The 72,089-nt window shown below is 37.1% G+C and overlaps 1 protein-coding gene, 1 long non-coding RNA gene and 1 pseudogene across 2 annotated transcripts; 1 reads left to right on the top strand and 2 right to left on the bottom strand.

Annotated features, from left to right (window-relative positions):
- Positions 1–25,995: 25,995 nt before the first annotated feature.
- LOC123831232 lies at positions 25,996–63,009 on the top strand. The gene is made up of 3 exons (XR_006787878.1): positions 25,996–26,112; positions 46,928–46,976; positions 62,798–63,009. It is a non-coding gene; the product is annotated as an uncharacterized LOC123831232 (long non-coding RNA).
- On the bottom strand, positions 29,965–30,696 carry LOC123831230 (annotated as a pseudogene).
- Positions 63,010–63,185: 176 nt separating the features above from the next.
- On the bottom strand, positions 63,186–66,395 carry CXCL8 (C-X-C motif chemokine ligand 8). Its single transcript, XM_045858037.1, has 4 exons — positions 66,247–66,395; positions 65,170–65,305; positions 64,715–64,798; positions 63,186–64,281 (listed from the first exon to the last, which is right to left on the bottom strand). Exons 1-4 carry the CDS (start codon positions 66,308–66,310, stop codon positions 64,260–64,262), a joined length of 306 nt encoding a protein of 101 aa, XP_045713993.1. The 5' UTR covers positions 66,311–66,395; the 3' UTR covers positions 63,186–64,259.
- Positions 66,396–72,089: the final 5,694 nt, after the last annotated feature.

Here is a 72,089-nt window from a genome sequence, read left to right as displayed (position 1 = left end):
AAAACTTAGAAGCACCCAAGATGTTTTTCAACAGGTAAGTGAATAAATAACCTGTGATACATTCAGACAATAGAATATTTTTGAGGAAATTCCATACTTTTTTCCTTTATGGCTATATCAATTTCCCACCAACAGTGCACAACTGTTCTCATATATACACATTGTTGCCAACACTTGTTAACTCTTGTATTTTTAAAACATATCTTATTTATTTTTAGAGAGAAGGGAAGTAGAGAGACAGAGGAGAGAAAAACATCAATGTGAGAGAGACACATCAATAGATTGTCTTGCCTCTTGCACATTCCCAACCAGGGACCTGGCCCATAACCCAGGCATGTGCTTGGACTGGGAACTGAACCCACAACCTTTTGGTTCATAGGCCAGCGTTCAATCCACTGAGCCACTCCATGTAACTCTTGTCCTTTTATGAATCATTCTAACAGGTAAACAGCATGGTTTAACCTAGCCTACCTCAAAAGTGCTCAGAGCACTTACTTTAGATGTCAATTGGACAATTATCTGGAGTTCCACAAGAATAATTCATTTTCTTTTCTTCTAACCAGAAGCAGGAGACACAGGTGAGCATTTCTTAGACATGATGGGATGCAGAAACACAAAATACAATATACAAAAAATCCAGCAACACAGGACATTGTAGAGAATCTGTTGTTTACCCTTGTGATAGGGTGCTGGTCCGGGAGCTGCCACTCGCTGCTGCCTCCCAGTATCACAAGAGAGTGTTGTATTATCACTAGTTTGTAAAGTGATCAACTTCAAAATGTGAAGTACAGTTTCTACTGAATGCATATTGTTTTTTCACCAATGTAAACTGGAAAAATCATAAGTTGAACCATTGTAAGTAGGGGATGGTCTGTAGTTAGAAAGGGGGAGTGGTATGAGTGAAGGTGAATAAATAAATAAGAGCCAACTCATACAGACATTTCTAAGCCAAGGTAGAGTTTATATTTTATTTGCAATGAAAAGCCTTTCAAGGATTTTATGTTGCAAGAAGATATGATCTGCTTTATGTTTTAAAAAAATCTCTGACTTCATCTCTGGCTGGTGTAGCTCAGTGGATTGAGCACAGGCTTGCGAACCAAAGGATTGCCAGTTCAGTTCCCAGTCAGGGCATGTGCCTGGGTTGTAGGCCAGGTCCCCATTGGGGGTGCACGAGAGACAACTACTCATTGACGTTTCTCTCCCTCTCTTTCTCCTTCCCTTCCCCTGTCTCTAAAAATAAATAAATAAAATCTTAAAAAAAAAACATGACTTCTGCATGGAATTACAATAGTGTACAATTTGGAAACAGTAACACAAGTTAGAAGGCAACTGTAATAGTTTAGGTGATGGATAGGCAAAATATCATCTATGGGCTTACTGCTTGTTTTTATAAATAAAGTTTTATTGAAACAGAGATCATGAAGGCTATGTATGGTTGCTGTCATAACACAACGGCAGTATTAAATAATTGTGATAGTGACTATATAACCTGCAAAGCAAAAATATTAATTTTTATAGAACAGTTTATCAAGCCCTGGTATAGATGAGACATATGATGGGTAGACCAGGATGATATCTAAAGGAGATGTAGACAAGGCTGTTCTCTCATAGCATTAAGCAATAGGAGGTGCAGATAATAATCAGAAAAATTCTTTAAAATCATTTTTCCTTCTATTCTCAGTTTATCCTGTAACTGATAGAAGACTTATTCCCTGATAGAAGTTTATCAGTTAGAGAATTGACTTCAGTGCTTCCAAATCTAGTTTATCTTATTAAGAAATGAAAGCTTTGTACCATATCTATCCCTGTGGTCTTTCTCTGACTAGTTCTGAGATGTCATTCTTTTTTTTTAGTTCCGAAGAGTGGTTCTTCCTGGTGGGTAACGAAGTGGCCTCATGGTGGTAGCAGAGACACAAGTAGGCCAGCAGGATTTTTGTCATCAGGGACTGGGATTTGTTGGGAAGAAATCTGGTTAGCCACAACCCCCAAAGCTTTTAATGTGAAGGGTGTAACTTCAGCATGCTGTCATGACATCAGCGCTTACAACCGAGGTATGTGCTGAGGTCCCCAAAATGACTCTGTGTCCTTCTCCTTTTGTCTCTATTTTAAGCTTCTGATACCACTTACCTCACTTGCATCTTCCAAATTCTAATCTCTACCACTGAATGTTAGGGGGATGGCGAGATCACTAAGCATTCTCAGTTCACCTAGGCCTCAGCAGAAACATTTGGTTACCACTAGCATCTGCTCTCATGTTTTCTAAGTGAACTTAACCTGCCAGAATCCACTCTGCTTTTCCTCTCTCAATTCTCCTAGAAATGACGTTTTCAGCATCAGCACATAAGTTTTTATTTTTCCCTACATTTTGGTGGATATTAAAAGACTTAACATACACATCACTTCTTTTCCACTCATTTGCTCTTCCTTCCCTTTCCTTTCCTCTCTTCTCTATATTCCACACACCCATTCAATAGTCTTGCATAGTAAGACCACCATCTTAGAGGTCCTGATAATCTTTGGTCATCGGACAACCTCTAGAGGAGGACTTTGTCAATCGATTTTTATCCGTCTCCTCTTTTAACTGATTATTTCTGCTAGATTTCTCTAGGAATGACTTAACCTCCTGCCAGAAACGTGTAGTCCTGTAACTACAACCACCATTTTTGATATGTCAGAGATTCTGTCATAAACATAAAAGCCTATCCAACCACTAGTACTGAATTATAGAGCTCAATATTAAAAGAGGCCTGTCTGGAAAACTAAGAAAAACCTGGAACTTCTAGCTATAGAAAAAAAAATGACTTCTTTTTCATTTGTTTTTAAAGTTTGGTGACTTAAATACTAACTTATTTATTAATTCCTAGGGATCCTTCTCCCTTACCACTTTGGACAATTCCCACAAAGCCTAGGCCTCCTTCTCTTTCACACAGTACATACCGTAGTTTTTGGACTAGAAGACACACTCCCCACAAATTTGGGAGAAATGGGGGGTGCATCTTATAGTCCGAATGTAGCTTACCTGGTTCACTGTGGGGGAGGGCAGTGGCCTATGTTATTTATGTTATTAAATATTTTACATTTTTTGCTTCAAAATTTTTTTCCTATTTTCCTCCTCTAAAATCAAGGTGTGTCTTATGGTCCAAAAAATCAGTATTCACTTAAGGGCTCTGATGCAGGGAAAGGTAGCTTACCAGCTGCCACATCAGGTAGTATTGTCAAAACCAGCAGATATAGGAGGGGTTAATATGAACCCATGAATTATCTTAATTCATAGAACCCCTTAGTTTACAGCTTGGCAGCCATGGGCAGGATGTCTTCATCAATACTGTCTGTCGTAGGGATAGTGATATCTGTGATGGAAAAATGGTGGTTTCTCTCTCTTCCTCTGTACTTAAGACATCCTCTGAGGCTGAAATATGCAATGTTTGAAACCCTAAACATAAGCGTCAGACTATAAGTTAAGTGAACATTTGAGACATTGTTAAGTCACAGTCTATTATTCCCCAGAAATGACTCTCATCCCTAAACTATTTCCAGGTGTGTTAGTTTACAGTAGGTAGAGAAGTTGCCCCAGTTATCTTTGATCTCTCAGGATGCAAAATGTCATTGTCTAGGAGTTAATCTACTGGGGCAGCATTTCATGCTTGCCTGTTGTCTTGCCTTGCAATCACCTTCCCATGCCTCAGTGACTAGGCCAACTCTCTGCCTTGTATGAGGAGTTAAAGAGCACCAGGGACTTTTTCTCCTTATTTATCATCAGGGTAGCCTCATTTACTTCTTTCTTTGTTCTCTCCTTATCACAGACAAACCTGCCAGGGGAATCAATTCAGCTGTAAGCCAGGGCCAGACCTCATCCTCCACTCCTATTTGGTTGGCTGGTAGTTCTTTTGTTTAATCCAGAGTTGCCCACACAACAGGGAGCTGTGTTGGCCTTCTTTCCGTACAGATGGTCATGTGGTCATGCTTAGGGGCAGTCTTTTCCAGACCTTCCTTCCACTCATCTCCAATGCAAATACCTTTCCCTAGAGTCCCACAGTAGATATGATTTAAACCTTGAATTTTACTTTGAAACATTTATTTCATGCTCAAAATGAGACTTTGCTGCTTCAATGTCTAACTTAAAGATTCATTTGTTATAGGTCTACTCATCAGTATCAGGGCTTATGGAAAACCCCTGCTACTTAGTGGCAGGTGAGAATGAGTCGTGTGTTGATTTAGCATTATGAGGTATTGGAGTGCCAAAGCAGATATCCCCAATAAAAACAGTCAATGCCCAATTTCACATTTCCATTTCTGAGATCAGTCATTTCTGAGAGAGATTTTGCCAGCCTGGTTCCTTAATCATGTTGATACCTGTGATTAGTATTCAACATTTTGGTAAATACTGAAATTGTGAATTAACTCTAAATCTATTCAAGCAAGCTTATGAATATAAAAATCTTAAATGTTATGATTGGATATAAGCTATAATTGAGAATATTTACCAACTTATTAAAGCAGTGATTTTCAACCTTTTTTATCTCCTGGCACACATAAACTAATTACTAAAATTCTGTAGCACGCCAAAAAATATTTTTTGCCAATGTAACAAAAACTAGGTATAAATTTGATTCATTCACACTGTATGACTATTGTTATGGTGGCTGTTGTCATTTTTCAATTTGACAGTCTAAGGGGAAAGGTCAGTGTCCCTGACTGAATAGTCAGGTATTGCATGTTCTAAAAATTCTTGCAGCTAACCAGTTGAAAATCACTTTATTAAAGGTATGTGTTTTCAGGAAATGGGGAGAAAATAGAAATAACAGAGGAAAATATTAAATGTTCTTAAGAGGTTTTAATCTATTATTGTGCTTGAATATGAAAACATAATTCTATATCTACATAGTGCTATATCTATCAATTCTCCAAGTGCCTGGATTACACCTTTTCACATCCCTTGATGGCTATGCTGAATAAAGCAGGAATTAGCTCCTTCTGGCAATGATTGCTGATACTGAGTAAAGTTAGTCTTAACTACCCCTTTGTTGCTAGAACACGTCAAGATGTGGGTCAGTGGCCTACAAAAATAACAGGATGTGGTGCATGTAACATGACACACTAAATCTTCTGCTGAATCAGATTTCTTATTTTTCTTAGCTGCCTTCTTCTATTCAACTGGAATTTAATAAGATTATGCTTTACCTTTATGAAATCTGAAGGTCTAATTAGGTCAACCCTAGAAAGATTGTGACTGCTTGCATTCTATTTACCTCTTACTCTAAACAAGCGTTTTAACAGGTAAGAAAGATGTTACTTATCTAAATATATGCTGCAGAGTAAACCCAATATTTTGTTTCTTCTAATCCTCTTCTCTCTTTTCATCTTTCTACTACTAGCCAATCACACCTACTGTATAACAATAAACAACAGCTAATGTTTGGTGACAACTATTTTGTGCCAAATATATTTTAGAAATTGTCTTCACTTAATTATCCTTCAAAAAACCCCTCTTTTTAGCCCATTTTTGGGGTAAATGTGTACAGGGTTAGAGAGGTCAGGTGGCTTGACTAATGTCACACAGGAACATGGTAGAACTAGAGTTTAAAACCAGCCTGCTTGACAGCAGAGTCCATACAAGTAACCACTGCTGGCTAGTCTTCCTGGATTCTCCCAAGGTCTGCTTTGCGTATGCACAACTTTGCCTGCCAAGAAGGATGAGATCTGACTTTTTCCAACGACGAGTCAGGTGTGTGAGAGATGCTATAGTGCACTCTCCATGCTCTTGCTGCCCGTCCCCATTCATTTTTCCATACCTGTTTCTTTCTCCATGCCATTCATTCATTCATCAAACTATTTACTGAGCTTCTATTGTACTAAGCACTGAACAATGCCCCAGCACTGAAAATAGAGCCATAAACCAAACAAAGTTTCTCTTTCAAGAAACAATTATTCTATAGGGGGTTACAACTGACAAACACACAAAAAAGATGTATGTGTGTGTGTGTGTGTGTATGGTGTGCCTATATATATTATATAGAGTGATTTAATAAGGACTCTAACATGATGATATCTGAGCAAAAATTTAAAAGAAGTAAAGATCAAGCTTTACAGGCTCTGGGGGAAAAATAAGTCGTCTGGACAGAGACAACAGCAGATACAAAGATCCTAAGGTAGGAATGTGCTTGGTATGTTTAAAAACCAGTGGGACAGAGAATAATTAGTAAGAAGTAATCAGAGGTGGTAAGCTTGGAACTTTTATTTCTTGCAGGGTCTAATAACAGGTTTTGATTTCCTCCAAAGTGAATTATAAAGCCATTTGTTGAAATGATCTCTCTTTTGAAAAGTTTACTGTGCTTTATGTAAAAAATAGATCATTGGGAGGGAAAGAAAGATGCAAAAAGATCAGGGTGAAGGCTTTTAAAACAGTTCCAGTGTGAGATGATAATGCCTTCATTTGTAGTGGGAGCCTTGGAGCTGGTAAGATGTTTTGGAGTTGGGGTGTTTTTGAAAGGAAGAAATGACAGAACTTCCTGGAGGATTCAATGTGAGGCATGGCGTACATGAGGTGTTAAGGGTGGCCCTGAGATAGGTCTGAGCAAGTGGAAGCATGAAGTTGCCATCACTGAGATAGGGAAACTCAGGAAGATTAGATATGGAATGGGAAAGGATTTAAAGTTTTACTTTGGTCATGTTAATGTTAGAAATTCCTATTAGATAATCCAAGTAAAGACATAAAGTGTTAAACAGTTAGATACAGGAATGTGTAGTTTAGCAGAGAGGCTTGAGCTTGAATTATATAAATTTGAGAGCCATTATCATATTAGTGATATTTACAAAGAATTGGATTAGATCACTCCTAGAAGCAAGTATAAAATAAATTGAAGCATCCTCTTACTAGTTCTCTATCCTAGTTGCACACCAGGATTTCCATGGGACCTCAAAATATATACGCATATCAGAGGTAAACTACAGACTCATCAAGTCAAACCCCTCCCTAGGTAATTCATTATGTGGAAACTGACATGTGTTTGGGAATCAGTATTATAAGCCATTCCACTTGTGTTACAATAAGTAATTAATTTTTAATGCTGAGAAGACACTTCTCCCCATATCCACTGCCATCTACTTAAATTCAAGCTTTGGTTTTCCTTTACTGTAAGTGCTCTACCCACATCCATGCTTACCTCTATTTTTGCACAGTTAGCTCATATAATCTTTTCAAAGTTTAAATATTTGATGTCCTCTCATTGTTCTTAAAGGCAACAATCCTTGGCCTGTAACATTCTGCCTGGTGTTGGCCAGCTGTCCTTCTATCTCATCAAGCACCAGACACCTGCCTTCCTCTCTCCACTGCAGTCAAACTCTAGCCATCCTTCAGTTCCTGATATGCATCTACTTCCTCTTTTCCCCAGGTTTTGTACTTGCTATATCCTCTGATGACTTTTTCTTCCCTTGTTTCACCTAATTAACTCTTACTCATGTTTTGACTCAGCTCAATAATCATTTTTTAAGGTAGGCCCTCTGACTTTTCTGACTAAGCTAAATACTCCCATGGTAGGAGGTGATGAAATAAATTTAGGAAATTATGATAAACATTTTTAAAAATATTTTATTGATTATGCTATTACAGTTGTTCCATTTCCCCCCTTAACTCCCCTCCACCCTAAACATCCCCTCCCACCCACATTCCCCCCTTTAGTTCATGTCCATGGTCATAAGTTCTTTAGCTTCTACATTTCCCATACTATTTTACCCTGTCTATTTCCTACCTACCTTCTATGCTACTTATTCTCTGTACCTTTTCCCCCTCTGTCCTGCTCTCACTCTCCTGTTGATAACCCTCCACGTGATCTCCATTTCTGTGGTTCTGTTCCTGTTCTAGTTGTTTGCCTAGTTTGTTTTTGCATTAGGTATGGTTGTTAATTATTGTGAGTTTGCTGTCATTTTACTGTACATGTTTTTATCTTCTTTTTCCTAGGTAAGTCCCTTTAACATTTCATAAAATAAGGGTTTGGTTATGATGAACTCCTTTAACTTGACCTTATCTGAGAAGCACTTTATCTCTCCTTCCATTCTAAATGATAGCTTTGCTGGATAGAGCAATCTTGGATGTAGGTCCTTGCTTTTCGTGACTTGGAATACTTTGTTCCAGCCCCTTCTTGCCTATAAGGTCTCTTCTGAGAAATTAGCTGACAGTCTGATGGGAACTTCTTTGTATGTAACTGTCCCCTTATCTCACCCTGCTTCTAAGATTCTCTCCTTCATTTTAATGTTGGGTAATGTAATTCTGATGTGCCTTGGTGTGTTCCTCCTTGGGTCCAACTTCTTTGGGACTCTCTGAGCTTCCTAGACTTCCTGGAAGTCTATTTCTTTTGACAGAATGGGGAAGTTCTCCTTTATTATTTTTTCAAATAACTTTTCCACTTGTTGCTCTTCCTCTTCTCATTCTGGTACCCCTATAATTCAGATGTTGGAATGTTTAGAAATGTCCTGGAGGTTTCTAAGCCTCTCCTCATTTCTTTGAATTCTTGTTTCTTCATTCTTTTCTGATTGGTTGTTTTTTTTCTTCCTTCTGGTCCACTCCATTGATATGAGTCCCAGTTTCCTTCCTATCATTATTGGTTCCCTATACATTTTCCTTCATTTCACTTAGTGTAGCCTTCATTTTTTCATCTAACTTGTGACCAAATTCAACCAATTCTGTAGCATCCTGATTACCAGTGTTTTGAACTGTGCATCTGATAGGTTGGCTATGTCTTCATCACTTGGTTGCATTTTTTCTGGAGCTTTGATCTGTTCTTTTGTTTGGGCCATTTTTTTTTGTCTTGACACTCCTGTTATGTATGAGGGGCAGAGCCTTGGGTGTTCACCAGGGCAGGTCAACCACGTCACGGGGTTGTGAGGCTGTATGTGGGGGAGTGGTCGGAGAGGGAACAATGGCACTTACTCAACTCTCTACCAGATTTAAGTTACTTCCCCCTCTTCCCACAAGCAAACTGGGCCCTTCTGGTGCTGATTCCCAGGTGGGTGGGCTTGTGTACATTCTAGGACCTCGTGGGTCTCTCCAACAAACTCTCCTGTGACACTGGGAGTTTCTTCCACTGCCTCACCCCCCACACATGTCTCTTCAACAAACTCTCCTGTGACACTGGGAGTTTCTTCCACTGCCTTACCCCCCACAGGTGTTTCTAATTGGTGTTTTGAGGCTTTATTTTCTTGTACTGGGGCCTTGGGTTGCTCAGTCTGTCTCGCTTCCCAGCTTTGCCAGGCGTGCGAATGTGGGCCGCCTGGTCCACCAGCTGCCTTGTGCACCACAAACATTTTTTTTTAAAAAGGAAATAGAATAGAATGGAATGGAAAAATGTCAGAGTGGGTTGTGAATAATAACGATAAATATTATAAACTATTGTTTTTGTGTTCACTAATATGATGATATACTCCATTTTGTGTGTGTGTGTGATACTAGCTTATTGTCTGACTGTAAGCCCCTTGGGAGCAAAGGATTATATCCTCTAGCTTTCCATTGGATGCGTAGGCCTTGATCAAATGACTAGCCCTTACCTAACTAAGCACTCAAAGCGTATTAATAGGAAGAAGGAAGGGAAAAAACAGACGTGAGATTTATATTTAGGTCAAGGTAAGCCTGTAACATTATACTTTTAGTGGGGCCAGACTAGCTTTGCCAATGCACATTCTGTGGGCTTATTGACTTAGTATTTAAAAATAATAAGGCTTCCTGGAATGTTTATTTATTTTAATAATGTTTAAATAAGCAATGAAATGTCTTCATTTACATGTGTCAAGTAAAATCGTTAGCTCAGGAAATCTGATATTACTGTAGGTTGCATTATTTCTTGAGGAGACCTTTAGAAATTCAAGCCTTCATGAGAACTATGGTAGAGCAATCTGGCTTTTTTTCCTTCTGGAGATTTACTAAGAGTTTAGAGATGATATCAGAACTAATGAGTTGGTGGCTCATCTGAGCTTGGGAATTCTTTTTTCTTTCCCTGGGTAGCTCTTTTACTCACCCTTGTAATCACTGTTTCCATTCTTTCCTACTTTGCCAGTTTAAGTTTTCTGTCTCCAATGTCTGAAAACTTAACCTAAGAAAAAGAAATTATTTGGATATTTAACTGGATATTGCTGTTTACAATTATCTTCAAGTCTGGTTGAATCCAGGACCCTACTGTTGTCACCAAGCCCTGGTTTCTTGTCCACCCCTCCCTGGTGCTGGCCTCACTGTCAGGTTCCACGTAGTGGTAGGGTATTTGCTGGTGATCTCAGTCCCTCCGTGCTCTTAAATTCATCTAGTGAATTTCCTAGGAAAATTACTGTTTTTTTCCATTAAAGTTCAAATTTGTCCCTGAGTCAGTCATTTTATGGAGGGAGATGTGATATTTTTGCTGACTAGACCTGAGTCACTAAAGCAGATTCAACTTTTGGGAAAAATATGTGGATGAGAATGGAGGCTGAGGTGGTTCTTCTGAGGATTTAACTGCCAGGAGGAAAGAGCACCATTGGGAATGGCATCTGGGAAGCACCTCACCTACTGTGACCCCTTCTTCTCATTTCAGAAAATGATCTTCCTTTCTGCCTCAAGAGAACATAAAGGTTTCTTTCTTCATATCTATATCTGTCAACACCAGCCCCTACTCTTACTTTATTTCTTCTCAGAGGAGGGTTTTAGCATCAGAGGTACCATCCATGCTGGTGATTATTAACTTCTCTGGGACTTTCATTTATCAATTATCTTATTTCTCCTATTGATTTACTCTTTCTGTTTTCTACCACAAACTTGTTCAAAGTTTCCCATCTTTACAGAAATGTATTTTGATCCTATCACTCCTTTGGGCCATAAGCCAATCTGCTTCCTTTCCTCAAAATCACATTTCTCAACATTTTTTTTTCTGTATTGATTTCTCTTACTTTACTCATAATTTTGACAATATGTTTTTCTGCCTTATTAAAATTTGTATGGTAACAATCTAATTAAAAATGGGCAGAAGATTTAAAGAAGAGATACACATGGCGAACAGGTACCTGAAAAGATGCTTGACATCACTAATTATTGGGAACAGACTGGTGCTTCTCTGGGGTGTGGGGATGCAAAATGTGAGAAGGGGTCCAAATATAAAATCCCAGCACCACCAAACACACTGCCTGATAGATAACACGTTTCAATGTATTTATGAAGTGAATTCATTTTGAGGCTATACTGATGAATTCCACATTTATGAAGGATAAAAGAGAAAACTGACAAAAGGGTCTTGGCTCTGATTTTTTATCATTTAATGACATTCTTTGAAAATAATATTCTTAAAACCGGCTCCCTTTCAAAGTTATTTATTACTTGGTTATCATATACATTTTTTAAATTTTTTTCAGTTATACTTCATTTTCAATATTATTTTATGTTGGTTTAAGGTGTATACTATAGTGGTTAGACAGTCATTATATGAGATCTGTCCAGAAAAAAACCCAGCCATTGTTAATCTAAAGAGAATGGCTTGTACAACATCAGTGTAACCTGGAAGCTGAGAAGAGTAGACTGGAATATGCATATGTGAACAATAATGACTTCACTTTATTAATCAGTGGTGTCAGTAGATGCCATTGGGTCAGCATGTGTACTGTGTGGCCAACAAATTTAAAATCACTGAGCAAGTAGAACAATGAATCTGCATCGAATTTTGTGTTAAGCTTGAACACTACTCTGCAGAAATTATTCAGACAATTCAAAAGGCCACAGCTATGGGCAACTGGTGATTGACAGTTTCATCACAGCAAAACACCTACTCATGTCTCCTACAGAGTTTTTTGGTGAAACATCAAATCACCCAGGTGATTCAACCTCCCAATAGCCCAGTACTGGTGCCCTGAGATTTCTGGTTTTTCCCAAAACTAAAATTACCTTTGAAAAGGAAGAGATTTTGGACTGTTGATGAGATTCAGGAAAATATACCACACAGTTGATGGCAATTGTGTGAGGTCCCAAGGTGCCTACTTTGAAGGGGACTGAGACATCATTGTCTGTGTACAATGTTTCTTGTATCTTGTATCTTCTTCAATAATTGTCTATATTTTTCATATTACATGACTGGATATCTTCTGGATGGAACTTGTACTATAGAAAGTGGTCCCCTGCTATGTCCAGTATTGTTTATTTTTGTGTCTGGGCAACATACCTTTTCAGTAAGGCTTTCTCACTGTATATTTCCTTCTTGAAGTTTGAAACCTATATATTTCTAGTTGAAAAAAAATGAGTTATGACCTCACTCTATTTGTGGCAGTACCTATATACTTCCTTGGTAATTTCTGCCCTTTAATTCCTACTCAAGCCTTGCCTAACTTTCTTGTGAGGTTGGGAGTTTCCTCAGGGACTTTTAGGAGATCAACAGCAGAGATGTGATCCCATGAGTTATTATTGGCAGTGATGGTAAACCTCACTATATTTCAGTTGCCAAAACCACCTCCACAGCCCTCATTCTAACAATCCATTCTCAAAAACACAAAAGGTATATTTAGGCCTAGTGTTAGACTAAATGTATTAGAAGGTGGGAATTCAAATAAAGATTTTTACTGCCTCTCTGAGGGTATGGTAAATGCAGAGCTTACTCTTATATGCATCAAATCAATGATAGTCCCCCTAGAAGAAATGGCTATGAAATTATGAAAAATGTATTTTTGTTATCTTTGTTTTAAAAAGCAATCTTGTAATTTTTAAATTTTTAATTTATCAATTTAGAAAAAGGGAGAAAAGAGAGAGAAAAGAAAGAGAGAGAGAAAGAAAGAAAGAAAGAAAGAAAGAAAGAAAGAAAGAGAGAAAGAAAGAAAAGAGAGAAAGAAAACAAAGAGACATTGATTTGTTGTTCCATTTATTTGTGCATTCATTGGTTGATTCTTGTATGTGCCCTGACTTGGGGTCAAACCTACAGCTTTGGCATATAGGAATGATGCTCTAAGCAACTGAGCTATCTGGCCAGGGCAATCTTGTGACTTTTTTAAACAACAAAAAACTATAAAGTGGAAAATAAATAAACATACCAAATGGTGGTTTCTGTAGTAAGATTGGTATCCTGTTGCCCAAAGTTCTTTTCCTACTGTCTGGCCCACTCCTCATGGTTTTCTTCAGTTTCTCATAGTTATTTTGCCATCTTAATTATGCAACAAAACTGTCTTACTCTAAAAAAATGTATATTATTTGGTGTTCTCTTTAAAAACATAGCTGAAAAAACCATATGCAAAAATTTCAAGGTTGTTCACAGAAGATCTCTTCTTCCTTCTATGTCCCTATGAAAATGAAATTCTTTACCTTAATGGCAATAGAACATATGAAACAGATGAGATAGTCAAAAGTAACACAAATGAACTTTGAGGAATATCATTTGCCATTATAGAGTAATCATAGAGAGAAAATGAAATGGCGTCTTCCAAGAATAATAATTTCCAGAACTCTCTTTTGGGAGTTATATAGGAAAGCATCATTACTTAAAGAACCTATTCATTGTGAGTCAGATAAAATATAATGCAAAACCACACCTGTGTTTATTTTATCTGCTTAACATCTTGTTCCACCCAGAGCAATGAATGGATGAAGTATGTTTGCCTTTTGAAATGCTGATGGTTTTCCTTCTGACACCAGATAGGTCAGGAAATACTGGCCATGTTTTTAGAGTGAACCCCTAGGGCACTCGTGTGAAACCTAGAGCAATGGCCACAGAGGTTGTAGGCCAGGCTGGTCCATGATCAAGATGTGAGGGAGGGCACTTTGTCTTCCTCTTCACCTAACTACCTTCCCCAGATATCTCCATTTTTTCTAGAATTTCCCCATAATCAAAATATTTTTCTTCAGATAAAAAATCTGACCTGAGCCATGCACATCTCAGTGTAAAATTATATGTCAGGCTGTGTAACAGGGACATTGTGTTTGACATTGTAATCAAAGCTCCTAATGAAAACTGAAGGGCAGTTATTCCCGCAAAAAATTTCCAGCATAAGAGGTAGTTTATTTTTTCTTCTTAATTGAATTTATTGGGGTGACATCGGTTAATAAAATCATGTAGGTTTTAGGTATACAATTCTACAATACATCATCTGTATATTGTAGTGCATGTTCACCACCCCCAGTCAAGTCTCCTTCCATCATCATTTATCCTCTCTTTACTCTCCTCTACCTCCCACCCCTTTCCTCCTGATAATCACCATGCTGTTGTCTATGAGGCTTTTTCTTTTTCGCTTAATCCATTCACCTTTTTCACTCAGCCACCAAACCCCTCCTCTCTAATAGCCATCAGTCTGCTCTCTGTATGAGTCTGTTTCCATTTTGTCTGTTAGTTTACTTTGTTCATTAGATTCCACATAGTAACATACAAGTTAAATATGATACTTGTCTTTTTCTGACTGGTTTATTTCACTTAGCGTAATACTCTCCTGGTCCATCCATGCTGTCACAAAAGGTAAGATTTTCTTTTTCTTTGACAGTTGAGTAGTATTTCATTGTTTAAATGTACAGCAACTTTTTTAATCCACTCATCTACTCGTGGATACTTGGGCTGCTTACGAATCTTCACCACCGTAATGCTGCAATGAGCATATGGGTGCATATATTCTTTCAAATTAGTGTTTTGGGTTTGTTTGGATATAATCTTAGAAGTAGAATCACTGGGTCATAGGCACTTCCATTTTTAATATTTTGAGGTAACTCCACACTGCTTTCCACAGTGGTTGCACCAGTCTACATTCCCATCAATAGTCTATGTGTCCCCTTTTCTCCAGGTGTGAGGTGATGTATCACTGTGGTTTTGTTTTGCATTTCTCTGATTTGCTAATGATACATCTGTCAAGGGGTTAATACCCAAAATTTATAAAGACCTTATAAAACTCAACACCAAAAAAACAAACAATCCAATTAAAAAATGGGCAAAGGGCCTGAATAAACACTTCTCCAAAGAGGACATACAGAAGGCCAATAGACATATAACAAGATGCTCAATGTCACTAATCATCAGAAAAGAGGTACTTTCCAGTCAGAGACTGCAATTGCAACAGTCTTGCTAATAAAAATTTTGCAGGGCCTGTGCTATGAGGGCTCCTAGGCTCCTTTGGGTTGGATGCTTTGAAACTTGGACAATACTGCTCCATGTCTTGATCCGTTTTCTGTATTTTCTCAGGTATACCAGTTGTGTTATACTAAGTTAAACACTGTTCCATAATTATGTTGTGATTAATTTATGATTTTCTTTTCCAAATGACACATTTCTAAGTCATCCACTTAGAAAAGCAGAAAAGCATTTAAATTGTAAAGTCCCACTTTTTTCTGACCACAACAAATAGGCTTCTACTTTCCCCTCTGTCAGCTATGAAGTAGGATAATTTAATCATTACTCTTTCCCACCTCTACTACCTTTAAAAGAATTAGTTTTTATTTTACTGTCTCAGTAGCTCTTTCTATGATTCTGCATTATCAAGCTCCCTTCAACTCTTTTTTTTCCCCTGTGAATTCTGGTATTGTTTGTTGGCTACATAATGTATGCAGTGGTTGTATATTTTTCTTTGATGAGCTATTTTTTAATTTTATCTCTTATCCTCTCATGTCCTGAAATTATAAGCTTTTTATGAAAAAGAACCATATTTCTCTCTGCATTCTATCTAAGTAACTTGCCCCATGAATTTTTAAATTGTAGTTGCTTGATATATTATCGCTGTATTTGAATTAAAGAGTAGTGGAAGACTGCATATCTTATAAAAGACTTGTATCCAAAATATACAAAGAACCCTTGTAACTCATCAATAAGAAAACAAACAACCAAATAAGAAATGGGTAAAAAAATCTGATTAGCCACTCTATTATGGAAGATAATCATATGGCAAAAAACCATATGAAAAATGCTTAACATAATTTGTCACTAAGGAATTGCAAATTAAAACAATACAATGCCACTATACAGCTATTAGAATGGCTAAAACCGAAGACACTGAGAACAGCAAAATGCTGGCAAGGATATGGAACAACAGGAACTCTTGTTCATTGCTGGTGGAAATGTAAAATGGTACAAACACTTCAAATTGTAGTTTGATGTTTTCTTACCAAACTAAACATTGTCCAACCATACAATCCGGCAATCATGTTTTGAAGTATTAATGCAACACTTTTGAAAATTATGTCTACAGCAAAACCTGCATAAGAATGTTTACAATAACTTTATCTATAGCTCCCAAAACTGGAAGCAACCAGGATGTCTTTAATGGGTGAATGTATAAACAAACTGGTCTAACTGTACAGTGGAATACTATTCAGCAATAAAAAAGATTGAGTTATTAAGTCACACAAAGACATGGAGGGTTTTTACATGAATATTTCTAAGTGAAAGAAGTCAATATCAAAGGGGCTATGTACTATATTATTTTATTTGTGTAATATTCTGGAAAAGGTAAAACTATAGAGATCAGTGGTTGCCAAGAGCTTTCTTTGAGGGGTGGGTGTTGTTTCGATAGGTAAAACACAGGAGATGTTTTAGGTTGTTGAAACTTTTGTATCTGTTTTAATGGTGTGTACATTACATTATGAATTCACTAAAACAAATAGAACATCCTAGTGCAAAGAGTGAACTTTAAGGTATGCAATTTTTAAAAATTTTGAGATTTGGGAGATCACAGTATGGAACACGGAATGTAACGAAACCGTTTATGTGTTACAGAAATGTATGAAATAGTCACATTGAAGGAATTAAGGGAAAAAATCCTGACCTAAGTGACTTTGGAAATGATTGGGTCAGTAAGAATTTTAAAGGCAGTAGAAGCACCACAGCAGATAGTAGTTGATAAAGTTGTTTCCTTGGAGGTACAGGTTAACAATTTTAAAACCACTCTGCATGGAAGTGGACAATTAAGTAAAAATATAGTAGGAGCTGTCTTTGTACCGGAGTTTTCTAGACTCCTAAAATGGTCTTGAAATAACACAGATAACATCATACATATTACACGAGAAGGCGCACATGAAGAATTAAGCGCTGTGATGCAGAGCTGGCCCACAATAGGTACTCAATATGAGTGCAGTGATTAGCATCTTTTTTTCCCTACCACTACAAGTTAACTGTTTAATATTTCAAAATGCTGTTGTTGTCCTGACAAAATTTTTGTAAGATCCAAAAACAGAAGGTTGACTGTTTCTTCTATGGTATTTCCATTTCCTAGATTTCAACATGCTATTGCCAGGATAAGTCTAAAATTTGCATCAAAGGAATTTGTGCCTTGTGGGAATTTATAAGATAGAAATTATCTAAGTTTTTTAGCTTAATTATATATCTTATAAAAACCTGGATTTGGCACAACAGTATTACAGAGGAGTTCTATTTAACTATTACATTGTTTATGTTTATTGAAGGTCAATTTTGATGTTTTCTATCAATTACCTTGGATAATTATCTTGGATTAGGTTGAAAAATATTAATGGCCTGAATATGAATTGGTAAACATATGGTATCTCTGTATAAGTTCTTTTTCTATGTTTTTAACTATAGTTTAATGAAGACTTTCTAGTTGAATGGAATAAGAGCAAAAATATAGCTCAGAGAAAATGATGTGTGAATGTTAATGTTCCAGATGTAAAGAAAATGAATAAATTGTCCCCTAATGGCCAGCTGAAAATTCTGTAAACAAAAAGTCATTTGGGTGTCACAAAAGTAACTTGTGACAATTGAGCATGTAAAATTTTGTGTGATTTTACAAGGTAATCACTCAAGAGATTTGCCGAGAGGAGTGAAGTCTGTACAAAAGGAATGAGTTATCCACACCAATGAGTTATAATGCCCATTATCTTTATGGCAAATGAAAATATGCATGGCAACATAGATACATGTGCTAAATGTTGTATTTCTTGTTTATGCAGTTATATCCAGAATTATATTCAGTCTATAGGAAAAATCATTAATTGTAAAATTAACTTAATTACAATTCCTTTATAAAACTATTCACATGTATACTGTTGAAGTGAGAAGTCAGAGATAAGCAAGGGAAGGAGCCCTGAATGATCTGTGTGATAATGGATTAGAGTTGGAGACATCCGTCTGAACTCCTAGTGCTGATGCCTTGTGCATTGAAAGAGTTAAGGGAAAAATATCCTGACCCAGGTGGTTACAGATACAGATATAAGTGGTATAGAATTATAGATAATTCTATATAGATATAGAATTATACATAGATATGTGTATGCACACACATATTTTCTTGCTATGACAGTTGAATGGATCTCTAAGCAACAATGCCCCAGCACCAACAAGCGTACTCAATGTCCAGATCTTGGTTTCTGATGCCATTCTCTAATAAAATGCACCAGTGATCCTTGGAAAATCACTAATTCCTAGACTGAAACACAAAAATTATTATGTGAACCTGGAGTATCTGTAGTTACAGAAAGCAAGAAAGTCTTGAAAGGAAGCATGCATGCATGCACACGCACACACACACACCCTGAAGGGGTCTATCAAAGTGGCACAGCAGCCAACTGAAAGAGATACTAATGTTCAAAGCTGGAAATATTTGAGCAACAAAATAAAGTAATACAAGATTTTAAACCAAAGTCTAAAATAAATATTCTTGAGTTCATTCTGATAAAAATAAGTTGCTTAATAAATAAATGAATGAAGAAGAAAAAACAAGTCTCACAGGAAAAAAATCCCAATACTTATGTAAATATTCAGTCTTCAAGGAGGTAGAACGTAAGTACAGGTTGTACTTAGTGATTTCCTTCCACAAAGTATAGCCCAGAAAAGGAAGAAAAATTAACAGCTTCATAGTGGAGAAAACTGACAAAGACTACGACAGCCAGATGATCAAGCTTAACATCAACAATATTAAGTCATGTTGATATGATAAAGTTAATATGACACTCTCAAAATAATGTGATGACACCTTCCTTTTGTGAACTTCCTCTCAAGAACCAATCATCCTGTCTAATCATGATAAACATCAGATAAATTCTTGTCGAGAGACATTTTATAAAATATTTGACCAGTACTTCTCAAAACTGACAAGGTTATCATAAATACGGGAAGTCTCAGAAACTTCTCAGGCAACAGTTGTGTAAGGAAACTTGACAATTGTAATGTCATAATTTAGGAGGGATCCTGGAACAGAGAGAAGGTATTAGATAAAAACAAGTAAATATAAATAGTGAATATACTTTTGTTAATAATACTGTATCAACATTGGCCCATTAATTGTAACAAAATGCACCTACTAATATAAGATGTTAATAATAGAGGAAATTGGGTATGGGATATATGAATACATCATATACTGCCTTTGAAAAAAATGTCTGTAAATGTAAAACTATATTAAAATAAAAGTTTATAAAATAAAAATGGAAGAGTACCTTATAATCCTAGTATTCTTAGATTAAGGAAGACATTTCACAATCAAGAAAGAGATATTGTAGAAAGCAGCAGTTAAAGATCAAAAATAAGGTCTTGGAAATTTAAATTGTATGTAAAGTAATGAATTTAATACAAGGTTTGGAAGGTAAAAATGTAAAAAAAAAATTTTAATTAAAAAAGTAGAAGTATAGACATGGAAAATATAATAAAAAGGAAAATAAACATAGAGAACCAGACCAATATCTAATAAGAATTTCAGAAAAAAAAACTGAATGAAATAAAATAGAAAAAATTATCAAGGAAATAGCCAAAGAGAATTTTTTAGAAGTGAAGGATATGAATTTTCAGACTGAAATGATTTTGTAAGTATTCAGCATACTAAAACACACACACACACACACACCTGAGCACCAAATTTTGAAGTTTAAAAAGTCTAAGATATAGCCCTGGCTGGTGTAGCTCAGTGGATTGAGCGCGGGCTGGGAACCAAAGTGTCCCAGGTTTGATTCCCAGCCAGGGTACATGCCTGGGTTGCAGGCCATAACCTCCAGCAACCACACATTGATGTTTCTCTCTCTCTCTCTCTCTCTCTCTCTCTCTCCCTCCCTTCCTTCTCTAAAAATAAATAAATAAATAAATAAATAAATAAATAAATAAAATCTTACAAAAAAAAGTCTAAGATATAAATCTCAAAAGTTTTCTAAGGGAACATCCAAATTATCCAGAAAAAATAAATACCAGATTGGGACCATCTTTCAAGTATTGCTTTCCTAAGCAACACCTGAAGCTAGAAGACATGGAAATTCTGAAGAAATATAATTTCAAACTAGAATTCTATATTCAGCTAAACAATCAATCATATATAATGGTAGAAGACAAAATGCACCATCAGACATGTAAAAGCTCAGAAAATTTATCTCTTACCTGAAGATGTGCTTCAACAAAACAAGTGAATAATTCTTTTTTTTATTTGCCAATCCTTGTATTTAATTAATTAATTAACTAACTAATTAATTAATTTTTATTGTTCATGTACAGTTGTATCCATTTTCCACTGACCATGGCACCCCTCCCCATCCATCCCCACCTCCCACCCTCAAACCTACCCCCTTTGGCTTTGTCTATGTGTCCTTTATACATGTTCCTTGATGGACCTTCCCCTATTTTCCCCCATTATCCCCTCTCCCTTTTCCCTTCTGGTTACTGTTACTTTGCTCTTTATTTCAATATTTCTGGTTGGTGCAGCCACTGTGGAAAACAGTATGGAACTTCCTCAGAAAACTCAATATGGAACTGCCTTTTGACCCAGCAATTCTGCTGCTGGGATTATACCCTAAGAATCCTGAAACACCAATTCAGAAGAACCTATGCACCCCAATGTTCACAGCAGCCCAATTTACAATAGCCAAGTGCTGGAAGCAACAAGTGAATAATTCTAAATGAGGAAAGACACAGGTTGCAGCAAACAATGAATTAAGTCAGAGAACAAAGTGGTCAGAGAATAACCTGTTTATATTAGAGTAGGAAGTTGGAGGTCCTAGGTCATAATTCTTTGTGAAAATATAATATATATTATCATATATAACATGGTAATAACACTTTTGTTTTCAGTTAACAATATTTTCATAGAATAGTTAAACACTGTTTAATGATTTACAAATTTTTACAGTCTACAGGTGCATATGGCTTATGATCATAGAACAGGATGTGGTGGACAAAATAAGCTCTCATAGAAAAAGGCAGTAGAAAGTCATTTGATATGTATACAGTTTTAAAAATCTTGACTCAAACTCATTATTTAGTGACATGGCACTATCTACCAAAACAAAACAGCTAAAATCTTTAAAAATGATTGCTTTTGGGGCCTAATGTAGGAAGAGGGAGAAGACTTTCATTATAAGATCTTCTATAATCTAGATTTTTAATATAATGTATTTGCTTTTTTAATTTTATTTTTAATTACATTTGCCATCCAATATTATTTTGTATTTGTTTCAGGTGTATAGCATAGCATTAAAATACTTTAATTAAAAATAAATTATCTATTAATTTCAATGTAAACATTCTTAGATATTCCCTTTGACACATCATGGAGATGATGTGTCAGCTATAGAGACTGCTATTCTTACATTTCCCATTTCATGAAATGTAGGAATCACTGAAAATCTTCAACAGAAATTTGTTGTCACATTTTCTAGTCAAGGGTTCAAACAAATTTAAAACTTTGAGTTCTATACAACCGTGTTCATAGCAGCATTATTTACAATAGCCAAGAGGTGGAAGCAACTCAAGTGTCTATCAATGCATATTCATAAAATGATAAATACCGTATATCCATACAATGGAGTATTATTCAGCCCTGAGAAGGAAGGAAATTTTGACACATGCTAACATAGATGAAACTTGAGATGTTATAACAAGTAAAATAAACTGGTCATAAAAAAGACAAATATTGTGTGATTCCATTTATATTAGGTATCTGAATTAGTCAAATTCATAGAGACAAAGTATAATGCTGGTTGCTAGAGACAGGAGGAAATGGGAACTTATTGCTTAAAGGAGACAAAATTACCATCTGGGGGGATGTAAGAGTTCTGGAGGTGATGCTGGTGATGGTTTCACAACAATGTGAATGCACTAATGTCACTGAACTTTACTGTTAAACACAGTTAAAATGGTAAATTTTATGTGATTTGTACTTTACCACACACAATTTTTTTAAACTTCTTTTTTTAACAAGTGAAATCCTTTTGTAGCTTAAAAAAGACCTTTATTTAAGTATTTAAAAACTAATTTTTAAAATGTATGTAGTTCCTGTCATAAATAGAATTCAGCATGTAAAGCACCTAGCATACTGCCTGGTACATAGTAGAAGCTTAATAAATAATTAAATTATATGATTATCCTATCTGCCATATGAATTTTTTTAATCCCAACCAGGGATTAGTTTTATTGATTTGAGAGAGAGAGAGGAAGGGAAACAGACTGGTTATCTCTCATATGTGCCCCAACCAGGGATCAAACCGACAACCTAGGTATGTGCCCAGACTGAGGATTGAACCCACAACCTTCTGATGTACCGCACGACACTCTAACCAACTGAGCCACCCAGCTAGGGCTATCATGTGGAACTTTTGAATTTATGTTGTGGCTGTATGTGGTTATATACCGTTTAATTGCTATGTGAGATGGACCTAAAAAAAAAGCTCCAATCTCTGTTGGAACCCACTGTGTCTACCTGTATCTCAAATAAAGAACTGTAATTCTGTGACTGGGAACCTATCTTTTTTTATTTTAACTATATAAGGTCAAAGTGGCTTAAAAGGAACTCCTAAGATATCAGGTCACAGGTGATAGCTAGCCTTCACCCAGAGATACACCTTATTGTAAAAAGAGAGTCAAGCAAGGTGTCTGCAGAGTGATGTAAGACTTTGTGAACTGGGGGACTCCCGGCCAAGATGAAGGCATAGGTAGACACACTGTGCCTCCTCGCACAACCAAGATAGGGACAACAATAATTTAGAAACAGAATAACAACCAGAACTGACAGAAAATTGAACTGTATGGAAGTTGGACAACCAAGGAGTTAAAATACACACATTCATCCAGTCCGGTAGGAGGGGTGGAGTCAGGCAACCAGGCAGAGAGGGGTCGAGAGGCACAAAGAGCATTGGGACTGGGTGCTTAAGAGTGCAGCAACTGGCAGACCCCAGCTGAGGGGTGGCAACCAGCAGACCCAGCGAAGTGGCAGATTGTGAAGCAAGGCACTGCGTGCAACCCAGGATCCCAGCGCTGGGAAATAGAGCCTTGAGGCACTGATTGAAATCACCTGTGGGGGTTGAGACACAAGGAGATACTGCCAGCCTCACAGGAGAGGTTGTTGGAAAGTCCCACGGGGTGCACAACCCCACCCACATGGGAATCAGCACCAGAAAGGTCCAGTTTGCTTGGGGGAAGCAGCAGAAGGGACTGAAGTCCAACGGAGAGCGGAGCAAATGCCATTGTTCCCTCTTGTACCCTGTTCCCACATATAGCGTCACAACCCAGCAAATGGGTTGCCCCGCCCTGGTGAACACCTAAGGCTCTGCCCCTCATACATAACAGGCATGGCCAGAACAACAACAACAACAAAATGAGATGGCTCAAACAGAAAAACAAATGAAAGTCACAGAACAATCCTTTTAAGTGACTGAGAGATAGTTAACCTATCAGATGCACAGATCAAAACACTGGTGATCAGGATGCTCACAGAATTGGTTGATTTTGGTCACAAATTAGATGAAAAAAGTGAAGGCTACAATAAGTGAAATGAAGAAAAATACACAGGGAACCAACAGTGATGGAAAGTAAACTGGGTCTCACATCAATGGAACAGACGAGATGGAAGAAAGAAACAATCACACAGAAAAGAATGAAGAAATAAGAATTCAAAAAAATGAGGAGAGGCTTATGAACCTCCAGGACATCTTTAAATGCTCCAACATCCAAATCATAGGGGTACCAGAGGGAGGAGAGGAAGAGTGACAAGTGAAAAACTTATTTGAAAAAATAATAAAGGAGAACTTCCCCAATCTGGCAAAGGAAATAGACTTCCAGGAAGTGCAGGAAGCTCAGAGAGTCCCAAAGAAGTTGGACCCCAGGAGGAACACACCAAGGCACATCAGAATTACATTACCCAAGATTAAAGATAAAGAGAGAATCCTAAAAGCAGCAAGAGATAAGGAGACAGTAACCTACAAAGGAGTTCCCATCAGACTATCAGCTCATTTCTCAAAAAAGATCTTGCAGGCAAGAAGGGGCTGGAAAGAAGTATTCCAAGTCATGAAAGGCAGGGACCTACATCCCAGATTGCTCTATCCAGCAAATCTTTCATTTAGAATGGAAAGGTAGATAAAGTGCTTCTCAGATAAGGTCAAGTTAAAGGAGTTCATCATCACCAAGCCCTTATTATCTGAAATGTTAAAGGGACTTATCTAAGAAAAAGATGATAAAAGGCATGTATAATAAAATGACAGCAAACTCACAATTATTAACAACCACACCTAAAACAAAAACAAACTAAGCAAACAACTAGAACAGGAACAGAACCACAGAAATGGAGGTCACATGGAGGGTTAGCAACCGGGGAGTGGGAGGAGGAGAGAGGGGGAAAAGGTGCGGAGAATAAGTAGCATAGATGGTAGGTAGCGAATAGAGAAGGGGAGGGCAAGAATAGTATGGGAAATGTAGAAGCTAAAGAATTTATGATACATGGACATGAACTAAAGGGGGGGATTGTGGGTGGGAGAGGGTGTTCAGGGTGGAGGGGAATGAAGGGGGGTAATGGGACAACTGTAATAGCATAATCAATAAAATACATTTTTTAAAAATTTATGCTGTGGCCTCTTAACTACTTTGCCAAACCAAATTTGCTTGTAGTATAATTTTATTTCACACCACACATACTCATGTTACAAGCTATGTGAAATTTATTATCAGGGCTAATGTGACAACTGAGCATTTTTTTATAGAAAGAAGTCCTTAGTAACATTTAAAGTGAAAAATAACAGAATACTGTGTTATATTCTTAAAAATTGCTAAGAGAGTCTGTAGATGGCTTTGGATAATATGGACATTTTGATGATGTTAATTCTTCCAATCCATGAACACAGTATATGATTCCATTTCTTTGTGTTTCCTTAATTTCTTTCTTCAGGGTTTTGTAGTTTTCTGAGTACTGGTCTTTTACCTCCTTGGTTAGGTTTATTCCTAGGTATTTTATTGTTCTTGCTGCTATATCAAATGGAATTTTAAAAAAAGAAAGAAAGAAGATTGCTAAGAGAGTAGATCTTAAATTTTCTCACCACACACACACACACACACACACACACACACACACACACACACACGCCATCATGTGACATGTTATAGGTGTTAGCTAATATTCTGGTGGTGATCATTTTGCAATTAAGTATATCAGATCAACACTATTTTATGCCTTGAACTCACACAACATGACATGTAAATCATTTCTTAATAAAGATGGAAAACTCAAGAAAGTCAATGTACTAAAGCCCAACGAGTTGTAAACAAATGGTCAAATAAATTATTTGCTTTCAAATCCCAGCTCTGCATTTAACCTTTGTGTGTAATCCTGGGCAATTCATGTTACTAAGGGTTTTTTGACTTTAGCTCAACACCTTTTCTTTGCCTGGAATAAGATGAGTAAGATTGTAATGATGAATGAATACACTACACTTACATAAAGCTACCCATATTAATCTTAGTAAATATTAAACCCAGCTTGTTACTCTAGCCTTATTTTTCTCTCCCAAAACAAGAGCTTACACATTAAAAGCTTCTTTTCTAAGCATACTTTATTGAATAAACAGGTTCAGTTCCTGTGTATTCACTGAAGAAACAGCCTTACCTTGTAGTGCTGCTAAACTGACAAAGGCCAGATGATTAACTCAAGGATACTGGCCATAAAGATCTCTATCAGGACCAGCAAGGACACCTGCACTTCCCCCAGATGTCTTTGTTCTGCTTTCCCTCCCCTTCCTCCTTGTAAAAACCTCTGCCTACTCTTTCATTCGGGCAGTATTTCTTTGTCTCCTCAGTATGGCAGCCTCCCTGTGTTTGTTTCTGTATATTATTAGGTAGAGCTGCTTTGACTCCCTGTCTTAGAGCACCTGTTAGGAGATCATCTGGAGGATTATCAACTCTGCCGGGTGAAGGGGAAGAATGAGGGAAAATGTGCAGAGATTAAGAAGCCTAACTGGTAGGTACAAAGTAGACAGGGTTGTTAAGAGTAGCATAGGAAATGGAGAAGCCAAATAACTTATATGTACAACCCATGGACATGAACTAAGGGTGGGGATTGCTGGAGGGAATGGGGGTACTGGGTGCAGGGGGTCAAAGCAGGAAAAATTGGGACAACTGTAATAGCAAATCAATAAAATATACTTAAAAATAAAATGAGGGTAATAATAAATTTTAAAAACCTTCTGCCCATACTAAGATGTTAAGTTGTAACTATGGTTTAATATCTCCCAACTAGTAATCAAAGTTATGTATTTTGTAACAAATCAAAGTATTTAGTCACCCCATGCTTTAGTTCTCCTTGAAGTTGTAAACCACAGGCATCTGGGAAAGGGAGGAATGCCAATGCAAACTGAGAGATAGCGCAAGAACAGAGAACACAAGGGGTAAACCGGGCAGGAACTGCAGGACTCCCCTTTCTGCCACCTCTGCCTACTCCCACTTCCCTCTCTCATCAGTGCCTGCACATCCTCACTCCTCCTAGGAAGTTTCCCCCTCCCACATTTTCACCAACTCCCTGTGAGAATTGCTGACTTGACCAGAGATATTAAAATGGGTTTTGGATGACAGGAATCCGCCCATCTTTTTGAGATGCTGGCAGTGTAATACACTTCTTTCCTTCTCGCCAATAACTGTCCCCGAGTTTGGTTTTCGTGGTGGCAGGCTGCTGAATCTGGGTTTGGTTATAAGATGTAGTTTATCGCAGTTGCTCAAGGTCACCTTTTGTAGGGCAGGGACAGGATTTGAATTTAGAGAGTCTAATTCCAGGGGCCGAATTTCTTTTTTATTAGTTCTTTTGTTGTTCAGGGCTTAGGTTTAATTTTGCTTGTGACTGTTTTTCCTTTAAGTTATTTGTCTTTATATGTCAATAGTTGTATGATACATACAGTATGGTGTGGGGTTTTTTTTGTTCAGTATTTTTAGCTAGAATTGTGGATGAAAAGAGGCTACATACTAAAGCTTACGAGCTCAGGGGAGGCCTGCATGGTGGCCTAATGAACTCAGAGACCTCCAGTAAACACATAAGATGGCCTGAAATTTAAAGTTTTTAACTAAAAGCAGTTCATGGCAAGTAGTGATGTTCTAAGTTAGAATCTTCCCCAACAAAAGTCAATCTTTACCTTAGTTGAGCCTCTCTATTGTCTTTTTCCATCTATGATAACATACCTTTTAAATGTCAAGGTAACTTCTAGTTTTCTGAACCCCTCGGGCACAACCACCACACCAGAGCAAAGACAAATCTCCTCACTGCTATTGTTAACTGTTGACTGTTAACGATCCTATGCCTACCTATCTAAAAGAAGTATGTGTCTATCATTTTACTCTTTATGCAGTCTCAGAGGTTCCTCCTGTGCTTTTTCCTGCCTCCCTAATCTATCACCAATGGATTTCATATAACCTCCTCATGCCTCCTTGTTTTATTACAATGTGTAAAATAAGGTGCAAAACTACCATTTTTTCAATGCATTTTCTCAACCCATTGAGGTTTTTCTTCCCAGCAGTGGTCATCTGTTTGGCTCAAATAAACTCATAAAAATTCCTACAAGTTTGGATGTTTCTACATTGACATAATAAAAGTTTTGGCTGAAATCTAGTATTCTGTTACTCCTTATGCAATCATACCATGTCTCATTCCGAGCTGTGAGGTCCTATAAGATATCACTTCCAGTAGCCATACAATAAACTGAATAAGGTCTCTACACTGAAACTGAATTTTAAAAATACTTGCTCTTAGGTATGATGAAGACATCAATCAGTCTTCCTGAGATTCACAAAATTCATGTCTTTCCTCATCTCAAGCAAATTAATCTAGCTGGACAATTGACTACAGCGCTCAAAAAATAAGCCACAGATAAGGACATTACCCCATCAAAGCTTGGATACTTAATGCATTTATCAAATTATTTTCCACACTTATTAATTTCCAAGTTCTTTTTCCAGCCTTGTCAGACTTTTTCCTGAGTCTTGTTTTTTACCAACAGAATGAGCAGCAAAACAAGGTTTTGCTGACTCCAGGGCTGTGTGTCTACTTCTATACTGCAGGCTTGAGTATTTCTTAAACACCTTGAACACCATATCCATGAATTAAAAGACTTCTAACAGTATCTTGTCAAAACTAAATCTGACATTTTCATTATCCTGATAAAAGATCAAGTCTGTGAAATAATTTCACTGTTTAAAAAATATTGTGTAACATTAAAAGGGTATCATGCATATGAAGGGGGCTGCATATCAAGCCTGATTTTTCTTTTGGTGGTGGTTCTTTTGCATGCCAAACTTTTGTCTCTTTGTATTAGTAGTTAAAGGCTGTTTCTGTTAAAACCTGCTTGTCCCTCTTGTAAGTACCACCCAAAGTTTCTGTTAACTTGATTGCTGTGCTTGGCAGATATTGGTGAATAAATTAACCTTTTCCTGTGTCTCATTTTCCTCATCTATACAATTTGATAATAATGCTTACCAGCTACTTAAATGGATTGCTGGCAGAATCAAAGATAGATGCAAATGTGACTGGGTAACAATACTGTTATTTCCCTGAGGCTAGGGCTATTATTCTCCTGGGGAGGTGCAAAAAGAGTCCTTCTTAAAAAGCCCTGCAACCTCTTGGAGAAGGCTGTGCCCAAAACAATCCTCTAAACTCGTAATAGAAAGAATATATTCACACCTTCATGTTAAGACAATCTCTGTTCTTTGCTGTTTTGCTTGTCAGTTAAACAGCTGGTGAAAGGAGAAAGCTGTAGGACTAGTCCTGGCATCTCCAGAACCCAGTCAGATACAGGTGGCCTTACTGCCATAGAAATAGGAATTAGGTTTATGAGTCGAGAGCAATTCAGACAATGATGAAAGGTGCCTAACCTGAGGACTTTTATGCAAATGGTGGCCTTTAATACTGAGAAAGACCATAGAGACTGACAGGACCAAACTTTCAGAGGATGGTTCTAAGCCAGCCTCTCAAAGGACCCTAAATCCTGATCCAGTAACAAAATAAATCAATTACATCATGGTGGTTGGTGACACAGGCTGTGAAAGAATTCACAAAGAGAAAAAAGTGCAAAGAGCAAAGTTTTTATTCACTGGCCAGGAGAGGAGAGGGGTGTGGTGTGGAGAGTTACACCAGCTTTGAGGGGTGGGGCTTTGAGCTTTTATTGGATTAATATTATATCATAGAAAGGTGGAGGGCTGCTGTCATGTAGCCCCTGGGCTGTTGGGAGCATCTAACACTGAAGATTTTGATTGGATTTCATAGGTTTTTCATAAGCTCCAGTTTGCTCCAATCTTATCTTTTGCCTGAGACTTTGGGGGATGGTCAGTCATGTTCTGTTCTTGCCTTCCAGTAATTTCCAGTCCTGGGAACATAAACTCAGAAGAGTAAAATGGCAGTCATGTTTAACAAGGTCATAGGCCTGCTCAACAAATGGCGCCACAATAGCAAATGGTACCAGCATTACCCATTCAAATCATATGTTTACATTTGTATTTGCCCTGACAACCCAGGGAAGGTCTGAGGCCCAGGGTTATCTATCCTTCCTTTTCTCCTCCTTCTTCCTGCCTCTCTTCCTACCTCTTTCTCACCTTTTTTCACTTCCTCAATTTCTTCCTTTCTTGCTTCTTCCTTCTTTAGTCTACTTCCTTTCCTTCTTCTTTCTTTCTCTTGCTTTCCTTTTTTTCTTCTCTATTTTTTCCCCATTCTTTTATCATCTACCCACTTTTATTCTCTAAGCCCTGCCTTCTATTTCTCCTCCATACAGCCCCTCAGCCCTCCCTCCCTCAGGTTCATTCTCCAGGCTTAAGGTGGGGAGGCACAAAGGAGATCTCAACCCAGGTAGCACTTGTTGGTATTCTTTTAGTCCCAAGTTTTCAGCCATTGCTGGAGGGCTTGCTGCTATTTCCTGGTCTCTGGCCTCCAGACCTGAGCAAGATGTTCCAGGCCACGGAACTGAAAGCCTCATCCACATTCATACTGGAATCAAAAACTCAGATTCCATGCTCCTGAGCCAACTTATCTGCCTGCTGCTTCTGTACCTTCCTTTTGGTCCCCATGTGACATTTATTCTCTAGCACTAGGTGCTCCACCCCAGCTGAGGCATTCTCTTTGATGCTCTTTAGCCAGTTCTGAATAATCTCAAAGGATTTCCCATCTATGCTGTTGCATACTAGAATAATGTCCTGGAGGATGGCAGAGTTCACAATGGAAGCTTGGATCACACTCCCTGGTTAGGCTTCCCTCTGTCCTCTAAGTGACTCATGGCTCAATGGTAATGGGTGGTAGTTATCATCTTAATGACTCATGACTCTTGGCCAGCTGTGTCCCAGACTTGCAGTTTGATCTTCTTCCCCTCTATATCCACACTGCAGATCTTGAAATCAATTCCAATGGTGGGGATGGTTGAAGTTGTCTTCTGCAAAGCAAATGATCAGACAAGTTGTGTCCATCCCTGAGTCCTGGATCAGCAGCAACTTGAAGAAGTGGCCATAGGCTTTGGCCATGTCAAACACTTAGGGAGCACAGGGAGGGGTCTCAGAAGCTAAATTCTTAACCAGTAACTTTTAAAACACACATATATAGTCAAATGACTTTCTACAAAGGTGCCAAGATAGTTCCATGGGGGAAAGGTAATCTTTTAAATAAATGGTGCTGAAACAACTAAATATTGCACATGGAATAAAATGAATTTTGATCTTTGCTTCACATCAAACACAAAAATTAACTTAAAATGTTTCATACACCTAAGCATAGAAATTAAAATTATCAAATTTCTGAAAGAAGACACAGAAGAAGATTCTGGTGATTTTTGGAGTAGATAAACCTTTTTTAGACAACATGGTAAAAGTACTAGGTCATAAATGAAAAAACATTATTAAATCTGACTTTATCAGAATTCAAATTTGCTGATTCTCAGACAACACTGTTAAGAAAATGAAAAGTCAAAGTCACAAAGGGAAACCATATTTGTGATACGTATATCTTGTAAGATTCATGATCAATCTATATAACATACAGATCATTAATAAGAAGACAAACCAATAAGTAAGGGAAAGTTTTGTATAAGTACATCATAGGAAAAAGCATGTAATTGGCCAATTAACACATGAAAAGATGTTCAAGATCATTAGTGGCTAGATGGGTTGATATCTTTATCAAAATTCATCAAACACTGCTTTAAAACAGAGATTTTCAAGCCCTGGCTGGCGTAGCTCAGTGGATTGAGCACGGCTGCGAACCAAAGTGTCACAGGTTCGATTCCCAGCTAGGGTACATGCCTGGGTTGCAGGCCATAACCCCCAGCAACTGCACATTGATGTTTCTCTCTCTCTCTCTATCTCCCTCCCTTCCCTCTCTAAAAATAAAAATAAATAAAGTCTTTTGAAAAAATGATAGTAACAATAAACTTAAAAAAAAAAACAGAGATTTTCAACCAGTGTGCTGCAAGAAGTTTTAAAATATGCAATACCTGACTAAATAGTCAGGGGCACTGACCTCTTTTCTCTTATATTGTCAAATAAAATAAATGACAATAGCCAACACAATGATAGGCATTGGTGTGAGTGCCCTGTCTTGAACCATAAATACGTAGGTCATATAACAGAGTTGCATCTTACTGGTCATGAGACATAATGAGGTTGTGTCCAATTGGTTAACTCCTGGTACCATAAGTCTTTGTATACAAGTACAGGCACCTGGTATTTTTTTTTTTAAAGTCACTTTAGAGCAAAAAGGCTAGGTAATTACTTTTTTGTAAATAAAAATTAGAACTATTTTTTGTCCAATCAGCAAAAAATATAATAAACTTTTGGTGTACTGAAGAATTTTAATAATTAGTTTATACATGCCATAATATGAAAAAGATTGAGAGTCACTGCTTTAAAAGAGATGGTTTTTAATGTATGTAAGACACTCTATCTGGATCTATTTGCTTGTTTCATTTCCTTATTCAGATGAAATGCCAATATGGCAACCTCTAGGATTTGTCACAAATGAGAAACAAAGTGCCATCTTCACTTCAAAATTTCAGGTCTTGTGTATGGAGATGGAAGCCAACACTCTTTTGGAGCCATGAATATTGTCCAGACTCCACCTGTTACTGCAATAAAATATTCAGAAGATTTATAGACATAAGACTCCTGTTGACAATGCTACAGTATCCTTAGTTGATTCATTCACTCAGTTACCCATAGAATGTGGGGAATTTCCTACCACTTTGCTTCATCATTTGTTGTTTCTGAGGTTCAGGTGACACCAAACCTGTCTGAAATTTTCCTTCCAGCAAGTGAGGCTCACCAATCACATGCAAATTTTTCAGAGATGTCTAACACAGACTCTTCTCTTCTGAAAAAACATAATTCAAATAAAATAATTTTTATTTTTATATTTATTTATTTATTTATTTATCCTCACCAGAGGACATGCTTTTTATTCATTTTAGAAAGAGAAAGAGAGAGAGAGAGAGAGAGAAACATCCATGAGAAAGAGAAACAGATGGGTTGCCTTCCACACATGCCCCAACCAGGCATCAAAACCAGCCAAGACAAATAAAATAGGTTCAATTCCCAGTCAGGGCACATGCCTGGGTTGCAGGCCAAGTTCCCAATTGGGGTGCTGCAAGAGGCAACTCTTTGATGTATTTCTTGCACACTGATGTTTCTCTTCCTCTTTCTCCCTCCCTTCGCCTCTCTCTGAAAATAAATAATATTTTTTTAAAAAAGCCAAATAAAATAATTTTAAAAAGTCCTTAAACTTGTCATGTTTTAAAGATAAATGACACTCTAAATGTGAAGCAAAAAAATAAGGTTAATTTTTAAAAGTATTTAGTAAATATAGTACAATTTTATAAATTTAAACTATGAAAAATATAAAAATGTCACCATTTATGACCTTTTCTCCCTCAAGCTTAAAAGGTTTTATTTGTTTTGGCTCAACATGTAGTATGTACTTAAAATTAAGTATTTCCAAAAAGCAAAAGTAGTATGTTTTTCATATTTCCCTAGTTATTAAAACAAATTGTCAAGCACTCATGTATTTTGAATCATATTTTATAATGATTTACTGGAGTAATTAAGAACATCAACTACATCCAACTTCTAGAGATTTATTGTAAAATATTGGGTTAGCCAGAAAGTTTGTTTGGCTTTTTCTACAATGGATCTAGTAGTGCTTAGTTGTCTTTAACTTCATTCAAAACAATTTTGTTCAATTGTATTGTGTCATACCAGAGTTTATTTTAAAAACATCAAAATCGGGGAATTTTTATGTAAATTTTTAATAACAAAGATGGAAGAGTATACATATTTTCAGCCTACTATGCTTTATTATTTCAAGAAAGATAAAAATGCAACTGAAATGCAAAAAAAAAAAAAGGTTTGTGCAGTTAATGTAGAAGTTTCCATGACTGATTGAAGTGTCAAAAGTGAATTGTGAAATCCACTGGAGATTTCTCTCTGGATGACGCTCCATGGTTGGGTAGACCAGTTGAAGTTGATAGCAATCAAATTGAGACATTAATTGAGAATTATCAACATTATACCACACAGGAGATAGCCAACATACTCAAAATATCCAAATCAATAAACTTATTGGTGAAAATAAAAAATGTATATTTTATTTTGTATAAGAAACTTAACAGACTTTTTGGCTAATCCAATATATTAAATATACATTTTACATATTGGAAAGTAATTTTCAGGAAGCATTTTTTTGGATTACAAGGACTTCAAATAATGCAGGTTAGAAGTCTTTTAATAAAAGACATCAAATATAATATATTTGCAAAATCATACATTTTCATTGAAATAGCTTCCCAAAGTAAAAGTTTGACAACAAGTAAAAGCAATGCATTAAGTAAGTATTAATCTTGGAACAGTATCATGCATGTTCTCAGAAAATTTCCACTCTGTTCCAAAGACCTACACCAAGTGATGGGTGAGACCTAATAGCTGCAGGACTCACATTGCCAACACTGTGTAGCATCACAGGCTTGGTGACCTTTGTGGGATTTCACCAGAGTTGTGTCAACATCAAAATGTTTTGACTTTTCCCTGCAGAAAATATTTTCCTATTACAAATGCTAGCTTGGAATCTAGGTTAATAGAGAACTTTATCTAAACCAGCCATTTTTTTTTTCAAAATGAAACCACAGAAGTAAATATGGTTTAAGATCGCTAATACCCATAACAAGGAAGAAGGAAGTTTAGCAAATAAAAGCTCAAAGGGATTTTTGATGAAAGAAATATTTCAATTCCCTTCTCTTTCCCTTTAAGAGAAAAATTCCATAAACATATTGAGCCCTTTAACATTCAAGTATAAAACCTTTATTTAAAACAGTAATATGTATATATGCATATGACACCTACCTATCTCTCTACTTCTGAGATTAAGAAATAGTAACATTTCTTTGTTTGTTTGAGGGTTTTTTGTTTTTGTTTTTTTAATAATTTTTTAAAAGATTTTATTTATTTATTTCCAGAGAGGGAAGGGAGGGAGAAAGAGAGAGAGAAACATCAATGTGCAGTTGCTGGGGGTCATGGCCTGCAACCCAGGCATGTACCCTGACTGGGAATCGAACCTGAGACACTTCAGGGTTTTTTTTTTTATTAGTAATATGTACATACTGAAACCCCATTCATCAATCATTTTCCCCTTTCATATGCCCAAATCCTAGAATGATAGTGTCAGTCTCATCAATACCCGAAACCTCTACTATACATGCATGTTTCTACAAATAATAAATGCAATACAACTACTTGGTGGTATTTACATGTTAAAGAATGGTATTGTACTGAATGTGCTATTTTTTTAATCTAAAGTATGTTTTAAAGTCTTACCCATGTTAATCCAGTTAAACTGAGTTGTACATTTTCATTCTGTGTCATGGGATAATTTGCCAGTTTGACTGCTAAGAGACAGTAGTTGTCTCCACATCTTGCTGTTACAAACACAACAGTATTTCATGAGCATCCTTACGCATCACTTTTTATGTACATGGTGGAGACTTTATCTAGGATAGACACTCAGAAGGGTAAGATGTGCACATCTTCAACTTCAACTATATATCACCAAACTGCATTCCAATACATGTATGCATTTATATTTCCTCCAGTCACGTATGAGGTCTCATTTCCCCACACCCTCACCAAAAGTCAGTTTACCAGGTTTACCAATTGTTGCCCATCTAATGGATATAAATACTACCTCATTGCAGTTTAAATTTGATATTTGATAACTAATGAAACTAAAGATCTACTAAGTTTTCTGTAAATTATTTTTACTATTCTTGTTCAGTTTTCTATTGAATTGTTTGTGTTTCTCATTGATATGTTGCACTTTGTAATATATTTTGAATACCGATTGTAGAAGAATAAGACTTTCATTGTGTTTAAAATTAATCTGTTAGACCATTTACATATGCTAATTTAATTTCACTGAAACTTAGTAAAAAAAGTTTTACAATTTGTTTTATTTCTATCCTGAGTCTCAAGTCTTACTCCTCAATATTACATACATGTTCTCTTAACCTATTCTAATAAACCTCACTATTACCTCTCTACCTACCTATTCATCTCAGAGAGAGGCAGTGTAGCATCATGTTTAAGAGAACAAGGCAGGTTCTGGGCCAGGCTCACACTTTCTCTCTTTATCTCAGCTCTGTAACATCCTAGTCATATAACAATGGGCACATTATATAACTTCTCTGTGCTTCAGTATTTTCATTTATTAAATGTATAAAATAATAGTACTTCCCTGGTAGGGTCATTATGAAGCTAGAACCCTTAGCACAATGAGTAGCACAGAGTAAGCAATCTATGTTAATCACAGTATAAATAATCACAGTAAGATTTTAAAATTACAGTATTATTTAGAACTTTTAGAAGTTGTTGGGGGAAGAAGGGCATAAGGGGACTAGATGGTAATGGAAAAAATACAATAGAGATTAAATTAAAAATAAGTAAATATAGTACATAATATTCATTAAGCACTTACAAAATATAAATTAATTAAAAATATAAATTAAGAGGAGAAACATGCTGTCTTCCTCCAGATGTTTGTGGGACCAGCTTTTCCTGCAAGCCACGTGGTGAATAGCAGCTCCAACAACACACACAGACTCCAGAAGTGTGTCTGTGTCCAGGAGGGGGTGCCTGAAGACAGAGAGCCACCTACTTAGCTGCCTTGGGCTCTAGGAATTCTGTTCATTGTTTTGGGTTTTGGTCCTTTTGGGAACAGCTGGGTTCCCTTTGTGTTTTGCAAAAGAGATGAGCCTGGAGATGGGGAGTCCAAATCCTCCCAAACTGTGCAGCATTTTAATGACCTTTTTTCTTCCCCACCAACCTCTGCCTCCAGAATTTGCCTATGGGTGACGACAGGTAGCCAAATCCCATTTTTGTTCAGTAACAGTTTTACTAATTAATGTTTCATACTTGTAACCTGATTTTAAATAGTAGAGAATAAAATTAGCCTCATTGTTTTTCATTTAAAAGTTCCAGCAATAAAAGATCCTCAAAGGGAAAGATTTTCCACTTGTAATTTTAAACTTAAGGTTAATTTTTCTTTAAAGTATGGCAGTTGGAGACTACTCTTTTTATGCTCTCTTGTCTCTAGCTAGAAATAGCTTCAAGAAAAGAAAAAATCTTTTAGTTTTACAAAATATATAAAATATATAAAAACTATATATAAATTATGTAGAACTTCTAGCCTTCTAATAACCACTCCTATTTTTTGGCATAATGTTGGTTAGTTTTGACAAGATGATAATTTATTTATGATGTATAATTAAGTTAAATACTAAATAAGTTGCTGTTTGTAAATCAGATCCTCCCTACTTTTTCCCATCAGAATACTTCTACAGACAAGAAAAGGAGTTATCCTGAAAAGCAGGATTACTAGTGTGAAGTAAGGCTCATTGTCATAATAACAATTTTGATTTGCTTTCCATAACTATATTAAGCATATTTATTTTTCTTCACTAAATTTCCTGTGTTTTACAAGATAAAAAGTTTAGTGACTCTACAGAATATTTAATTTTCCACCTAAGAGGGAACACTTTCCAATAGAAAATCATTTTATGATCCAGTTCTATGAACACTAAACTTTTTAACTCAAGAGTTGCATTTGCATAGATCACGTTTTCCACAACTCAGCGGTCTCATTAGTCTCCATCTTACCTCTAAAAGTGGATTGTTTAACACCCACTCTGACAGAGGATATGAAGGCACTAGGGAGAGTGAGCTAACTGAACTTTTAATTACACTTTGAAAAAGAAAACACCATAAATTCATATCGATGCTTCATTGGTATCTTGATTACCCCTGAGGGTCAATTCCCTATCTTAAAAGTCCCTGGTCTGTCCTTCCTTGGTTGTGACATGAAGCATATATAAGAAACAATGGTTCTAAGAAATTTCAAAGTACTTGAGGCTAATATTCAGCAGTATCATTTTTATATAATGAATAAAATTATTTAACCTTAATAAAATGGTGATTGCAAGGTGGTTTTTCCTTACTCAGCATATTTGTCACTTAAAAACACCTACTTCAGTCAAACTATGGAATTTATTGAACACCTCATGGAATGCTAACAACATCCAGAAATGTGGCTGTGTATTGTTGGTACACACGGCATTTTTCCACTGTCAATTGAGCATATCCATTTGTGAGTGTGTGTGTATGTATAAAATCTGGGCATGATATTTAATCAGAACCAAGTGTCTGAACAGTAAGTGTCTAGAATTGAGAAGACCTTAAGTAAGTCATCTATAGATAAGTACTTTCCCTTTCTTTTCTGAATATCTATTTTGTCCTAAAGAGAAAAATCACTCAGCTAGCTAGTACTGAACAACTCCTTAAATATAATTTAATCTTCCAGGAGCAATGAGGGAACTTAATCTCCAGGAATAAAAATCACTTAAGAGTCTGATAACAAGAGTCCACAGATGTCAAAAGATACTTTTTTGGTCAACAAGCAGCTTTTGAATTCTCTTATCAGTGACTTTATAAGTCAATTTAGTTGAAAATAAAAATTACATATCCACTCTATAATCATTTAATGCTCTTATATGATTAAAACCTTAATCTATATAAATAAAAACACTGAGAGAACAACTGCTTATATTTTTTATGATTTCACAGTCTGTAGGTCAGAATCTTCATTCATAGAAATACAGAATCTTCTGACACTGTTTATAAAACATAAGTTTCTCATTAAATATTCCTACATTCATATATTTTTTTTCTTTACTTAATTTAATGAGTTTGGTAGATTTCACTACAAAAGATGTAAACTGAAATGGTTCTGGGAAAAATAATTATATTTTAGAAGGGAAGGTACCATTCTGAGAGCATAGCTACTCATTATTGGACAGTGCTTTTTACAATTTACTTTTAAAAATCTTTCTCTATCCCAAGGTCAAAAAACATTCACTTATATTTTCTTCTCAGAGTTTTAAAGATTACACTTGGATGCGTGTGTGTGTGTATGTTCATGCTGTGGGGTAAGGAGCCACTTTAATTTTTTAACATAATAGATAACTATTTTATCTCAATATAATGAATAGCCCTTCATTTTCTCCCTGATTTCCAGCATTGCCTTTGAAATGTGTCCGTGTTCCTTTCCTATAGGTGTCTATGTCTGAGCTCTCTTGTCTGTTCCATCAATCTAGTTGTCTCTCGCTGCATTTGCCAGTGCCATGCTGTCTTAATAGCTACAGATTCATAGTAATTCCTGAGACCCAGTATAGCAAGTTTCCCCTCCTTTTCCTTTATAAGTGGCTTGGCTATCTTGGACCCATGTTTATATCAATTTTAGATCAACTTGTCAAGTCCATGAAATCCCAGTTAAAATTTTTGTTGAGATATTGAACTTATAAATCAATTTTTAAAAAATTTATTAGGATTTTAAGGCTTTCATATCACTTAGAGCTACACATTTAAAATTATTACCCTTTATTAATTGTTATTTATGTGTCACTCACTTATCATGTTTTATAATTTTTATTATAACTCTGTGCTGCAGGCAACATCTACTGTTTTCAAGAGTGAAGAAACAGAATCTCAGGTCATTTGTCCAAACTCACATGACTATGCACTGGCAGAATAAGGATTTAATATTATGTCAGTCTTGTAATGAGCTCACATTGTTAAAAATTTTTCAATACTCCTTTTCCAGACACTGTGAGAACTTTGAGCTAATATCTTTATTATAAAACGTAATATCAGTTTCTCTGTAAAGAAGGAATATGCACTGTCTTGCTTAACTCCATCATAACAAGTACACAGCACTGCCTATCACTAAAGTATTTTCTGCAGATTTTTTTAACATAGTCTGTGTTCATTTGCTAAGGCTGCTGTAACAAAATACCAGGGCTGAGTGGCCTAAACAACAGAAGTTTATTGTTTCACAGTTCCAGAGGCTACAAGTACAAGATCAAGTTGTTGGCAGGGCTCATTCATTCTGAGGACTGTGAGACAGAATCTGTTCCACTCTTTTCGCCTCACTTCTGTCAGTTTGCTGGCTATCTTTGCTTCCTTTGGCTTGTAGAAGCACCACATCAATCTACATCTTCATCCACACATGGAAGTTTCCCTGTGTGTGTCTGTGTCCAATTTTTTACCTTTTATAATGACACCACTTAATACTGGCTTAGGAGCCTACTTTACTCCAGTGTGACCTTAGGTTGCATTACCTTAACTAATTATAACTGCAATGATGCTATACCAAAAAAAAAAAAGCTAATTTTCTGAGATACTAAGGGTTAGGAATTCAACATATGAATCTGGGTAAGGAAGCTTTGGACATAATTAAACTCATTACATGATCTTAGAGTAAATCGGTCCTACTTAGAATATTTGTAAATAAATACAGATTTTTTTATTGTATTAATCATTATATTTATTTTTAACTTGGAGAAAGACTGTGACAAATTGACAATAATAGACCAGTTACTGGGGGAAATTTTAAGGCAGTGAGTGTTTTACAACTATTTCATGTGGGGACACTCATGACACCTTAGTCCTGTCCTCTAAGGGATATGTGGGGCCAGTGAAAGCCCCTGAGTCAGGGAAGGTGCCCCCTTCTCTATGCTCCATCATGCTGCTTTGTTTTTCATTTGCCCCCTCTGAGTCTCAAAGAGCTTGCATAGTAATGATTATACACATCTGTATTCTAATACCTAGCACAGCCCTCAGTATCACGTGGTCAGTCTCACTCCTTTCCTCAAACCAGGAGCTCCCTAAGAAGAGTGCATGCATTAATTTGAGGCTCATTAACATCAGCCTTCCAGAACCTATTTATTACTTGGACATGTGAAGTGGTAGAGACAATAGAAACCTACATTGTTTGAAAAAACATTTTGTTAGCAAAATATTACTTGCTCAACTTTGTCTCTAATTTTTTTTGGAAGAGGGTACATTAAGGTAAAACCTTCTAGGAAATACAGCATATCTATCTATCTATCTATCTATCTATCTATCTATCTATCATCTATCTGTCATCTCTTTTTCTCTCTGTCCAAGACACTAGATAGTAAATAGCTGCCTTCTGCTAAATATTTGAAAAACAAAATTTTAAAAAAGGAAAGGATTAAGAAGGAGGAAGAGGTTAAAGATGAGGAGGAAAGTGTGTCGTGGCCACTGACCTGCAGTGACCGGGGAACACTGCGGATGGCTCATCAAAATACGAGAAAAACATACACAGAGACAACCAGGTCCTGTGGGGAAGTAGGGGTGGAATGGCCACTCTCTCTAGTGGGGAGCACCATGGTCACCCTCCCTAGGGGAGAGCGCCCCTAAGGGAGAGCGCCCCGTTCTCCCGCCCAAGCAGGTTTCTATTGGGTTCGTTTGCATAAGAATTCAGGTAAAGCTCATTACTCATTGCCAGGAAGTAAGGATCAAACAATAGGTAACAAGGAAGTCTGAGGGCCTATTTTGAGTCAGGGTCAAAGAGCTGTAAAAAACTTTAAGGAACAAACTTACTTCTTCCTTGGACCCTTATCAGTTAATTGAGAGCATTCTAAACAAAGCAGGTTTCACAGGATTTTACATATTCTTTCTTAGGCCTGATCACCTGAGGAACCCGCCCTTTCCAGCACAGGGCGGCACCACCCTGTCATTGTTTCAGGCTTAGGTGGAGCAAGGGAACTAAGGCAACCAAGAGATAAGGAGATTTTCTCTCAGACAATGAGGACTCAGGCTTTGTCAAAGCCGAGGGGCAAGGGTCCATCACCCTCTTTTGCTGTAGCCCCCAAAGTCCTTCTTTTGGGGGCCTCCCACGTGATCGTGCCTGTCTTAGATCATTCCCCCCTTGGGGAATCTTACCCATTATTGGCTAACTGACCAAGCATTGGGGGCCAGTTATGGATGAAGTAGCAGAAGCGGTGCTCCTGCCAGGGAGATAAGCTTTTGTCTTCTTGGTGGCTTACGGTTCCAAGGTCGTTCCCTCAGCCTTAGCCTTCGCAAGGGTTATAGCTTCTGATACCAGGCAGGGTGGTTCCCAACAAAAGGGCATGGGAAAGAAACAGTATTGTTGATCAGATCACCCTGTAACTGGTATTGAGGGTTATAGTTCTCCGTCATGATTAATGCAAGTTATTTGGTGATGGCGCCTTTACTAGCCACTGCTGATTCACTTGTTATGTAAGTTTTATGAGGATCCCCTCTGTTTCATGCACGCAGTCATAGGAAGCTTTTTAATATATTTATCCAACATTTCTAGGCATTTGAAAACAAATGATATTTTTTAAAATTTTGTGTGCCATCTTGCAAAACCAAAAGTTCATTTTTCCTCCTTTTTCAAAATATTTATTAATCTTTGCATAGTTCTAAGCACAGTTGTACTGTTGTAGACATTAGGGTCACAAAAGTAAATAGAATAGATAGTTTTTAGTGAGGAATAATAACTAATAATAAACATGATAAATATGTAAATTATAAGTATAGTAAAGGTCATAAGTGCTACAGTCAAACACAAAATAAAGCAGGGTAAGGGAAATGCCAATGGAATATTGTATGGGGCAATGGTTCTGACATGCTGGCCCCCACTCATTTAAAAAAATGACTTTTACCCTGGCTAATTCACATGCTGTGAATTAGAGTGTGTGAGCTATAGCTGATCCTTCACTGTGGCCCAAACGAAAAATTAAATGACTCAAAATTTGGAGGCCGCATTGACCAGCACATTTGGCTAGTCATGTGGGGTCTGCACAATAGTGAAAGTGCACATCCTTGTATCTGGGTTGACCCTTGAGTGCAAGAGTCAATTATCAGTTTTGAAAGAAGGCACTTGGTTAGCTGAGGTTGGATGAACCAATGCACAAGGCATTATGTTTTATTAAGCTCATATCAATATTTGCTATTTGTAATTGCTTTTGTTGTTCCTACCCTCCCTTCCTTTCTAATACCCAAGTATTGAAAAGTTAGTAAAGTCATTATTCTGAGCCAATATCCAGGTGATTAAACTATGTCAAAGTAGGAGAGAAAGAAATCACAGCGAGCACACAGTGCAGACCTGGCTTCACCAAGGCGAAGGTGCCGGTGTAAGGACTTGCAGATACACATCTCATGCACCTGCCACAAATCACAAGATGTAGCACTGTCCTCCTTAAAAGATCTGTCAGCTTACTCAGGGGGCCATCCTCCCTATGATGGCTTTTAGCCAATTATCTTAATTTAGAAAAAAATCAAAAACAATACTCTCTATTTGGAAAACCTTCTGAGGTTTTCTTCTCTTATAAACTTGGCTCTACATTTGTTGTGACAAACTTTATAAGCACTGTTGTGCTGGCTGATACTGGCTCTTGAGAGATTATTTATTAGACACTCAGAAACTTTACCAGCCAGTTGTAAAACCATGATAACTTGAAAAGAGCAATGGTGAAAGAATTCAAACCTCACTAATTGGCAAATGTTAAAAATCAAGACTTTTATTCTGGAGAGTTTTTACCAGCATAACACTATCACAAGCTGCACCTTCCTCAGTGAGGCAATCATGCAAATGTGCGTGTCAGACATGCAACTGCCAGGAGCCTAATGGATTCTTGGCTTCAGATGCTGTGCTCTGAAATCTATCACTGCTTTTTCCCCAAGATCAGTCTTCCCAAGTGCAGCTGACAATTGACCATGACAGGCATGCTAGGCCCCTTCCTGAAAGTGCAGATTTTCTCTGACAGCTGACTTTGAATCCAGGATTCCATGACGTCCTTACAGAACTTTCTTTTGTACGACACTGCCGTCCAAAAAACCTCCACTCGATCTACTTTTACTCCTTCCCTCTGGGGTCAGACCTGCATCATGGTCTGATGACTCACTCTCCCAGCCCTCTCCAGCTCCCTTTTCATTTTTTCTCAATGCATTTACCTAATCAACATCTTGCATATGCAATCCTATCTTGACATCTCCTTCTCAGAGGATTCAGACTAACACACATAGGATACAAGCACATCTTAGCTGCACCCTCACTTACTCTCTCTGAATTATGACACTGCCCTGGAGTTCACCATCCCCAATGAGGTCTTCTACGCACGGTCACCCTCAACCCTATCCCCTAGGTCCATATTCTGTGATGAGCCCTTTTCCCTTTCACCCGTGTTCTATTCTTCTACACACTTCTTCACAGAACGTTTAAGATTTTGATTGAAGTGTAACATACACACTGAAAAGTGCACATTTTTAGCTCACTGAGTTTGAACACACTGAACTAACTCTCAGATCAAGAAACAGAACTTCGCCAGTGCCCCAGAATCCTCGTTCATGTTTCTTTCTAATCACACCCTGTGTCCCAAGGCTTGCCATAATTCTGACTTGTAAAGGCACACATTGCTTTTAGCCTATTTTTCTTCTTTTTATAAGTGAAATCATATAGTATGTAGGTTTTTGTGCCTGGCTTTTTAAACTCAATAATATGTTCAGGAGTTTATTCTATATTTTGTGTATAATTATAGTTTATAGTCAATACTGCAATCCTGTAGAATATATCATAACTAATGTATGTATTCTATTGTTGATAGAATTTCCAGTAATTTCCAATTTAACACTGCTACAAGTAGCATTGCTGTGAAAATTTTATTAGATGTCTTTTTAGAAATACATGTGCACATTTCTATCAGGGTTACCTAAGAAAGGACTAACTGAGTCATAAGTAATGTGTAAGGCAGCTTTAGTAGATGCTGCCAGTTTTCCAGAACGAACCATTTATACCTCCATCAACACAGTTTTAGAAGTCCAGTTGCTACACATTCTTACACATACTTGGAATTCTGTCTTTTTATTTTACCCATTCTGATAGGGGTGTTCATTCTTAATCAGCAGTTGTGTTGCTGCATAGATGGATCTCTGCTTTTTAACCATCATATCACAAAGAATGCTTGTTATTGATTCTTAGTCTACTCCTTTATTAAGTTCCACTAACCCTTTGAATCAGAAACATTGTTTAGTTCTGTGTTTTTCTGGTATGAGTAGAGCAATAGTTGCCTTCCATTCTTCCAATTCTTTCCAGTCATTAATGCATAAGATCATTACTTACTGCTCTGACTGGTGTGGCTCAGTGGATTGGGCATTGTCCTGTAAGGCAAAAAGTTGTTGGTTCGATACCTGATCAGGGCACATGCCTGGGTTGTGAGCCAGATCCCTCCTTGGAAACATGTGAGAGGCAACCAATGGATGTTTCTCTTGCATATCAATGTTTTTCTTTCTTCCTCCCTCCTTCTCCTCTCTCTAGAAATAACTAAATATAATCATTTTGAAAAAGATGGCTACTTACTAAAGTAGTACTCTAGACATGGAACAGTGATACAGAGTTTAGCAACTACAGCACACTGTATGTGTTCTATAGAAATGATCTGCTAGGACGAGTCCTTGTACTTATTCCATAACTACCACACATGGGGTGGAAGAAATGCCTTATTTTTCCTGCTCTTTTGCCCTGAAGCTTACCAAAACAAGAGGTCCATCCAAGTGATTCCCAATTCTGTTGACTTCGCAACAAGCACATGAGATTTTTGCTGTCCCAGAGAGTAGAATTTAGTCCTGCATACAATAAATGCACCCAGTTTTTGTTTCCAAAAGGACTCAAATTTATTTTATTAAAATAAATCAGATATTAAGCCCTGGCTGGTGTAGCTCAGTGGATTGAGCGCAGGCTGGGAACCAAAGTGTCCCAGGTTCGATTCCCAGCCAGGGTACATGCCTGGGTTGCAGGCCATAACCCCCAGCAACCGCACATTGATGTTTCTCTCTCTCTCTCTCTCTCTCTCTCTCTCTCTCTCTCTCTCTCTCTATCTCCCTCCCTTCCCTCTCTAAAAATAAATAAATAAAATCTTTAAAAAATAAAATAAATCAGATATTAATAAAACTTTTACTTCAAAACAAATATTATCATCCCTAGTGTTTGAATTTGTCTCCACAACTGAAAGGCTCTCAGAAATAGGTTTCTGAAATCTCTTGTTTTCCTAGTTCTGCTTTTTCTTTTTTCTAAAGATTTTATTTATGTAAAAAAAATTATTTATTTATTTTTTAGAGAGCAGAAGGGAGGGGGAAAGAGAGGGACAGAAACACCAATGTTTGATTGCTTCCCATGAGCCCCCTACTGGGGACCTGGCTTGCAACCCAGGCATGTACCCTAGACTGGGAATCAAACTGGCGACCCTTGATTTGTAGGCTGCCACTCAATCCACTGAGCCACACCAGCCAGGGCAAAGTTCTGCTTTCTTTTAACATCCAAGTGATCCCTAATTCTATATGCCTTGGTTTTAGACTTACAAATACAGAGGCTACATTTTGGCCAGAGCTAGCAAAAAAGAATACCAAAAAAACAATAATAATAAAGGAAGTGTAGGTGTTCCTCGTGGTTATATAACTTGTTTTCAAGACCCAAGGTAATAATGTATACTAATAATTAAATTATTTCAGACTAAGTCATACTCATCTTCTGATATGTTTTTACCCAGAATCACAATGTCACTGTAATAAATGCAGGCTACATGCTTGGAGAGGATTTTTATAATCTTACAGTAAGAAGTATTTTACCAGGCTAGCACATGTCACTTTTCCCAAGAAGGAGACAAGTGATTTGTAAATTGCATAGCTCCATTTGTTCAGATTGTCTTCCCAAGAACAAATGATTAGGTGATGACTAACAACCTTTCCAACTCTGCACTATCATAATGCAATGCTGGACAAAAATCCCCAGCTGATGCAAACATATGTTTTATTGATTTTATGTATTTTATAGTCCTTATATTTGACAGATTTTAGTTTCTTTTAAAGAAAAGAGACATTAGTCCCTGGCTGGTGTAGCTCAGTGGATTGAGTGCGGGCTGAGAACCAAAGTGTCGCAGGTTTGATTCCCAGTCAGGCCACATACCTGGGTTGCAGGCCATGACCCCCAGCAACCGCACATTGATGTTTCTCTCTCTCTTTCTCCCTCCCTTCACTCTCTAAAAATAAATAAATAAAATCTTTTTTTTTAAAGAAAAGAGACTTTAGTACTTAACAATCACAGAGTAAGAAATTCAAATTCTTTTTAAAAATAACATTTAAAGTCCTAATAAAAAGGGTCAACATTTTTTTAAAGTCATGTAGTGAGACAGAGTATCAATAGATAATATCAGCCATCACAACTGACACAATAAAAATAAGGGAAAAATAGGATCTTGACTTGTGTACTATATTAGTGTTTTTAGTAGTTACAGCAATAAAAATCCATTGTAGTAAATTTTAATAATTTTCCATAGTTAATAATTATAGTTGTTCAGTATAATTATGCTGTAGTTAAATTAAATATTAATTTCTTTTAGTTGATAAAATCCAATATCCTCAGACAATGGAGAAAAGGGAAGAAGAGAGGTAAGAGAAATATATAATAAAAACAAGCTATTTTGTTTAACCAAGTTCCCCATAACAAGTAAAATTGTAATTGTTTATGAAAATACTGTAATGGGCAAATAGGGGGAAAGGTGAGTTTTCCAAAGGGTGCAAAATGTTAGTAGACTATTTTGTGTGAAAAAAAATGGAAAAACTTGAGATGACAGGGAAAGTCAAAGAGTATGGGAGATGAATCAGTGAGGTTTAAAAGACCTTATGGTTTTCAATGGGCCTCTTTCCTCCCCAACTATGACAAATTTGACAAATTTCTAAATGCACCCACAGTCTGGAATTAGTTAGTAATTTGATTATCATTTTGAATTTGTACTAGGATTATCCCAGAGGACTGAGTAGTTCTGAAATCTCACAGGATTTGAACAGATTTCGGACTCTGACAAAGCCTTTGGCATGGTACTTAGGTGAACCAGATCCCCAGGAGCAAGAAGGTTCCAGCTAATTAAATTATAAAGATAATGGCTACCCTGGCTGGCGTAGCTCAGTGGATTGAGCGCGGGCTGGGAACCAAGTGTCCCAGGTTTGATTCCCAGCCAGGGTACATGCCTGGGTTGCAGGCCATAACCCCCAGCAACCGCACATTGATGTTTCTCTCTCTCTCTCTCTCTATCTCCCTCCCTTCCCTCTCTAAAAATAAATAAATAAAATCTAAAACAAAAATTAAAAAAAAAAGATAATGGCTATAGTACTAAAACCTTACTCAGAAATGAAAGTTATCAATGAGGACTCAGAGTAGTATAATCTGGGCCAACATGTAGGGGATATAGCACATTTGACTGTACCTATGTCAAATAATAGTGCCTATGACTACATTATTTTCTACCCAATACTTCTAAAGAAAAGGAACTGAAGCTTACCACTCATATCTGTTACCTGAAGGTCTCCACCACAGAGAGTAGATGTTTGATAATGAATTCTTATGAAAGAGATTTGAGTGAGCCTGACAAGATCTTGTGATATAATGAAGGATTGGCCTTGGCACCAGAAGAAGTCCAAATCTTGGCTTAAGATAACCTTAAGCAACTTCTTAAATTTTATGAATTTTAGTCTTATCAATTGCAAAATAAGATAATGTTATCTGTCTCAAAGCAGTACAGTAAAATGAAACAATAAAAAAGTACCAGTTAAATAACAGGCATGGAATTCAATGTGTGTGTGTGTGTGTGTAATGTATATATTTTATTGTTATACCTTCAAAGGTTGTAAGCCCTTTAATTAAAATTTTGTAAGGTAAGTGATACCTTACATTTAGAAAAGTCCTTTTGCTTAATTTTGTATGGCCCCTGGGCTCCTTTGAAAAGGAATCCCATGAAGCCTTTTTGTAGGGATTTAGTTACAGTATTTAGTATTTTCTATCTGCAGTTTTTAGTGGTAATGTTTTATCTTTGAATGGTGAAATAACTATTAATGCACATAGTTCTTTTCCTATGGAAAGCAAAACATGACTATTAGTATATTTACAAAGAGTATTTACACTGAAACATGTTATTAAAAAGTACCTTTGTCACTAACTCTTTGTAGTAATAGAGGTTTGCATAAAACATCTAGCATTATTTAGTCACCATTGTCACAGAAATTCAGAATTTAGAAATAAGTTACTATTGTTATTAGCAGTATATCCTCTCAGTATCTGTGACCTACTCAAGCTTCTAGATGAATATAGCAAGAGTAGAAACTGGTCAGCATTGCAGAATCTTGAAAAATTATGAAGGTCTCATAATGACTAAACCATGGAGTTAAAAAATGGTACATTGCAAGCCCAACTCAAAACTATAAAGTTTTTTAAATCTTTGTATAGATTACAATATCTTTACATGGTAATATTTTTCTTATACTCTCCTCTACACCATAACAGCATATATCCAATGATTACTGGCAGGGGAAATTCAGGAGGGAGAGAGAGAGGATAGTCTTCTCAGGGAGCTCATTCATCAACTGTATATTTTTCTTGTGAGTTCTTGGCTCTTGAATTATTATAAAACCCATGAGCTAGTACCCATGAGCAAGAGAATGATCTTAGATGGATTCAGGAACTCTTTGCATTTTGGTTCTCAAGATTTTTTGCTTCCCCATAAAGAAAGGTTTTCCTTAAAGTCTGGATCATAATAACATATGAATTCTTTAGATAAAATTGAGATAAAATTTAATATTACAGAAGCTTTAACACATATGATACCAAAAGCACTGGCAACAACAACAACAAAAATGAGTGAATTGGATTTCATCAAAATTAAACATTTTTGTGCATCAAAGGACTATCAATAGAGTAAAAAGGCAACACATTGAATAAGAGAAAATATTTTCAAATGATATATTTGATAAGGGATTAAATCTAAAATATGTAAAGAACAGTCACAACTCAACAACAAGGAAACAACAAAAAATGAGGAAAGGACTTCATACAGGTGTTTCTCCAAGATATACACATGAATTGCCGATAAGATATTTGAATTGCCAATAAGATATACACATGAATTGCCGATATGATAGGAAGGAAAGAAGCAAGGAAGGAAGGAAGGAAAAGAAAGAAAGAGAGAAAGAGGAAGAGAGAAAGGACAGAAGAGAGAAAAGAAAGAAGAAGGAAAGAAAAGTGTTGGTGAGAATGCAAAGAAATTTGAAATACTGTATATTGCTGGTGGAAATACAAAGTGGTTCAGCTGCTGAGGAAAATAGTATTGTGTTTCCTCAAAAATTAAAACTGCACTATAATCTAGCAATTCCACCTCTGGGTATACACCAAAAATAACTGAAAGCAGGGACTTGAACAGATATTTGTTCACCAACATTCATAACATTATTCATAATTTACATTCATAGAATTATTCACATTAGTCAAAACAGGATGTCCATCATGGATAAATGGTTAAATGAAGTGTGTTATATACATACAATGAAAAATTATTCAGCCTTAAAAAGCTGTAAAATTCTGACATATGGTACAACATGGATGAACCTTGAGGACATAATTATAAGTGAAATAAACCAGTCACAAAAGGACAATTATTATATGATTCAAATTCATAGCTACAGAAAAATAGAAAGGTTGTTGCCAGGAACTGGGAGAACAGAGAGAAATGAGGAGTTATTGTCTAATGGGTATAGAGTTTTAATTTCTGGAGACGTGTAATGTGATGGTTGCACAGCAGTGTGAATATATTCAATGTCATTGAACTGTGAACCTAAAAATTGTTAAAATGGAATATTTTGATAGGTATATTTTATCACAATAAAAAGTAGTTAATACAAAATGCAGGTATAGAAAGATGATAGATAGATAGGTAGATAGATAGATACACAGATAGATGATGGATAGATGATTTTTAGAGTTATATAAAAATCTCCTAACTTGAATAAGAAAGGTAGATACATAGGACAGGCTTGAATTCAGACTTATGTTTCTTAAGTTAGGAATCCAGTATAGTTTATCCAAATTCCATTGACTATTCCTCACTTTTGTCTACTCAACATATAATATTTCTAGGACTTTTGGCCAAGATGGAGGCATAGGTAGACACACTGTGCCTCCTTGCACAACCTGAAAAAGGACAACAACAATTTAAAAACAAAAAACAACCAGAACTGACAGAAAATTGAACTGTATGGAAGTATGACAACCAAGGAGTTAAACAAGACACACTCATCCAGGCCAGTAGGAGGGGCAGAGTCGGGCAGCTGGGCAGAGAGGACTCTCGACAAAGCGGTGGTTGACAGACCTACCACAGAGGCAGTGGATTATGGAGGGGTGTAACATGCAAGGCAGCTGGTGGACCAGGTGGTCCCACATTCATGTGCAGATAAACCAGGTGAAACTAGGGAGTGGGACAGACCACACAACCCAGGGTCCCAGTGCAGAGAAATAAAGCCTCAAAACACTGATTGAAAACACCTGTGGGGGTTGAGGTGCTGGGAGAGACTCCCAGCCTCACAGGAGAGTTCGTTGGAGAGACTCACAGGGTCCCAGGATGTACACAAGCTCACCCACTTGGGAATCAGCACCAGAAGGGCCCAATTTTCTTGTGGGAATCGGGGGAAGTGAATGAAATCCAGCAGAGAGCAGAGCAAGTGACATTGTTCCCTCTCAGACCCCTGCCCCACATACAGCATCACAAACCAGCAACTGGGTTGCCCCACCCTGGTGAACACCTAAGGCTCTGCTCCTTGTACATAACAGGCTCATCAAGACAAAAAAAAATGGCCCAAATGAAAGAACAGATCAAAGCTCCAGAAAAAATACAACTAAGGAACAAAGAGGTAGACAACCTACCATGTGCATAGTTCAAAACACTGGTAATCAGGATGCTCACAGAATTGGTTGATTTTGGTCACAAATTAGATGAAAAATGAAGGCTACACTAAATGAAATAAAGGAAAATGTACAGGGAACCAACAGTTATAGGAAGGAAACTGGGACTCAAATCAACGGTGTAGACCAGAAGAAAGAAAGAAACATCCAATCAGAAAAGAATGAAGAAATAGGAATTCAGAAAAATGAGGAGAGGCTTAGGAATCTTCAGAATATCTTTAAACGTTCCAACATCCAAATCATAGGAGTGCCAGAAGGAAAAGAGGAAGAGCAACAAGTGGAAAAGTTATTTGAACAAATAACAAAGGAGAACTTCCCCAATCTGGCAAAAGGAAATAGACTTCCAGGAAGTCTAGGAAGCTCAGAGAGTCCCAAAGAAGTTGGACCCAAGGGGGAACTCATCAAGGCACATCATAATTACATTAGCCAAGGTAAAAATGAAGGAGAGAATTCTAGAAGCAACAAGAGATAAGGAGACAGTAACCTACAAAGGAGTTCCCATCAGGCTGTCAGCTGATTGCTCAAAAGAGACCTGACAGGCAAGAAGGGGCTGGAAAGAAGTATTCCAAGTAATGAAAGGAAAGGACTTACTTCCAAGATTACTCAATCCAGCAAAGTTATCATTTAGAATGGAAGGGAAGATAAAGTGCTTCTCAGATAAGGTCAAGTTAAAAGAGTTCATCATCACCAAGCCCTTACTATGTGAAATGTTAAAGGGACTTATCTAGGAAAAAGAAGATAAAAAATGTGTACAGTAAAATCACAGCAAACTCACAATTATTAACAACCACACCTAAAACAAAAACAAAAACAGACTAAGCAAACAACTAGAACAGGAACAGAATCACAGAAATGGAGATCATATGGAGGGTTATCAACAGGGGAGTAGGAGGGGGAAATAGGGGGAAAAGGTACAGAGAATAAGTAGCATAGAAGGTAGGTAGAAAATAGACAGAGGTGGGGGTAAAAATAGTATGGGAAATGTAGAAGCCAAAGAACTTATAAGCATGACACACAGACATGAACTAAAGGGGGGAATGTGGATGGGAGAGGGTGTGCAGGGTGGAAGGGAATGAAGGGGGAAAATGGGACAACTGTAATAGCATAATCAATAAAATATATTTAAAAACATATAATATTTCCAGAATGTCTCTGTCTCAGGCTGTTCTTGATAGATATGTCTAGATATTTGACAAGGTCTCAAAGTCCAGCATACTCTCATAGCAGACTTCATAGAAGGGAAGACCAAGTTGTACAGATGCAGTTTATGATAAGCTTAGCTTCATCACTGCCTAAGGCAGTTGTCCCAACTTTTGGGCACAAGGGACTGGTTTCATGGAAGACAATTTTTCCATGGACCAGGGTTGAGGGGGATGGTTTTGGAATGATTCAAGTACATTATATTCAAGCTCACCTCCTACTGTGCAGCCAGGTTCCTAACAGGCCCAGACAGGTACCCGTCCATGACCCAGAGTTAAGGGACCTCTGCTCTAGGATTTTTATGGTTTTGAGGCTAACATTTAATCTTAAATCCATTTAAATGTATTCTTTTTTTAATATTTTATTTATCTATTTTTAGAGAGTGAAGGGGGGAAGGATGAGAGAGAGACAGAGAGAAAAACATCAATGTGCGGCCGCTGGGGGCCGTGGCCTGCAACCGAGTCATGTGCCTTGACTGGGAATCGAACCTGCGACACTTTGGTTCGAAGTCTGTGCTCAATCCACTGAGCTACGCCAGCCAGGGCCATTTAAATTTATTCTTATGTGTAGCGTAAGAAGGTGGTTTAGTTTCATTTTTCTGCATGTATCTGTCCAATTTTCCCCACATCATTTATTGAATAAACTATCTTTAGCCCATTGTATGTGCTTGCCTCTTCTGTCAAATATTAATTGACTATAAAGGTATGGATTTCTGGGATCTCTATTCTGTTACATTGATCTGTGTGTCTGTTTTTATGCCAGTACCATGCTCTTTTGATTACTATGGCCTTATAGCTTGATACTAGATAGCGTGATTCCCCCAACTTTGTTCTTCTTTCTCAGGATTGCTATTGCCATGCGGGGCCTTTTGTGGTTCCATGTAAACTTCTGAAATATTTCTTCTAGTTCTGTGAAATATGTCATTGAAATTTTGGTAGGAATTGTGTTGAAACTATAGACTGCTTTGGATAGCTTGCACATTTCAATGATGTTAATTCTTCCTACCCATAAACATGGTAATACTTCCATTTATTTGTATTTTCTTCAATGTCTTATATTTTTCCAATTACTGGTTTTTTACATCCTTGGTTAACTATATTCCTAGGTATTTTATTGTTATTTTTTATTGAATTATAAATGGGATGGTTTTCTCAGTTCCCTTTTCTACATTCACCAGGGATATTGGCATATAATTTTCTCTCTTTGCAGTTGTCTTTATCTGGCTTTAGTGTTAGGATAATGCTGGCCTGGTAAAATGAACTTCAAAGACATCCCTGCTCCTGAATTTTCTGGAACAGTCCTGACTGGCTACTGGCCCCAGAGTCACACTTCACACAGCAGTCTCTACCCCAAGATTATTGACACACGTACTCAAAGGACTTTTCATTTTTTTTAACCTATGATCACTAATCCATCTGGAATTTTCCTTTGCAATAATCAAAATGCTATTTCAGATAAAAACAAACAAAACATGTGAGTGGACACAAAAGTGTACTTATTGTAAAATTCCATTGATAGGAACTCCCTGAATAGGTAAAGGAACAGAGACAGAAAGCAGATCAACGGTTGCCAGGGGCAGGAGGAGTGGGGAGTGAGTCCTTTTGTTGCAGGGTCTCCCTTTGGGTTGGTGGAGCGTCCTGCAACTAGATAGTAGTGGTGATGCTTGCAAAGCACCGTGAATGTCTGTATCGTGCTTAGGAATGGCACAAATTTAAAATACAAACAACTTTTATTATTTAAAATGAATCACACCATTGAAAAACGAAGGATACGAAAAGAAAAAACAGAAGAGTACAAGATAAAAACCCAAAAGAACCCCAAATAATAAAAATAAAAACTAGAAAACTGAATCATGCCATGGAGAAAAGAAAATCATAACAATGAAAGCAAATAAAAGAAACAGGTCCAAGAGTGAAGGTAAAACAAATCCAACAGGTTCGATTGGCAGCTCTAGAGCTGGTCCTGATGCATTTTCCTGAGGCAGCTCCTCCTCTGTGGCAGGAACCAGGGCAAGTTCCTGGGAGGGCTCTTCAGGCAGGGGTGGTGGGGTCGCAGTCAGCTCAGGAGATGCTGCAGAGGCCAGCCCTGGCTCCAGAGCTGCAGTTGGAGCGACGCTGTAGGTGGAATGACCACTGGAGGTGGACCCCCCTCCAGGTCTGGAGTGGCCTCCTGGCCCACCCTTGCACTGAGCTCCTCAGGATGTATGATAGGTATTGACGTAAGAGTTGGCTCTGCCTCCTAGGCTGGTGCTGGAGTTGCAAGATGAGAAAAAAAAAATCACCCACGTGCCTGCATTTCCATGTGCCCCCGAAAGACAGATCACAGCCAGAGCCCAGGACCCACCTCAGTACATCCTCCCCACAGGCAGTCCAACACATGGGTGGTCTGGGGCCAGTCTTTGCTCCTGGCCAGCCTCTGTGGATGCTCCCTATGTGTCTGGCACAGGCCTCTCCCTATGTGCTCCCCTACAATCCACTCCTATCTCCCCTACCTTCTCACCCTTGGGCTCTGCCTCCTTGGGCCCCAGGTCATCCAACCCTGTATATTTAAAGTGGGCACCATGTTCCAGGCTGCACTTGAAAATGGTGAGCTGGCTGTGGAGTCCAGCAGCTTTGGGGTTGGTGTCAGCCCTGGTTCCTCAAACCCCCGGTAGCCACAGTCACCTTGCATCTGCTCTGGCCCTGGGTGATGTAGTGGGTGCCACCCACACTCCATATCCACTCAGCCAGTCTTGACCTGGATTTACCTAGGGTGTGAACATGACCAGCATATCAGGCTTCTGAACAGCAACCCCTTCCCCACCTCCCCCCCATCCCAGCCTGTTCCTGCTTCAGCAGACCCTCCTGATGAGGACTCCAACCAGTGGAGTTTGTGGTGTTGTGGATAAGATGAACAAATTCACACGGACTACCAAAGTCCTGTGGAGAAAAAGGGACTGGCTGGGCCACTTTCTCAAGGGGAAAGCACCTCGACCCTTGCCTTGACAAGCTTTTATTGGCTTTCTAATATATTGCATACATCAAAGAAGGTTCTTATTCAGTATGCTCAGGTTTGCTTTAGGTAACTACTTTTTACAGATAACAAAGGAAAGGATGTTACTAATTACTTCCTACAGATTAACAAGGAAGAATGTTGCAAATGCAAGGGAATGATAAGAGTGATTGGTCTGGTAACACTTCAGTCCTTGGGAGAATTAGCACAGACTTCAGGAAGTTACTTTAAAGATATGCAGTAAGCATTTGCTGCTTCAATTCACGGTGAGGGAGTTTTAGCAAGAGCAAGCCTTAAAACAGCCTAGGAACAATACAGGCCTGGTTTCCCACAGGAAAGCCAGTCCATGGGCTTTGCGTCCTGATGCCAACATGCGCTTATGGGCTTTCCAATAGGGCTGGGCTACGTTTGCCATTATCAGGCAGATTGGTTCCCTATACCTTCCCCATGTGAACCCTCCTCCACACACACCCGCACACACACACAAGGGGAAGGGAGGTAGGGCTGCTCAGGTGGGATCTGAGCGGTATGGCCTACCCTGAAAAAAAATGCCCTAGGCCACCCTGTGTTACCTCTGGGTTCTGCCCTGAAAATGGCTACAGGCATCTGAGATGAGTGCAGACCCAGCGGCAGCCACTGAGAAACATATGATCACTGCTGCTCCTTTTATGGCCACAGCCTCAGGACACGGGCAGACAATGTGAAAATATTCTGTTGGGTGTCAAAGTCTCCAGCCAAATGAGCCTGGTACAGGCAGGTTTAGAATGTGGCTGCCTGGTTATTAGGGTTCCATGTTTTGTTGGGATCTATCGTCAGGAAGTGAGACATTTGAGGTATCTACTGTTTTCCACAGTGGCTGCACCAATCTGCTTTCCCACCAACAGTGCAAAAGGGTTCCCTTTCTCCACATCCTCTCCAGCACTTGTTGTTTGTAGATTTATTGATGATGGCCATTCTGACAGGTGTGAGGAGATATCTCAGTGTGGTTTTAATTTTCATTTCTAAGATGATTAGTGATGTTGAGCATCTTTTCATGTCTATTGACCACCTGTATATTCTCTTTAGAGAAGTGTTTATTCATGTCCTTTGGCCTGAATTTTTAAATTGGATGTTTTGGGGTTGTTTTTGTTGTTGTTGTTGTTGTTGTTGTTGTTTGATGTTGAGTTTTATAAGTTCTTTATATATTTCTGATATGAAACCCATATCAGATATATCTATGAATATGTTCTCCCATTCTGTGGGTTGTGTTTTTATTTTGTCAATGGTTTCCTTTGCTGGGCAAAAAACTTCATTTGCTGTAGCCCCACTTGTTTATTTTTTTCCCTTGCCTGAGGCAATACATCAGATAAAATATTGCTACAAGCCATGTCTGAGATTTAACTGCCTATGATTTCTTAAGAGACATGCTCTCCACATACCAGCTTCAAGCCTATGTACCAGGTTCATACAGGAAACAAGTTACTGTATGTGGTAGGTTTGTTTGTTTCTTTACTTTGGGTCCCATTTTTCTACTTTTTTTTAAAGAGACAGGTTTCAGGAATGGCTTTAAATTTACAGAAATATTGAGAAGATATTACAGAGTTTCCATATATCCCACACCCAGTTCCCACTATTATTAACATCATATGTTAGTGGATTACATTTATTATAATTGATGTCCTAATATTGATACACTATTGTTATGAACTGAATGTTTGTGTCTTCCTCATACCAATGTATATGTTGGAACCCTAACTCCACTGTAATGGTGTTAAGAGATGAGGCTTTTGGCAGGAATTTAGGTCATGAGAGTGGAGCCCTCTTGTATGGGTTCAGTGCCCTCCTGATAAGAGACAGGAGAGCTTGCTCAGACTCTGCTTTCCGCCGTATGGAATTACAACCATTAATTGGCAGGCTGAAACCAGGAAGAGAACCTGCTCTAGGATCCCACCATGCTGGTATGAGTTTCCAACCTCCAGAGCTACAAGAAATAAATGTCTGTTTACTGGCCACACAGTCTAAGGGATGTTTTTTGTAGCAGCCCCAACTAAGACCAATATTAACCAAAGTCCATATTTTCTTCAGGTTTTCATATTTTACCTAATATCGTCCTTTTCTGTTCTAGAATCATTCCAGAATGCATTGCACTTAGTCATTGTGTCTCCTTAGGCCCACTTAGGTGCAACAGTTTCTCAGACTTTCCTTGTTTAAGATGACTTTGGCAGTTTTGAGGAGCACTGGTCAGGACTTCTGGAAAATGCTTCTCCACTGGAACGTATTTGATGTTGTTCTCATGATTAGACTGAGATCTCGGGTTTCAGCAGCAAGACCCCAGGGGTGAAGTGCTGTTTTCATTACATCATTACATTCTACCAATAGAATTGATCACTGTTGGTGTTGACCTGAGCTAACTTTCAGCTCTCTCTGCTGTGAAGTTACTCCTCCTCTTCCCCCTTCCATGCTGTAGTTTTAGAAAGAAGACCCCGTGGGAAGTCCACACTTCACAAATACATAGCTGTGTTCCATGTCCTTGAGGAAGGAGTACCTGTGTGAGTTATTTGGAATTCTTCCGCATGGGAGATGTATATATTCTCCTCCATCTAGTTATTTAACTCAACATGCATTCATATCAGCATAGACTCAAAAATATTTGCTTTATATTTTGGGTTATAATACAGGGTCTGACAGAAGTAAGGCTTGCTTGAGTGTGGTTGTCAGGCTAATAATATGGGTGTAATAATCTATCTATTGTTTTAATTTGAAAGGTTCACCTACAATGTCACCTGGTGTGCATGGGTGTAATGTTGTTATGTTATAGAATTACATGCTTATGATTTTATAATAAAAGATTTTATAATAAAAAGAGGCATTATTTGTGTTGGACCCTTATCTTACTTTATTTATTTTGTTCTTAAGTTGTTACATTTTGGCTATTGTTCCAGGTTTTTGTTGTCTCTGTTCCATTTTGACATACCCTCTGTAATCTTATTCAGAGAGAGTCATTTCTTATTTTCTGATGCTGGAAAATGCTCAAGACTCATATATCTCCTTCCTCAGTCCTATGATCAGACATTTCACAAAAATCTCTGGTTCATCTTATTAGAAAATGGTCTTAGAAACAAAGATCGGGGTGCTAGGTGTGCTGTTGCTGCTAGACTGTCATTGCTTTTAGGTCTTTTCAGCTGACAGAGGAAGGAAATATATATGTGCTTCCTAACTCATTTATATACATCTGGAAGTATTTCCATATGTATCCACCTGTATCTGTGTTAAGCTAAACATAAATTCCTACTAATGTCCCCAACTTTAATTCATTGCTACATGAATCATTTTAGTCTCCTCCCCTTGCCTATCTAAAAAAGCCCTACTGAAACAGTGAAAAACTTGGCTCCCACCAGCAGCCAATCATTTACTTAATTGTTTAACTGAACTGTTCAGTTACATGTGTAGCAGTATCAGAATTGTCAACTGCCCCGCATGCCATAGATTTTTCAAGACTCAGAATTTCAGTGTTAAATCTGTAAAAGTTAATATACCATATTATATGCAAAACAAGTACAAAAATGGCATTGATTCTATTCCCAATATATTCTCTACAGAGCATACCATATTTTAAAATTAGAGTTCATGTATCTTTGTTCACTATAAAATCTTGTGAAAATTTTAAGTAATTGGAGACGATGGATTCAAAAAACACACAGCTCATATAAATCTATGTACATTACGTGTGGAAGGTATAGTTTAAATTCTAAGTAGACTATATTAACCCTTATCTACATTTTGAATTAAAGAAAATGAAATAGTATTTTAGTAAACTGGGAGAGTGAAAAGATTCCTTCAGGGAAACATTTTCTGGAAAAGGGACTTACAAGTACAAGTCAATGCTTTTCATGTTAGCACAGAGGCCTCATCCAAGCTTTATAGAGAGATGGTGTGACTATGAGAACTTTTAGTATCCATATATATTTGTAAATGAAATTAGTAATCACAAAGTTTCACTTAAGAAAAGTCAAGGATGCTCTGGCCATAAACATGTCTGGCGTGTACTAGAGAAGACTAAAACAAGTGTGGAAAGTTGGTGGAGAGACAGCCCATATGTAATTATGAGGCTGCTGGAGACCTGCGGAAACTATCAGTCACTAAAATAAAACATGTTTCTATAGGGAATTCCTATACGGGCCACGTTGAATACTTTTGCAAGCATAAGAAAAAAGGTAAAACTAGGCAGGAGTATCTAGATATAGAATACTTTCACATAAACATTTAGGGGAACACTAAAAATATAAATGTGAAAGCATTTTGAGTAGCATGGGATGAATGCTAGAAGATTAATTTAGGATGGCAACTGTAGAAAGAATCACATGTAATTATTGAAACTTAAGCTAAATCATGCCCTGTGAAATAGAATTGCTAGATTCATTAAAAGTTTACCTTCAGGACCAGCACCATGAGTTTTAAGAAGCTGTTAGAACTTTCCTCCAGATACATCTAAAGCAGACTTTGAGTAGCAATATCTGTGAATGTTTCCTGTCTTAATTTTCCAACATGCTATGCTTTTTAAGGTCTATCTATGTAGAGATGATACATGATAGGTAGATTATATTTTTCCAACGTGATTTTCATCTATGGAAATGCAAACAGCATGAAAAGGCCTCTGTCTGCACTCAGTAAGAGCTGGGTGGTTTGATGCTTAAGTAATCTTTTGGAGAATTCCTGATTGCTCCATCAGTAAATCTTGTGATGAAGAATCAGCCTAGCATTTACATTTAAAAATTTTGTATTTGTTTTGTGTGTTCTTTGCAAATTTAGCTGATGTTTATCAAACTTGAGGCAGTTGTGGTCTGGCTATATTTTTAAGTAAATAATGGAGAAACTACTGATTTCTTAATCCTTTTCTTGGTTATTTCAGGGTTAATACAGTCTTAAGCAATTTTTGCTTGCAATATCACTACCACAAGCAAAAAGCAAAGTAGTTTTTTAAAATTTTTTCTTATGACCTTTCCAAACATAGCCTGGATGGCAAAATGCATGCCAGTAAATAAGTACTTTACATTACAGTACTTTTTATTACAGTAAATAAGTACATTTGCCAAAATTTTGAGAATGAAAAATTATTCTTAGGTGACTTCAACCTGAGTCTATTTCTTGATGCATCTCTAGCAAACCAAAACAGGCAATTATGAAAATCACCTGATTTTGTATGTTGTATGTGAAATATAAGTATTATAGAATTTTACAATTAATGTAATTTTAAGGTGGACACTTTTTTATTGTCTCTTCATACCTCTTTTATTGTGTGTGTGTATCTTTATAGTCATGTTACTACTTGGTAAAATTAGATTCATAATTTGTAATCCACACAAGTGGATGAAAAGTACAAGGTGATAGATTGCATGTTTAAATTTGTGTCTAAATCTGGGTCTATATAAATAAAACCTGTGCCTGTATAGCAGTCTCACTAATATCATTGAGGCAAAACTAAGTGAAAATTTTCAGTGTAGGAAAGTGACTGGTTTTTGCTTCTCTCTCACTCTTCTTCTCACACTCTCTCACTTTTCACTTTTCCATTTTGGCCTGTGGACATAATGCCTAATATCCATTTGACCCAATTTGCCTTTTGGATCTCTTCACTGTGCTTTCAAGATTGGATGCTGATTATATTAAAGAAGTGTACTTAACACATTAGTAGGTTTTATATAAAGTTGGGAATTTTTTGATAATTTGATTTCCAAATATCATTCAGAAGTCAGCAACTCAGACTTTTGAGTTGCTTTCATGGCTTCCTACTTCCTTCTGGAAGGAGAACCAGAAAGAAGAATGGCCTATAATGTTCACAATTTAAAATGAGAGTAACTGAAATCCATCAGAAGTTTTCAGTTTCAAATCTAAGTCCTTTAGAACTTTTTGTAGTCCATTTAGCATAACTTTATCTGTTAGTACTTGCTCAGTTTCATTGTGAAGTCCAGTCACACTGAACTTTTTCACTTCTCAAGTCACGTCATGCTGTTGCCTACAAATAACTTCTCCGCTGTCTAGACTTCTCTTTCCCACACAGTCTTCTTCCCTTTGTGTGTCTAACTCCTACTCATCCTTCACACTCTAGCTTTGGTTTCTCAGGAAAACCTAGGCTAGTTAAGTTAAATAACTCCTTGATATCTCCTCTGAAGAGCCCTGTATCTCTCCTACAATATTTTATAAACCCTGCAGAAGTAATGGCTCATCTGAGAGATGCAAGCAAACTCTTTTTAAAAAAGTATTTGTTTATAATTGTTTTTATTCCTATGTGTAAGATCCCACAAGGTAATAAAAGGCTGCAAAGGAGGGTATGACAAGGGAACTTGATGTTAAAGAGGAGAATATGGAAATGAAATTTAGGCAGAGCTCTGAGGAGGAAGAAGCAGCCCCACAACATGAGAAGCCTGAGAAAAACGTAGAGAGGGAGAATCACCACTCGTGGGAACAGTGTTTCTAAGAATAACAAATACTGGGACTAAATTTCCAGTTGGCTTCTGCTTGTATATCACTTATAAATATTTTACTAACTCTATGATGTTGCACACTTTTGTGTTAATGTGCACTGGAAATTAGAAAAAGGAATGGGCTTTAATCTGCACCAGAGATAATGTTGACCCATAGAGGGGCAGCTCCAGGTTCACGGAGTGATTGTAAGAAGCTAAGTGACATGGGAGAAGTAGGTTGCAATTTCAATTAACTAGTGAGAAAATAACAGCGGGCCCCCTTCCTCACTCCCCAATGTGGAGCTTTAAAACAGAGCCGGTTGGAAATGCCCAACAGCAGTAACAAATGGTCTTGAAGGTAGACAAGTATGAATCTAAGTTCTAAGATCCTTGTTTCTTTTTTTTTTTACTAGGAATGTTAATGTAAGCATTGGTTAAATGCTTGGATTTAATTGGATTAAATCCAAGAAATTGGATTTCTTGAAAGTGTGGGTTGTTATTTTTCATCATTTCTGGAAAGTTTTTCAGCCCCTGTTAGTTTAAATCTTGTTTCTGACCCTCTCTACTGCTTATAAAACTCCAATTAGACACTGAGGAGACTTTATCCCTGTATTCTGCATGTATTTCCATTTCTTCTTTAAATTTACCAACTTTTATCTCTTGTATAAATTCTAGATAAAGTTATGTGGCTTTATTTTCTAGATCTCCAATTTTCTTTTTAGCTGTGTCTAATCTGCTATAAAACTCATGCACTGAGTGTTCTAGTTAAATTATTATAGTTTTTACTAAGAGTTTTGTTTGATTTGTTTTCAAATATGCTTGGTCTTATTCATATTTTTAACTTCTTTGTCTCATAGGTGTCAGTTTTACTCCTTAATTATCTAAGAAGCACCTTATCACGTGTACCCTCTTCCCCCTCTCATGGACACCTGGGCTCTGTATGCTGTGCTGTGCAGACAACTGGGCTGGTTCAGAAACTCTGAAGCTGGCTGTATCAGCAAAATGGCATACAACAGGGAGTTGAGGAAATTTCCATCATTCTGTGGAAAAGACTCATGTTTGCAGCCATCTCTGGAAAGTTCTGTTTTTCTACAAATAAAGGCTTGTCATTTTTTACATAATGTACAGAACACTCAGGGGGAGCATTTATGTTTTCTAAATCATATATTTGTAATACAACCAAAAATATGAAACAATTATTTTTGAAAGTACCAAAGAAACACCAACACCTGATGACTTTGACAATAAATTTTATTATAATGGTTTTAGGCTTGCAGTTATATTTCTATATGAACAAAACAGTAGAAAAAAGTTTCTTTCAAAATACATAAAAGTATCTTCAAGTGACTGTTAAAAAACACAACTACTTAAATAAAATTATGAGAATCTATTTGTACATAATGAAAAGGTTTTAACCCGCAAGAAGTTACTTTGTTGTTATTGCCTGGTGAATCTCTGCTGTCTTGAGAAAGACAGCCCTAACCTGGGATCCTGGTGACCCAACGAAAAGCTGCGTAACCAGCCCTGTGGCCGCGGGACCACACACAGGGCGTGTCCGAAGTAGGACTGCCAGTTTATTTAACATTTTATATAAATAATGATGTATTTGAACTAAAAAATTATTCATTGTTTACCTGGAATAAAAATAACAGGGTATTCTGTTTCTTTGTTTTTAACTTTGTTAAGTCTAGCTAGTTTGATCAAAATAAAACTTTGATCAAGACAGTTCTCTATTATTTAATATTTAAAACAAATATAAATTTGCAATAATCATTATACTATTCCAGTTTCCAAATTCATGCACAGATATAACTATACTTGATGCTTCAATAAATATATAAATAATAAATAGATGAATAAGTTACACTTGAAAATAATTTACATGACCATGAACAAAAGCTGTATTGCTTCCAAATGTCCTCACATCTCTGTGAGGTAAGAAGGTGGCTGATACTTTTTCTCCTGAAGAAAAAGCCAAGGCACTGTTAAAAGGATTCATGGATCTTGGCTAGTGAACTAGTGTTATAATAGTTAATCAAAAAATAGAGAGAGAATACAGGATTTCCAGCTAAATTTGAATGTATAGTAAACAATTAGGTGTTTTTTTTTAATATAAATGACCTAGATATTGCATGAGACAGTGAAAAAACTATTCATTGTTTTACTTAATACTCAAATCAAACTGGGCATCCTGTATTTTATCTGGCAACTCTGCACCAGCCACACACAGCACATGAAGCACTGAAGTAGATTTGTTTGAAGTTTCATTGGCATCTTTACTGAGGAATTCTTGGAAGCTATGGAGAATGCTTTTTTCTTTCATTGACCTTGCTTCTCAGCTCTGAAAATAAACAAAATGAAATTTAAAAATTAACAATGTTCTAATAAAGAATAAAGTGTGATTCTTATTTTCAATATAAAAACTAATATAGTTTTAGATAGTCATGTGTTAAAAATGTTCTATACTCTCAACTATAAATAGAGAGCCTGGGTAAGTTATCATCCAAACCAGCACACTTCTGAAAATGGAAAGGAACCATAATAATGACACAGGGAACAGGCTTATAAACCCAGACTTCCCTGGACAAATGAGATGTGTGGTTTTCCCAGCCATGAGTACAAGAAACCCACTATTGCTGCTATTTATTTTTAATTAAAGAGGCAGTTACCCAAAAAAATATTTTCAGCAGTAGCAGGAACTTTATAGGCTGACTTTTGGACTATATATCTCAGGACAAATGAAAATCTAAATTGTTTTATAAAAACCAACTTACCTCTTCAAGAACACCTGCACAATTGTCTGCACCCACTTTTCTTTGGGGTCTAGGCAGACCTCAGTTCCCTTTAGGAGCTTTACACTGAAATGAAAGGGATATGATTAAAATAAATATTGAGGGGTTTCAAATATCCCTTTGCCATTCAAGTGATTGTCCCCTAAGCACAGGCTATGTATGAATCATGGAAGTCCCCATATTTAAATGCCATGCAAAAAAATCACAATAATTTTGTCAGCAAATAGGTTAAGATTGTTGCTATAAAGCATGGCAGAAGAACCTGGGCCAGCAGTGTGCTTCCAGGAAGGTGTGAAGAAGCGACAAAAGCCAGCCCAGCTGCCTAGTTTTAGCTCACTGCAGTATTCCTAGCGCCTAGAAATTTGCTGGATACTCCTAGCTTCCTCAGCTCTAGGTTTACTAAAGCAAAATATCCAAACACATTTGAAAGTACTTACATGATTTCTGAATTAGGACAGTGTGGTCCACTCTCAATCACTCTCAGTTCTTTTATATATTTGGGACTGAATCTTGCAGAGTGAGTCTTGATGCACTGGCATCGAAGTTCTGTACTCATTCTTGACAGAACTGCAGCTGTGAAAAAAATAAAAACAGTTAAAGGTTGATCTCATCCATAGGCACAGCTCTGCTAACCACTTCCTCTTTAATCCCAACACAATAATGTGATCAGTGTATTTAGTAAACATCACATCTTTAGCAAACTCATTCTTGAAATTAAAGGCTGGATAGTGTCACTGTGCCTGACCTCAGTTTTTTTTTGTTTTAAAAACAGTCATCTCTGACAACATTGAAAGAATTTCTACATAAAGACTGGGAGTTCATGCAATGTTGACATCCTTGTGATACTTTTTTTATACTTAATATTGCAAAATCCTCTCTGATACCACAATGCTATTTATAGTATGCAAACTAAGATTCACCAATTGGAAAACTGCCTTCAGAAAGAATTAATAGAAACATATAAATGAGTTGCACAGAGATGTCTTCTACCTTTAAAAAGTGCTTAATATTTAAGACAAAAGAAAAATTAAACTATATACTATACATATTCTGAACTGACTACATTTGTTCCATAAATGGGATCCCAGGAAGGTCTATAATTTGTCAGGGTATGATTAAACGAAACAGGAATTGATAGATGTCTGAAGCTTGCCATTAAAATAGTACATGGAATAAAATTACCTGGCTTCTCTTCCTTGACATTAATAGATATTATGGATAACTGTGGCCCCCAATAAGATACTCTAAATTATAGATTTATATTAAATAAATGCATATTGCAGAGTATGAATGATAAGAACAAATGCACATATTAATCAAAAATCATACTTTTCTAATTGTTATATAGATACAGCCTAAAACATTGAAACTTCAACTTAACTGACATTAACTGACAATTATTTTCTTTTCCTGAATAAAAATGTTATTTTTTATCAAAGCATTAAAGATGCTCTTGTTATCTAAGGATCGCATTTAAACCTAAGGAAAACCTGGGATTGGAAGAGCGTGCTCACCTTCACACAGAGCTGAGGAAAGCATGAAAGCTGCCAAGAGAGCAACAGCCAGCTTGGAAGTCATGTTTACACGAGGTGTCGTATTGGCTCTTGTCCTAGACGCCTGTGACTTTGTTGTCCCCAAGGACTTGTACTGGGTGAAGAGCTCCCATGGCTTTTTATATTATCCCCGCAGTGGAGATCATGTACACCCTATTCTTGTATTAGGTCAGAGGAAATTCCACAATTTGCAACCTTCCGGCCACCCTCTGTGAGCAAACCTGAGTCATCAGACTTCTGTAATTGGCTTCTTATCACATTTTCGGCACAACTGAAGTTTTATTGGATCTTTAAAATAATTTATTTTCTTTAAAAAGAGGTCTGTTTCCAAACATGTTTTGAAATATTTTTAAACAGCAGAGCTTCCCAGTTGCATATATTATCAGTTGTTTTCCTTTCTATTTACAGATAACTTTATCAGGGTACCATCTAGCAGCTGTTACAGTAAGGTCGTTTATGATTATCCTTTTATGGCACAACCATTTCTTTAGGGAAATTATATGTGCTAGAGTAATGAAAGAGGAGATAATCTTGTTGACCTTTTACTGGGGGCACATTTTATGAGAAGTTATTTTCTAAGCGTTTAAAAAAGTTTCCAGGAACAATTACTGTTCTCGAGGAGTATAATACAACTTTTCAAAGGATTTGTTCTAATGCATGTTACACAGAACGAACCCTTTCATTCTGTTCCATAAATATTTATCAAGTAACACGTTTTGTCTACCAGAAGAAAGCAACTTAAAGTCCTGACCACATTATAGAGCAGGTAAATGGCATCGAGATGTTAAATCCACGAGGGACATAAGGGCAGGGTCCTCCATAAGCACTTTGATTTGAGTAAGGTATTGGGGGATGGGAGGACTTTACTAAAGAAAAAGGGAAACAACACATTTCAGGTAGAACACTCAAGTGGTAAAATGAAGATGTGCTGATGCTCCAGGAAGTGGTTCACTGGGACCACTTAGTTGCGGTGGATGAAGTAACCTTAATGGAAAGGTCAGCAACGTATGCTTTCATGGAAAGAACATGTGGGTTCAAACTCTGGTTCAGACACCTAATTTTTGGGTGGCTCTTAAACTTTTTGAGTTCCACTTCCCACAGTGGGTTTGGTAATACCCACATATCTGATAAAGTTAACATATATAAACTTCCTGGCTTAACTTTTAAACTGGTGAATTATCATCTACTCTGAGGACTGCAGTTTGTATTTCTCATTTTTGTCAGATGATTGGTTTCCAAATAGCAGATATTTAACCAGCAATCATTTCTTAAAAATTTCATTTGCCTTAGAGGCATTCTTAAAAAAGATCAGTTTCTGAAATTGCAAGTTCAACCGGATTACAGCACATCATGTAACAATATAATAAAATAGAAATGACATCAGTTCAAGTTACAGTTTGCTATAATGAAAACTCCAGATCAAATTCTGATTGTATTAGAATTAAAATTGCCTTTCTAAGTTGAAAATCTGTAGTATGGAGAGTCTTAAACTCTATAGAATTTTAGAACACTTAAGAAAAAACTAGTTTAAATACTGACATAGGATTTAAATTCTTTATCAAAAAAAGATTGAAAATTAGATCAAGAGAAATGAAGTTTTAGAATGTGAACATTTGTAGTTTGGAAGGAAAACTTCCCTTACTGAAAGATTTGTGTAGTGACCCCAGCTAGCTTCTTAAATATCACTTTAATCAATGTTAGGGCTACTGTGTGCACATGTGTGTAATTGGTTCTCACAGCAATTAGATAAGTAATAATGTCCTCATTTCACAGATGAGGAACCTCAGCAACATCTCCAAGTTCACATATCTAAGTAGGGATGGAGTTGATGGTTCAAAAATTTACTAGTTTTGGGCCTGGCTGGTGTAGTTCAGTGGACTAAGTGCTGGCCTGTGAACCAAATGGTTGCCGGTTCAATTCCCAGTCAGGGCACATGCCTGGGTTGCGAGCCAGGTCCCCAGTAGGGGCATGTGAGAGGCAACCACACATTGATGTTTCTCTCCCTCTCAATCTCCCTCCTTTCCCCCTGTCTAAAAATAAATAAATTGTTAAAAATTTACTAGTTTTAGCCTTGATGTAAAAGCACCTTCACAAGGGGTGGTTGAAAGGAATGTTCTTCAGGACAGTGGGACATAAAACCAACTTTTTATGACTCAATGAAGTTTCTTAATCTGTCCTCTTGAGTCCTCAAAGATTAGTCTGGATTTACTTGGATAAAGAACACTAGGAAAAGGGCCTTATATTCATAAAAGTCTATCCACTTCTGGGAAAATACACAACTTGTAAACAATTTAGCTTGATTCAATATCTTGCTTCTTTCCCAGGAAGCTCAATAGAGCAGTGGGCTTGTCCACACATGTCTGGAAATGGCATGTCAGAGTACTTTACAAAGAGGTTATTTGGTTGTGAGCGACCATATTTTTTCCTTATTCTTCCCCCAAGCAACCTAAGATTCAGGAGTAAAATGGTACCCGAGTTACATTACCTTCTGTAGCAAAGCAAACATTTATTCTATGTAATGCAGTTCCTTTTGTTTTTAACTCTACTATTTCAGGAACTTGGTTGTTCATTTATTCATAGAATATATAGATCATATGTTAATGCCAAGTATAGTAGCAGGTGTGATTACTATGTAAATGAAATATAGTCTCTGACTTCAAAGACTTTGCAGTCTGGTGCCAAATATGGGCAATTAGTTGTACGGGCAACTACAATACGGCGATGGGTATTATAATACAGATTACATACTTACTCTGAGAGAGAATGTGCAGAACCTCTGAAGCAGTTTTGATAAATTAAAAAAGAAACCACTTCAAAACTGTGACCTAATATTGTTAATGAGTAGAAGTAAAACCAATGGGGTGGGGAGAAGGGGTTACTTCCTTGCTCATGGAGAGAAAAGCAAGTATAAGGTGATGAGATATAAAAGAGCATGACCAATTTTTGTTCCTGAAATTGTTGAGTATTGTGTGAAGAACAGTGTACGGAGTGAGGAGAGGGAAAAGTTGGGGCCAGATATGTAAGCAAGACCTGGATTTTAAAGAAAATTGGGTTTCTTTACTTCAGTAACAGTGGTTTGTTTGTTTGGCAAGGACATATTCTCATATGGATGGATGCTGATGTGACTGGTTCAGTCCCTCACCATCAGGACTCAGCTTTACTAGTGGCACCACTCAGATGCTCAGAATTCTGCAAGCTCTTCAGCCCCTCAAGGTTGCCTTTGTATTTTTGCTGAGTCCCACCGACATAGGTGCCTCATTGCTGTCCCATTTCTATCTCTTTATCTCCTATTTTTCTCCTCTCACAGTATTGAGATATTGAGCTAATGAGTCCCATTTGACCTAGATGCACACTTTAAATTTATTTTTTAGAGAGAAGAGAAAGGAGGGAGAAAAAGAGGGAGAGAAACATCAATCAGTTGCCTCTCACACTCTCCCAACTGGGGGCCTGGTCTGCAACCCAGGCTTGTGCCCTGACCAGGAATTGAACTGGTGACCTTTCAGTTTGCAGGCCAGTGCTCAAACCACTGAGCCACACCAGACAGGGCAAAAGCTCACTTTTGTTTAAACAATGGGCCATTCACTAATAAGGAAACCAACCTCTTTGTTAATGTTGTTCATCTCTCACAATGTAGCCTTGATACATATATCTTAGGACTCTCTTCTTCAGAGGTAACGATGGACAAAGTTAAAGTGATCACTACTGCAAAGGTAAATAGTTGAGTTATTGCATAATAAGTAAAAGAACTAAATGGGATATTAAGTAGGAAAAAAGAGCTAATTATCCTGTTTGAAGAAATGCTGCTTTGAAATAGAGCAGAGTGGAGTGAATAGCAACTGAAGAGCAAAGATGCATATATAGAAACACAAGTGACATTTTATTACCCACTAGAGATGAATGCAGACTTTATGGGACTATCAACCATTAAATTGTTTACTTAAGTTCAAACCAGCTCCTGAAACATGAGAAGAACTTAACAAACAGGGGAGCATGCAGAGATCTTCACCTCAGTCATGGGACCAAGTCTATCATCCCAGCAAGAGAAGAGCTCAGGAAAAAGCCAAGACAAAAATGAACATTTATTTTTTTTCCACACAACTCTTCTTTTTCCATCAAACTCTCCACAGGAAAACTGAATATCTTCTTGGTATGTTAAACCATCTAAGCACTCCACGCTCCTTCACAGAGGTGTTCTAGAATGAAGGCTTTTTGTAAATCCAAAGTTGCATTCACATAACAAAGAGGATGTGGTGAGGAAACATGGGCTTCGAAGTGAGGTGAACTGCGTTTGAGTCTTGTCCCAAGTTTATTAATCAAGAGACTTTGAACAAGCTCATACTATGTTGGTGTTATAACTGCTGCTGCTTAAATCTGAGCCACATTTCTTAATCTCAGTAGTTAAATCTCCATTTAGCACTGGAATTTTTCTTCCTTTTGAGAAAATTAGTCTCAGCTCAGACATCCTTGAGGTTCAGGGAACCATAGACAAATGCTGAATTTGTATCAGTGAGTTTGACTTACAGTGTTGTTACTGCTAAGATCATAAATGTAAAATACCTTCCCCTTGAAATTTTAGTCAATAAAACTTTAAGTAAGCTGAAATATTTAAAACATGTTCTTACTTTTTGCAGATTAAAAAAAACACATTTATTTGTATTTTGTTAAAATTACAATCTGCTCTAGTGCTTAGGTACATTTCAGTTCCATCTCTAGCTTCAGATGTCTTAAGTTAATAATTTGTTAAAATACTAAGCAAAGTTGGTCTACACTGCTAATGATGTTCTACCCTTTTAAAAAGTCATTTTCCAAAGTCTTAACAAGTTGGAGAATCAAACAGCTACATACATGGCTTTTGACCAATGTCAAGTATAGGTGTTGGAAAAAAACAAACCTGCCTCCAAGCCTAGCTTCGCCACTTATTAGACAAACAACCATGGAATTTCCTTCAACCTCATTGAGTCTCAGTTTCCTTATATGCAAAATGGAAAGAACACCAGTTCCATAGGATCACAATGAGAGCTAAACAAGGACCTGACTGGAAAATACCAAGAGTGGGACCTGGCACATAGGACGTACTCAATAAATTTCAGTTTTCTTCTCTTCTAATCAGTCACTTAAGTCCCAGTTAACTTTGTCTGAAGTGGGAGAACCATTTTGTTTTTAAAACCTTAGCAATCAAAAAGAAAATCTGTATTGACATAAAATATTCCTTAAAGCATATATCTAGCTGCTTTTATTTTTTGTCAATTGCAGCACTATTTTTTGTGCTTAATAATTTGATTCACATTTGTGTGTTAAAAATAAATAAAAGTACTCTTGAGATACTCAGATAACTGAGTATCATTTCCAATTCTATCTCCCAAATCAAAAGAGATTTTGAGACAAAGTTTGAAGGATAGGACTGAAAGAAGAGGCTGGCTGTGGAAACAGGCAAGTGTTACAGACTTGGAATATCTAAGATCAACCTGTCTTCAATATGAAAAAATCAATGTAAATGTTATTTGTAATCATTCATTCTCTTTGTTAAATTTATAAATTAAACTTTTATATACCCATTTTCTTTGTTAGACTTACACTAGAACCATCTGGAGATTGTTCACTCCAGTGTTTACAATAAAAATATCTTTGAAATGACAATTACATATTATTTATAACTGTTATACATATTACACATTCTTTCCTGTGAAGTAAGGTTAATAGGAAATGAAATAACTTAATCATTTAAACAACTTAAAGGCAGAAGGGGAAGTTGCTATATTAGAAATGACTGGACTTACACATTTTTTTAAGATTTTATTTATTTA

The sequence above is a fragment of the Phyllostomus hastatus genome, unplaced genomic scaffold (genome assembly GCF_019186645.2).
Source record: "Phyllostomus hastatus isolate PE091 unplaced genomic scaffold, TTU_PhHast_1.1 phas_scaffold_1674, whole genome shotgun sequence".
NCBI classification, from domain to species: domain Eukaryota; kingdom Metazoa; phylum Chordata; class Mammalia; order Chiroptera; family Phyllostomidae; genus Phyllostomus; species Phyllostomus hastatus.
Note: the sequence above shows the minus strand (reverse complement) of the source record. Positions and strands in the feature narration are given on the sequence as shown.

Bases quoted from the DNA above. Each gene is read 5' to 3' on its own strand.
- CXCL8 (XM_045858037.1), bottom strand. From the start codon at position 66,310: ATGACTTCCAAGCTGGCTGTTGCTCTCTTGGCAGCTTTCATGCTTTCC. The intron at 65,306-66,246 runs GTGAGCACGCTC...TTTTTTTCACAG, and splicing joins TTCCTCAGCTCTGTGTGAAG to CTGCAGTTCTGTCAAGAATG. The intron at 64,799-65,169 runs GTAAGTACTTTC...CTTTCATTTCAG, and splicing joins TGTCCTAATTCAGAAATCAT to TGTAAAGCTCCTAAAGGGAA.